General features: G+C 46.5%; 1 protein-coding gene across 2 annotated transcripts; it reads right to left on the bottom strand.

Moving 5' to 3' along the window:
• Positions 1-16,920: 16,920 nt before the first annotated feature.
• SLC49A3 (solute carrier family 49 member 3) lies at positions 16,921-44,300 on the bottom strand. Of its 2 annotated transcripts, XM_065662751.1 has the most exons (11): positions 44,094-44,300; positions 35,200-35,358; positions 34,087-34,306; positions 28,172-28,248; positions 27,917-28,054; positions 27,121-27,237; positions 25,405-25,557; positions 23,378-23,535; positions 22,232-22,344; positions 20,660-20,844; positions 16,921-17,611 (listed from the first exon to the last, which is right to left on the bottom strand). In XM_065662751.1, the coding sequence occupies exons 1-10, from the start codon at positions 44,220-44,222 to the stop codon at positions 20,690-20,692; spliced, it is 1,419 nt and encodes a 472-aa protein (XP_065518823.1). In that variant the 5' UTR covers positions 44,223-44,300; the 3' UTR covers positions 16,921-17,611; positions 20,660-20,689. The 2 variants fall into 2 exon arrangements, with proteins under 2 accessions (XP_065518823.1, XP_065518822.1); XM_065662750.1 differs by lacking the exon at positions 16,921-17,611 and having other exon boundaries at positions 18,862-20,844.
• Positions 44,301-70,411: the final 26,111 nt, after the last annotated feature.

Here is a 70,411-nt window from a genome sequence, read left to right as displayed (position 1 = left end):
GGGCTCTGATCCAGCTGCTGCAGGGTTCCCTGTGCAGGCACACAAGGAGCTTTGTCCAGCAGCTCATTGACAATGTCGTGAACCGCTGCAGTGGGGAGGCCCGACGTTGCCTGGGCCTGGAAGACACCCATGCTGCCGGGAGGCAGGAGGACAGTCCCACAGTGGCCCCCGACCCCGCTGCCTCCTGATGGGGGTCTCCTGCCCCCAGCCCAGCACTTCGGGGGGGGTTCCGACAGCCCCTTCTCTGCCCCCACTCCCACCCACAGGGAGCAAGAAAAGGCCCAGGAGGAACCCATGGAGGTGGTGCCAGGGCCCCCCATGCGCAGCCGGGGCAACGAGCGCTGCCCTGGGAGGCACCGGCGAGCCCCAGAGAGGAGGGCCAGCAGATCCCAGGACCCTTCCAAGTCCCCCAGGAAGACACCCCGTCATCAGTGATGCTGGGAAGGTGCTTCAGGGGACAGCTTAATGGGGAATGGGCCACACACCAGCTGCAGCACGCACCAGCCCTTTGTGGTCCCAGCCCCCAATATATTTAACATCTAATACTCAATAAAAAAATTGAAAGCATCAAAGCTGTAGAAAAAGTCTCCGTATTACTATCAATGCCTTGTGCACTGCTATCCCAACCTGTGCTGCCCTCTCCCTCTTCTTCTGGTGCTATGGCTACTGTTTCCTCACCTGTCCCCCGGACCCTATGGACGCTGGGGTTGGCCTCATGGGAGATGGGGTGCAGAAAGGCCAAAGCCCCGAGATGTTCGACCAGGTAAAGTGCAAAGTCCTGCACATGGGACGAACAACCCTAGGCACCAGCACATGCTGCGGGCTGGCTGGCTGGAAAGCAGCTTGACAGAGAAAGGTCGAGGTGTCCTAGCGGACATCAAGCTGAGCATGAGCTAACAATGTTCCCTGGCCACAGACAAGGCTAACAGCATTATTAGAACCTTTACATGAAAAAAGCAACAACCTCAATGTTACATATTCACACAAATGGTGGAAAGGATCACAGTGCATTTTTTCCCACATCTGCATCTGAAGGGAAGGGATTCCTTTGCAATGTAACATGCTAAGTAATCCCAACATTGCTAATGCAGGTGGAAGAAAAAGGAGTTTTACTACTCCGAGAAAGACACCTTGATCCATTCATCCAGCCAAGACTCCTGAAGTGTATTTGACTGCAGGAATATTGACTGAAGCTTTGGACAAGGGCAAATCTCTTTCTTCCCCAGTTCATCAATGACCATTAAGTTGCTGAATGCTGTGGATGTTATAAATCTGCAGCACATTCCCTCACATAGAGGCTGGGGGATGTTTCCTGTTGGTGGCATGCATCTATACCTTATTTGAATACCTAAATTACTTTGACAAGGCAATGAGTTGTCAAAAAGCTATTCTTTCAGCTACTCCCAGCTAATTGATTTCACCCATTTTGATCTGGGTTTTCTCATCTGTTTCTTTTCAGTAACTCCACATTCATGCACAGAAGGCCAAGAGTTTAACAAACAGCCTAGGGTGATAACATTTCGGTGACAACTGTTGTGAAATGTGAAGTCTTATTTGTTCATGAAAATGTCAGAACTGGTCCCTGAGTCTTTACAGCTTGAAATGTTTGAAACAGGCCCATACTTGGCCACAATCCCAAATCTTCAAAGTCTTCCTTTATCAAGAGTAGCTCTATCTAGTGACAGGTAAGGTGTCCTCCAAAAGAAGACAAAGTGGGCACAAAGATGGTTATAGACGAGGGCCCATGTCCTCCCTGGGGTAACAACAGCCTTTAACACTGCATCATGAAATAACGCCAGTTGAATTGCTGACCTTCCCCAAAGCTGCTGCCTATTTCTGATTTCTCTGCTGCCACAGGGGAACAGTGCTCAACTCACACGATTTAAAACCAGACACAATCAAAGCAGTTTACCGGTTTCTCAAGTATATTCAATTAACTGCCAATCAGCTTATACTTCTAGTCTCCTAAGAAGTCTTTGGCTGTAACTGGGGAGGGCAGTTGGGCAGGCCCCACCTTAATTCAGGTCCCAGACATTTCCTATAGGGGATCAGCACTCAAAGCAGAGTAGAAAAGGAAAATGAAGCTGCAATTGCTCCATGCAGCAGGAACAGAACAGTTTCATCATCATTCTGACCCAGAGTTAGGTACCCCCAAGCCAAAGTGAGAAAGAAAAACATAGCCCCTTCTACATTTTGGGCTACAACATGTGACAACTTCACTCTGCCTCTCACACTTCTGCCTCTGCTCCTGAAAATGCGTCTTCAGATATTACCTGCACGTGGAAAGGTCTTCCGTGTGTTAGAGGAACTGCAAATATAGGCTTTGTATTTATAGGTGGCAGAAACAAGCATGTCTTACTACCAAATACACACCCTGGATCCTAGAAAATCATACTGAAAAATCATCCTTTCTCACTGTGGCCCTGGGAGGCAGTGGTGGACAGGTACCTATGGATGCTTTTCGTACCATGCACCTGGGAAGAGGGAAGCTGGGGGCCAGTCCTAGTGCCATGGAGTTGGCAGGCCAGAGGGCACTGAAGATGACAAATTTTCTCCTTTGAAAATCATGAGAAAGCACTGGCACTATGAGTGAGAGCATGCAACTTACTCCACTCCCAAGCTGGAGCCTGGCTTCTTCTCAGGCTCATTGCTCACACAGGCTTGGTCATCAGCACAGGGGCCTGAATTTGCAGTTCTCTGCTCACAGGCTGCTTGACAAGAAAGGAAACAGCAAGACCAAGCTAACACATGCAAGTCTGTGTTGCTCCTTCTCTCTCCTGTTCATCTGAATTGTGCTGCTACTGCAAAAGGCATACCAAGAAATTATAAAACCAGGCTCTTCTGGCTAAGATCCTACAGGAAGGATGCATACCATTCAGCTCCAGCCAGTTTCATTCCTCAGCCTCCCTGTCCTATAGAAGCAGATTAAGTGAATACAGAAACCAAGAGTTTCCACCAAAGAACTGTGAGGCAAACATTTTCTTTTGCCACCATTTCCCTCTGTGAAAAACTGGGATAAACTACTGCAGAATGGGACTTGTGGAAAAGGTGCAAAACAAAGCTCTGTCTACAAGTTTGCACTATACTCTGATCTTGTAAAGTTACATGACTTGTTACTCCTTTTCTTGGGGTCACTTCTGCTGCTGGCCACAGCACTATATCTCAGCAAACTCAGCACTGGCCATCCCTCCTTTACAGAACTGTGCCTACAGCTGGGCCAGCTCTGCTTTTTCCACCATGAATGCTGCTGAGCCTCTGCAGTCAGCCCTTCCAGCATGAGCTTGACTTCCTAGCTGAACCCCAGCACCTGAGCCTGGGAGTCGACACAAACAAAGTACAGTCAGCCACAGTCACACTTAACAGCTGAACAAGGAGAAAAGAGGATAAAGCAAGCACTTGCACTGAAAGCAGCACTGCAAAGTGCAGCCGCTGGTTTTGTCAGCCACTGCAGTCTCCAGGGAAGAGCAGAGACACAAGACCCTCTGCTTTGATTCCCTGGAAGTTATACAAGGCCATCTTAAATCTTCAGGAGAGCTTTTCATTTTCATAAAGCTGTTTTCCCTCAGGAGTGGTTTGGGTGTCTTAGGAATAGTTTAGGGAAGTTTTGTCAAAGGTGCCAAATGCTGGCTCTTGAGTGGATGTGCTCTGCAGTGATCAGTAATGTCACCAGGGTTTCCCCATGCATGTCAAGCTGCACAGTCTACTCACTGTGTTCAGGTACTGTCCCAAGGCAGGCTTCTCTCCACACATAGGCTTAGTAGCCTCACTGGCAAGGCTGGAAACGCTGCAGGTAGACAGGAAGGCACTGCAACATGTGAGCATCTGGGTGGTGGAGCAGGGAAATGGCAGGGTGATCCAATGCTGCTGGGTGCTGAGACAGGCAAGCTGGAGAAATGCGTGATCGGGGACCAGGTGCTGGTGTTAAGGGAAGCAGACGGTGGCAGGAGGGTCTGCAGGAACTGAGGATCTCATGGCTCCCCATTCCTGCAACCAGTAGAAGCTCTAGTGAGTGGCCGAGTTGGCAGTGGAGCCGCTGCTTGAGCTCTGCACACGCCAGTAGCACATGGAGATGAGCTGCACGGTAAAAGCAAGGAGCAACAAAATCCATCAGTGTCAGGCAGACGTGCAGGGAGGCTCTGGCACCTCAGCCTCTGCTTGGTGCTTTCCCCACACAGGCTGAAGCTCTGGCGGGATCACACCAGAACTCAGCTGTGAGGTTGAAGTCCCCTCCTCAGCCCATGTGCAATGGCCAGGGCAGTGACTGGAGTTCACACCTGCCTCCAATTCTTTCCCAGAGCCATAACATTGCCCAGCAGTACCAAAGCAGGCACAAGGAGCTCTGGAGGCTGGGGAAGCTCCTGCTACCGCTACAGCTGCAGGTAGTAACTCCCCAGGGGTCATTCTCCCTGTTCACCAGTTCCTACAGAGCTCACTGGGAGAGTGGAGCCAAGTGTAAAGCCAATACCCACAACAATGCATGAGGGGAAGAGAAGCTCTTGGGGCCAGAAAGAGAAGAGCGCTGTGCCAAAGGGCCAAGGGCATGGGAAGATGAACACTGACATGAAGACCTTACACGAAGGCTGCAGTGACGCTCCCCCTTGCGTCCACTGAGATACTGCCGGCATGGCCCTAGACAGGTGCACTGCGCCCCCTCGCAGCCGCCGCCGGACTGCGGGCAGTGCCTTACACGGGCGCACTGCTCCCCCTCGCAGCTGCCGCGGTACTGCGGGCAGCGCGTTACACGTGCGCACTGCTCCCCCTTGCCGCAATTGCGGTACTGCAGGCAAACCGTACACACGTGCATGCACCCCCTCGCAGCCACGTCGGTACTGCAGGCAGAGCCGTACACGTGCAGAGCACCCCCCTTGCAGATTCCGGGGTCGTGCTGGCAGAGGTGTACACACGCGCTCTGCTCCCCCTTGCAGCCTCTGAGGTATTGCAGGCAGAGCCGGCCGCGTGCGCACTCCTCCCCCTTAGGTCCCGCGATACTGTGGGCAAAATGCACACATGTGCACTGCTTCCCATTGCATCCACCGCGGTACTACGGCCGGGGCGTACACGTGCGCACTGTTCCCTCTTGCAGCCGCCGCTGTACCGCGGGCAGAACCGTATATATGCGCACTGGTCCCTCTTGCGGTACTGGGGTCAGAGTCCGGCGGTTGTTGACTCCGACTTTCAGCCACCGCCGTACTCCTGTTAAAGCCGGACGCGTGCGCATTGCTCCCCCTTGCAGCCGCCGCGGTACTGGGGCCAGTGCCCTAGACTTGCGCACTGCTCCCCCCTGCAGCTACAGCGGTACTGCGGCCACAAGCGTATACGCCGATCTGCTCCCCGTTACAGCCACCACGGTACTTCAGGCAGAGCCGGTGGGGTTTTCACTGTTTCCCCTTGCAGGCATGGCGGCAGAGGAGCAGTACCGTACACGTGCGAACTGCTCCTCTTTGCAGCACCGCGGTCCTGCAGGAAGAGCCGTACAGGCGCGCTTCGCACTCACTTGCAGCCTCCGCGGTAACGCGGCCAGAGTCCCGGGAGAAGGCAGTGCTCCCCCTTGCACCCGCCGCGGTACTGCGAGCAAAGCCGTACACATAATTACTGCTCCCCCTTGCGTCCACCGCGGTACGGCGGGCAGTGCCATAAGCGTGCACTCTGCTCCCCCTTGCGTCCACCGAGATACTGCGGGCAGAGCCGTAGATAGGCACACTGCTCCCCCTTGCAGCCACAGCGGTACTGCGGCCAGAGATGTAGATATGCGCACTGCTCCCCCTTGCAGCCGCCGCGGTACTGCAGAAGAGAAATACAGGTGCGCTCTGCACCCACTTGCAGCCACCGCGGTACTGCCGGCAGAGCCATACATATGCGCACTTCCTCTTGCAGCCAGCGCGGTACTGTAGGCAGAAAATTATACTTGCGCACTGCTCCCCTTTGCGGCCAATGCGGTACTGCGGGCAGAGCCGTACGTGTGTGCACTGCTCCCCCTTGCAGCCAAATCTGTAACTGAAGGCAGAGCAAGGTGGGTGTTCACTGTTTCCCCTTACAGTCACCGCGGTACTGCGGGCAGACCCACACAGATGCGCACTTCTCCCCCTTGCAGCTAGCGCGGTACTGTAGGCAGAGTGCGCACACACGTGCGGACTGCTCTTCCTTGCAGCCACCGCCGTATGTGAGCAGAGCCGTACACATGTGAACTGCTCCCCCTTGCGTTCACCGCAATACTGCGAGCAGAGCCCTGCAAGTGCCCCCCTTTGCAACCACCGTGCTGATGCAGCCAGAAGCGTACACGTCGTCTCTGCTCCCCCTTGCAGCTACCATAGTACTGCAGGCAGAGCCGGGCGGGTGTTCACTGATCCTCCTGATACCTGGGAATAAAGGGTTAACATTGTGCCTGCTTACTTAAGCAGTCATTGTGCTTAGTGAAGCAGAACCGTAGGAGCCAAAGTTGCTAGAACGGTGAAGCAGAATTGTAAGAGCTACAGCTGCTAGGCAGAATTATAGTAAATAAGATTCATAACATTTAAGACATTCCTGTTTAAATAGTTTCCATAGAAGAAAAGGAACAACAGAAAACCAGAGTAACAAAATTTGCAAACTTGACAAGTTTCTGCTTTAAGATACATAAAACCGGTTTGTACCGAAACTGAGATTTGGATAGGAGCCAAAACCTTATTGAGTCTGCGTGAAAACAAGAGGTTGCTCGAGGTGATTTTGCATATGTATTAGGCATGAAACAATCTCATGTTTATGCAATCACTGTAGGTAATACAAACAGAGTGACAAAGAAAAGGTGCGCATGCTTTTGGAGGAACGACCCTCTATGCGCCTCAGCGCTGAATAAAAGCACACCTACAACTTTAACGAATTGTGGAACCTATCCGCGTATCACTACTTGCAGCCATTGCGGCAAAGCAAGCAGAGCCCTACACGTGCGCACTGCTGCCTACTGCCCACATCGCGGTGCTGCGAACAGAGCGCGCCGGTTGTTAACTCCTTCCCCTTTCAGCCACCGCCGTACTGCGAGTAAAGCCCAGCGCGTACGTACTGCTCCCCCTCGCAGCCACCGCGGTATTGTGGACAAAGCCTCACACATGCGCACTGCTCCCCCTTGCAGCCACCACGGTAATGCGTGGAGTGGCGCACGTCCACCGCGGTACTGCGGAAAAGAGCCGTACACATGCACACTGCTGACCCTTGCGGCCAACGCGGTACTGCGGGTACAGCCGGGCGCCTGCGCGCTGCTCCTCTTTGCGTTCACCCAGATAATGTGGGCAGAACAGTAGATCGACGTACTGCTCCCCATTGTGTTTGTAGAGGTAACGCGGAAAGAGCCGTATATACGTGTCCTGCTCCCCCTTGCAGCCTCCGCGGTAGTACGGGCAGGGCTGGGTGTGTGTTCACTGTTCCCCCTTGCGGCCACCGCGATACTGCGGGCAGAGCAGGGTGGGTGTTCACTGCACCCCCTAGCAACCATCGCGGCAAAGCGGGTAGTGCCGTACACATGCGCACTTCTCCCCTTTGCCGCCACCGCGGTACTGCGGCCAGAGCCATATACGTGCGCACTGCCCTCCCTTGCGGCCACCGCGGTACTGCGGCCAGAGCCGTACGCGCCAGCACTGCTCCCCCTTGCGGCCACCGCGGTACTGCGGGCAGAGCCGTAAGCGCGAGCACTGCTCCCCCTTGCGTCCACCGCGGTACTGCGGGCAGAGTACGGTGGTTGTTGACTCCTCCGACTTCTCAGCCATCGCGGTACATCGGGTAAAGCCGGGCGCGTGCGCACTTCTCAACCTTGCGTCTGCCTCGGTACTGCATGCACAGCCGTGGATAGGTGCACTACACCCCCTTGCAGCGCTCCTTCCCCTTACGTCCACCGCGCTACTGCGGGCAGATGTACACATGTGCACTGCTCCCCACTGCATCCACTGCGGTACTACGAGCAGAGCGGTATCCGTGCGCTGTCCCCCTCCTCGCAGCCACCGTAGTTCTGAGAGCAGAGCCGTACACGTGCTCACTGCTCCTAGCAGCCATCGCGCTACTGCGGGCAGAGCATTACACGTGCGCACCGCTCCACCTTAAAAGCTGCCGCTGTACTGCGGGAAAAGCCGGGCGCCTGCGCACACAGCCCCCCTCCCATGCAGCCACCGCGGTGCTGCAGACAAGAGCTGTACACATGCGCACTGCTCACCGTTGCAGCCACCGCGCTACTGCGGGCAGAGCTGAGCGCGTGCGCATTAGTCCCTTTTGTAGCCCCCGCTGTATTTCGGGCAGAGCAGTACACGTGTGCACTGCTCCCTCTGCAGCCGCCGCGGTACTGCAGGAAAGAGCCGTACACATGCGCACTGCTCCCCCTTGCAGGCACCGTGGTACTGCGGGAGGAGCCGTACGCCTGCGCACGGCTCCCTCTTGCAGCCACAGCGGTACTCTGCAGTACCGTACACGTTTGCTCTACTCCCCCTTGCAGCTACCGCGGTACTGCAGGCAGAGGCTGGCGGGTGTTCACTGCACAGCCCCCCCCGCCCCGGCCCTTGCAGCCATCACGGCAAACCGGGCAGTGCCGTACGCGTTCGCACTTTCCCCTTGCAGCCACCTCTGTAGCGCGGGCAGAGCCATACATGTGCCCACTGCTCCCCCTTCCGGCAGACGCGGTCCTCCGCGAAGAGCCGCACACTGCACGCGGCACCTACTTTCAGCCGCCCCGGTACTGCGGGCAGAGCCGGGCGCGTAGGCACTGCTCCCCCTTGCAGCCGCTGCGGTACTGCGCGAAGAGCCTTACACATGCGCACTGCTCCCCATTGCATCGTACGCGTTACTGTGGGCAGAGCCGTAGGTAGGGGCGCTGCTCCCCTTTGCAGCCACAGGAGCTGTGATATGTGCCTCCCGCCGGCACAGAGTTGGCATCGGAGGAGCGACAATGCCACCCCAGAGCTTCTGCTTCCAGCATGGAGCCAGCCGTCACTGCGCTTACTGTCACAGAATCACAGAGGCACCTACATTGGAAAAGACCTTTAAGGTCATCAAGTCCAACCATTAACCCTGCGCTGCCAAGGCCACCACTAAGCCATGTCACTGAGGAGCACATCTATACGTTTTTTGAACTCTTCCACAGACAGTGATTCCACCACTTTCCAACTTTAAACGACTTCCACTGCTGCTTCAGGGTATTGGGTGGTCCCTGAACGTGCCCCAGCTGGCCCGACTGTTCCCAAAACACCCAAACCAGCCCCAGGCCCCAGACACCCAAAGCTCTGCTTGTAGCCCCCAAAGGCTCTGATTCAAGGTCATGAATTACTGCCTAAGTCCAGAGACCCTAAAGGTCAAAGGAGGCTATCCTGCTGTCGTTGAGACCTCACTTGGAGTACTGTGTGGAGTTGTGGCATCCTTAACTTACGAAGGACATGGAGCTGCTGGACCAAGTCCAGAGGAGGGTCATGAGGATGATCAGGGGCTGGAGCACCTCCCGTATGAAGACAGGCTAAGAAAGCTGGGGCTGTTCAGCTTGGAAAAGAGGAGGCTGCAGAGACCTCATAGCAGCCTTCCAGTATCTGAAGGGGGCCTACAAGGGTAGCAGAGAGGGACTCTTCAGTAGGGACTGTAACAATAAGAAAAAGGGTAATGGGTTTAAATTTAAACATTGAAGATTTAGGTTGGACATAAGGAATAAATTGTTCACAGTGAGGGTAGTGAGGCACTGGAACAGGTTACCCAAAGAAGTGGTAAATGCTCCATCCCTGTCAGTGTTCAAGGCCAGGTTGGACAGGGCCTTGGGCAACATGATCTAGTGTGAGGTGTCCCTGCCCATGGCAGGGGGGTTGGAATTAGATGATCTTAAAGTTCCTTTCCAACCCTAACTGTTCCATGGTTCTATGTTTCTAAGTTTCCCCAGGGTCCTGAAACACCCCAACCCTGCTTGAGCCCTCAGCCTTACTCAATTCTTTGCTCCGCTGAATGATCTGCACCCTTCCTGAGTGCACCCAAACCCCCCCATCCCCATACTAGCATCCCAAAGTGCCCTAAACCAGCTCCAGGTGCCTCCCTTTACTCTGACATCCTACTTGAGTATCCCCAGTATTCTCCATTCCTGTCACAGTACACTCCCAAAACCTGTTTCAGGGCCCCCAAATACTTTCAAAAGCTCCTCAGAGAATGTCTTGTGTCATACCTGCAGATCCTACACTAGTACCCCTATGGTGCCACAAACCTGCCTCACAGGCCCCAAAAATTCACGACCCTGTTTCTAAGCCCCTGAAAGTCCCCCTCCCATAGAGCCTTTCTTCTGGGCCACTAAACATGCACCAACAGGCCCTTCCCAGGAGCTACCAAACAACCTCAAACTTGTCTTAGGGCCCCTGCAGTCCCCAAACTCTGCTTCCAGGTCCCCAGAGACTTCCCCCAAATGCTCTGAAACCTTGCTCTTCAGCCAGCAAAACATCTCATATTGAAGTGCCCCCAGAGACGAACCTGAAATGACCCAAGTGGCCCCAAACAACCTAAGCCCTGCTTCCGAGCTCATCTCACCTCTCCCAGGCCACACGAAAAGGTCCAGACACTGTCCCAAAGCTCCCACCAAACCCCCAATATTCTCAAACCTGCCATAGGTCTTGCTGGCTCCAAGAGACTCTACCTTGCCCAGTTCTTCTCAAAGAGCACAAAATTTGCCCCAAGCTGCCAAGCAAACCTTGTCCTACTTCAAGGCTCTCAGAAACCTCCCCAAAACTCTACCACAGGAGTCCAAACATTTGCTGAAAATCTAAAAATGCTGAAAGCCCCACACCCTCCCGGTGACCCTAAAGACTCCAAATCTGCCTCATGCCTAAAACCCCCAAAGTGTTCCCCATAAATTCAAAATACTTTCAGTTGACTCGTCCCCCACCCCGACTCGTGACCAGGGCTGCTGAAGACCCTCAAACCCAGACCTAGTCTCCAAAGATCTCCAGACCTACACTGGGACCCCCAGATACCCCAAAACCTGCTTCAGGTTTTCCAGAGGTGTTTTCCAGCCACCAAATCATGTTTCAGGTTTCCCCAAAGCTGGCCAAAGTGCCACCAGGACCCTAAAACCAGGCTCAGTGCTGGGGAAAAACCAAACCAAACCAAACCAAACCAAACCAAACCAAACCAAACCAAACCAAACCAAACAACAGAAAAAAACAAATAAACAACAGAACACCAACAAAACCACAACATAAAACCAAATGAAAACCCCAAAACCAAACAACAACAAACCCCCAACAAACTCAACCCCCCCAAACCAAACAGTTTCACAGGCTCATAAGATCTCTCCAGCTACCTCTGGATACTTTCCCAGCATCCATAGTCCTCCTAAACTTTGTGCAAGTTCCCTGAAAGACCCCTGCAATCTGCTTCAGGTCACTGTAAGACTCCCCCTGAACTACCTAACTCAAACTGTGCTTCAAGTACCTCATTTGCTCCACACAATGTCCAAATATTCCCAGTGTCCCACAGTCCTGACAAACGGCTCCAGTCCACAACCAAAACCTGCTTCAGGACCCTCAAAGACCTGAAACCGTATCTAAGATCTATCAATGGACCATGGACACCCCAAAACCCCAACTGCATGTCCACATAATCCTCAAAAGCCTCCTCCCAGGCTACACCACCTACCCTTCTTCTAAGCTTCCCTACTCGAAATACTCAGACTGTGTCCCAGAGCCACAAAACCCCCACAAACCTGACCCAGGCCCCTAGGCACTAGCAAACCCTTCCCAAGAGACACCAAACAACCCCAAACCTACCCAAAACCCAGAACAGCCAACCCGGCTTCACGACCCATAGGCAGTTTCCCTAAACCTGCCCAAAACATGCCCAAGCCCTGCAAAGATCCCAAACGATGCCCAGGTGTCTCCAGCGATGCCCAACCCTACCGCTGGTTGCCAAAACCTGTCCCGGAGTCCCCCTGTCACCCAAAATTCTGCCTCAGGGTCCTCAGACATCTTCCTCTGAACCCACCTATACCCTGCCCGCTGCACTTTCTTGCCTTCCTGGGCTGCTGGCACAAACCCCGGCATCCCATACCTATCTCTCCCTGCAGACTTGCTCTAGGAAGGGCTATCAGCAATGGATTTCACCACAGAAATGCCTTGCTGCCTGGCAGAGGTCATGCATGTCAGGGCCAGGTTTGGTTTACCATGAGGCTTTTATCCTGAGGAATCTTTAGGGGGGTCCCCAGCACCAAGAAACACTGGTCGTGTGGGTTTTGGGACACACCTTTGTGGAGGACAGCATGCAATGAGCTGAGGGTTTGGAAGGGAGGGAGAAGCTCCTGGGAAGACAAGGGTAATGCATCATCAGTCTTCTTGCTAGGTTTTGCAACCTGGAAGGGCAAAGTATTTGAGGGTTGGGCATTCCTGCCAAATCTCAAAAGATCTGACCTTCTTTTCAACTTGTATTATCTAGTTCTAAGTAATTGGAGGCTTTGGCTTTTGCAGATGAGATCTCAGTTTTCTTTTAGTGCGGCAGATGGGAATTGCTGTGAGCAGCATGGCAAAGTTTGTGTGTACATGGAGGCAGGTTGTAAACAGTGATTAAAAGTTGTGGGTTTTTGCAGAGCCAAGGAAACTTTCCACCAGAAGGGCTTAGTTCAGTTCCTGTGGTGGCAGGAAAAGGAGCAGTAGGGTTGAAGTTCAGTCGTTCATTTACGAGCATTTCAAAGAGCAGCAGAGTCTGGAGGAGTGGATTTGTGCCACATGTAACTGCTTAAGCTTGAGGTCCCTCCATCCTGATGACAAATTCAGCATTTTAATGTTGTCTTTCTGCTAGAAGAGCACGTGCAGCAGCTGCCTTCCCTGGACTTCAGGGGAGGTTGTCTGAGAGCACTGCCTTCAACACTGAGGTGCACTGCTCTTCCATACAATGGATTCAGAGTGGCCATAAAGCTTTACAATTACAATTAGCTGTAGAACTTTTCTGTACATTTAGTACATAATCCCACCTCCCTGCAGGGAAGACCACTGGGCCATAGCAGGGATGCCTGTTCCTGCAGTTGATTGTGCTGACTGGGGAGCAGCTGTATCAAAACTTCTCTTCCTTTCCTCCTCCGCTCCCCTCACGTCCCTGCACTAGTACAGCATAGACCATAGTTTTGGCCATGTTTTGGTTTTGCTTTCTTTTGGGTTTTGGTGGGTTTCTTTTTTAATTTATTTTATTTTGGAGATTTTTTTTTTTTTTTTTAATATTTCTAAAAAAATGAAGGCATCCACGAGTGGGCACCGCTTCACAGAGATTGCAGTTCAGGTAGCTGTACTCACCTCCAGCCACTGGAGGTGGCTGTCCTCCTACTTTCTGTCTAAGCACAGCCAAGTCCTTGACTGATTAAAAGTCTGTGCAGCTACCAGAGGCTCTTCAAATTACTGTGGAGTGATGGAGCGACAGACTTAGGCAGCAATGCTTAAGTTTGCTATAACTGTTTGGTTTTAGATGTGTAACTTGCTAAATTTTATTTAAGTCTTCCTTCTCCAAGCAAGGTATCATAGCACTCATTTGAGGGGAAGCTGGGGAATGAGCTCCCCAAGTTGTGTAGTATCCCACATCCCTGCCACATCAAGAGTATCGATGGGATTGTGCAGGGGGTGCACAGCCTGTGTTCTTGATGCAAACAGAAGGCAGCAAGTTGGAACAGGTAGGAAGTGCTGCCTGCCCTCACTGCTGGCAAGCAAGGGCCATGGGGATGAAGAGTGCTGGGCAGGGAAGGGACGGGGAGGAATAGGAGTGAGTCTGCAAGAGCAACCCATCCAAATGGAGGGTCTGCTTCTTTGGCCACAGCAGTTGCCTGCACCATGACAGCACAAGGGAGCCCAGAAAAGCCTTGGGGACCATCAGCAGAGGAGCACCTTCTGATTCCCTCACCATCTTCTTTGTGGGTTCACTGGTGGGACTGGTCAGGGAGCAAAAGTCCCCTAAGATCTTCAGGACACTGGCCTGTAAGCTCCTGCACACCTGCAAGGCCACCACCTCAGGGAGGAAAGACTGTCTGGGAAGCAGAGCCCCTTTGCCCCCTGCACTGCTGTGGGTGGACAGGCCACTCCTTCCTGGGTGACACTGGGAAATGGATGCCTGCCTCTCCAGTGGGGTCCAGACGGCTTAAGCAGCCTGACTGCATTTGGCTTGTCAGTGCTCATACCAAGTACTGACCATGGGCATCCCTTCCTTTGCCCCTCCATGTCACCCCCTTGTATACCACATGCTCCCAGAAACAGGAGCCCTAAGCAGGACTTTGCTTTTCCCCTCACGGCTTGCTTGGGAGGGGAATGAAGGCTAAGGTGAGGCTGCACGATGGGCACAGCAACACCTCTCATGGCTTCTTTTATTTTGTGTTTCCTTAGTGCCAGAGGAAACCCAGTGAAGGCTTCATTTTCCCCAGATTTCTGAGAATGTGTCCTGCAGGGATCTCTATAGGGAGGGGGCATCGAGACCTGCAAAAGGAAGACCTGGAGCCAACAAAGTAGCCCAAACCAGGACTGATGCCTGAGTAAGTGCGTATTTATTTATTAGTTTGGGAATTGAAGATCTATTCCTTAACAATGCAGTTCTTGCTAATTCTTACAAGATAGTCATTATCCTCTCTTCATTTCCCACCCTGTGGGTCTGTAGCTCTGCACTCAGTAAGACATGAGTACCATGGAGCTGATGCCATCTCTTTAGCATGGCTGGGTACAGTCCTTAGTGACTTCTAGAGACAGAGAGGCAGGTGATGAGGCCCAAAAGCTCTTTGAGAAGTCAGGACTTAAATGAACTTGTCTTACCTCTTGTGATTTTCCTTCTTTGTTGCCTCTTTCCCAAAATGGGGAGGAGGACTTCTCTGTCCCTTACACTCTTCATCTTGATTTTGGTTCTGCTACTGTGTATTCCGGATTTTTTTTATTTGCAGTTCCTTATGCTTACCTTCTGACAGCATTCAGCTACTTGAAAATCTTCCTTCTGCATCCATCTTTGCTCCATTGCTGATTACATGGTTCATAGACACAAAATGTGGCTGGCTATGCCATCATGGTTTTACGAAGTTCTTGGATACTGTTTGCATTACAGTAGTTGAGTATGTTTATACATGTATTCAAGAAAAGCTAATATTAATTATATCTTGATTAGCACACTTATAACCAATGCATAACCCAAACATTTGCTTTGGTTACACAACTCGCTGACTGCGTTACAAATCCCTGTGTGGTGAGATGCAGCAGAGGGTGTGATATATGAGGACTTTTGCAGGGTGTGACTGGACTCCAAAGTGCCCAAACCTTGACCCATCTAAGGATGCCCTAGACAGTTTCATACTTAATGGCGGGGCTGGTGCAACCAGACACTCTCTGTAGGACATGTGGCACATCAGCTGCTGTAACTGCTTGTCATCATTTGCAAGTTGCAAATGGATCTAGAAGTCTGGGTCCCAAGGTGCTAGGGTTACTAGAAGAGGCTTGCGGTATCGACTCGCAGCAAATCAACCACACACTTGTTTTCTGCAGCTGAGTCCTATGCAGGAAAGTGAGAACACAGACGTGACAGGCCATCTTCAGTACAGCCTCCTTCTCACAGCAGGGCCATTCCCAGGAATAGGTCAGGAGACCATGCCTTTCCCAGTGCCAAAGCAATTGTTCCTTGGCTGTGACTGAAACAGCCTGGCTACAGGAAGAGTAAGAAAAAAGAAAAGGGAAATAAAAGATCTTTAAAGAGGGGTACAATGGGTATTAGTGGTAGTAGTGGTAGTGATAGTAATAATAGTTGTAGTAGTAACAGCAGCAGCACTAAGGTTAAAGTGGAGCTTTGGTGGTTGGAAGTAGTTCTGCCTCGATTTCTCCTTACAAGGAAGCATGCCAAAGAGACATGGGGGTCTTTTAGCTCAAAAGAGCAGCTTTTAAGCAGGGTGCACATAAAGGTTGGGTTTTCATAGAATCATAGAATCATAGAATGGTTAGGGTTGGAAAGGACCTCAAGATCATCTAGTTCCAACCCCCCTGCCATGGACAGGGACACCTCTCACTAAACCATCCAACACAAGGCTTCGGGGAAGGGAGAAAAACTAAGAGATAAGGCAGAATGGAGAGGATGAAGCAGAGCTTCAGAGTTTTACTACAGGCATGTTGTGTTATTCCCTCTTCCTCTGGGGGATGCAGAGTCTCTTCTGTTAAAGGAACATGATGTAGCAAACTAAATAATGCCAGTACTCTCTATATGTTAGTAAAGCCCTTAGTTCCTGAAGCAGGATCACAGACAGTGTGCATGGGGGAAATGTTATCTATGCAGAAAGTACTATAATAGGTGTTTTAGCTAGTTAGTATTTTTAGTAACACCCTTTGGGGCTCCTTTTCCACAAAACCTCCCAAGAAAGCTAGTTTTGTTCTATTTTGTAGCACATGTGGTTCTGGGATATACTTTTTTCCATCCTGTACCACCATCTGACTTAAGCCAAAACAGGCACAAACAGGAACACACTGCAGCTGCAAGTAGGACCACTTGTTTTAAACATGTGATAAAAATCCCCTGGTCGTTTTAAAGCTTTTGGTGTTTATTTTATTTAAGACTGTAGAGTGTCAAGCAGAACTTGATACTCTTGGACATGATAGCTAAAGCTTTATGCAGGTCTGAAGAGCTCCAGCCTCACAGAGCTCCAGAAAGTTAAATTGTAGTTTGCTTTCACTGGTAGGCCATGAAATCCTTGTGAAAAACATGACAGAGAAGTGCAGATGAATGTAAGAAGTGGACAACAGGTCTTGAGGATGTGGGGAGTGGAAGAAAAGAAGTATTTTAGAAAGGCATGAGGCACAAGAAAGTCTTTTGCAGCACCAAAATACAATTGCTTTTCGCTTTCAACCTGTGTCTGTCTTGCTTACTGAGTCTCTGCTCAGGGCTAGAGGTGTTTGAATACAGTGGTCCCCCAAAAAGGGCAATAAAAGCTAACAGAATGTTTACTCTGGCCTTTGTCGTAATTTGAGGGCTTTTAATGACGTGTTGCTTCTACTGACAGCTCCAATCACTGCAGTATTTTTCTCTCTTTCAGTTTATACAAAGGTTTGGGGGCTTTTCTACATTATTTTATTTCTTTCAAAGAAAAAAGAAGTAATCTTCAGTCTTAAATTTTCCCCAGATTTTTTCTTTAACACTTTGATGACAAGTTTATTTTAACTTAGTTAAAAAGACAGTACTGTTGTTAGTTTTGTTTGCTTTAATGGGGGGGAAGTTGGTGTTTAAATGTAGACAACCTCCACCCTAACTCCAGCCAGTGACTCAGTCCCATAGAGGCAGGCCTGCCTGTGCTGGTGTGCAAGCATCCGTGGAGGCAGCGTGGACGTCGCTGGTATGTCCACTGTCCCCTGTGAGAGGTGCAGCATGGGAGTACTGGACACTGACAGCTCATCTCATAGCAGTGCAAAGGCTCTCACCTGAACCTCGCTACAGGTCTCTAATGAGGTGGCTGTACTCACAGGAGCATCCCATGTGCTGCTTTTCTCCAATACAGCCCCTGCCCCTTTTGCCTTCCTAGCATGCGCAGCCAAGCCTGGCCAGTACAGGAGAGGGTGGGCAGGAACTGGTCTTCAGACTGCAGCATACCTCATCCCCAGGCTCATGTGAACGTGCCCTTCTGCCAGTCCCCTGCAGTCCCTACTGGAGGCTGCAGAGAAAGAACAGAGAGTTAGCTGTTTTGAGGGGCTGCAGGAAGCCTGTCAGGGTATCTCACTGAGCAGAGTTGCCCTAGAGACAAGTGGTGATAGTATCCTGCAGAAAGCCTTTGGACTGAGCTACTCTAGGGGCCTCAAGACTGCCTGCTGTGTAGGTCTTGGTTGCTGAACAACTTTTCTTGCAATATAAGTTGTCCAGGCCCCAGCTTTGTGCATGATGCAAGAGTGTGTATCCTTGCCTGTTTAAGAGGGCTTCTCTAGGATCCAGAGCTGTGATGGAAGCAGTTGGCTGACTTCTTTGTCACTGTCCTTTGGATTTACAAAATGAGGCGGCCTCTAGTGAGAACAGATCACTTCACCTTTGCAGGAGGTGGTCTTACAGTGACCCCTACAGACCGATTGTAGAAGCGTCTGCTGGGGTTACAAGTGTCACAGACTTGTTTGGGCAACCAGAGCCCTTCTTGGGCAGAAAATGGGTCCACTCCCAGCATACTCAGCCCATGCCTTAACATCAAAATCCCTCTGTCCTGCCAAGATTTCATCTTCACGCTTTCCATAGGCTTTCCAGGGAACAACACATGTGAGCTGTGAGAGAACAGTTAGATAGTCTTGAGGGAAAGAGCACACAGCAGTAAACCGACTTGATCTATGGTGGCCATTACAGACTAGCACATAAGTTTGAGCTTCTTTCATTCTAAAGACAAAATGTGAAGCTAGCTGAGCCAGCAGGAACAGCTGATAGTGCAAGGTAGGTGTTTGTGAGAGCTACCTGGCATTGCTGTAAGCAGTGCTGTAATGCCTCTATGGCATGCCAGCGTTATGACTAACTGTATACTGGACAGGCAGCTTGCTCCACTACTCATCAGGAATTCAGAATTAGCCTCACGCACCTGTACGTCTGATGCATAAGTAGAGAGAGAAATCTCATTTCAAATCTCTTTTAAATGCTTGGATAGATAAGAGTGTCTTTGCTGGTGCAAGGCAGACTCTCTGCCAATGACAGATTTTGGAGGTATCTGAAAGCAGTACTTCCTCGCTCCTTTAACCAGTCTTTCAAAATAGAGCTAACTCTAGTTTAATCTACAGCTAATTTCACATAGTCATTTTGAGGATCTGGGACACCGCATCATCATTTTGAGTACAACTTAATGTACATCTGGCAAATATGGAGACCTCTGGTTTGTGCTACATAGCAGATCTGATGCACCCTTGCATCTAAAAATACTTTTATTAGTTTAATGTGTTGAGAAAAGATTAATATTTTATTAAATCTTTATTAAAACCCTTTTATTAAAAACAAGTATTTGTAAATATATAAAACTATAAAGTACAAAGTGCTTCTTGCTTCCCAGTACAGTAGGACTCAGGAGTGGCAGGTAAATTTGTTGTTAATCTGTTCAGTATATTAGGCCCAGGGCTGAAGAACTGACCAGCTAGTTTCAGAAAAGACAGCTAACCTCATTCCTCCAACAGGTCCAAACCGGTCTTGTTTCACCTCAGTTGCAGACTTCCTTCCTGCTCCTTTTGACAGTACTTACTGCTGAGAGCAAGACTGAGCTATAGGGACTAGCTGGCTCTCTAAAGGATGCAGCTACGTGTTTTACAAAGGGAGAGCTTTCCAGTTGCTAATGGGGAAGAGAATTCAGGCACTGAAAGAACAATCAGTACAGTGTTCCTCATGGAAGGCACATTCTTTGCTTTGGGATTATCTTCTAGCTGGACTGGGCAAAGCCAGCGGTCCAATTTGCATCAAGTTCCCTTAATCAGTAAGTACTCAGATCCCCTTGCAAGATGCATGGTATGAAGCATCACCAAGTCCTATCTATTTTTTTTTTACCTCTGTAAATATTACAAAGTTGTCAGGTTATACATATATACCTGAACACCTAAGCAGGACAATGAACTGCTGCAGAAGTACTGTAAAATGAAAAATACAGTTGTACCCATTGCAATTGTTAGGGTAACTGAACTCCAAATAGGATCTTTTCTGTCACTATCCATCCATTCTAACACTAAAGAACAGCTGTCAGTTGTAGAGAGAGCTGGAAGGTGTTTGTTGATGATGTTTCTTACTTGGTCTCCTCCCAAAAGCCCCTATCATCTGCAGAAACATGACAGGTCTCTGCATTCTCCAAGTGATCACCTTTGCTAGTTCTTCTGCCAGCTTCCACCTCATGAGGCACTGCTCTATCATTCCCCTAAAAATGAGCTGTCCTCTCAGTGTTCCCTATAGGACAGCATGACTTGCCCAGGAAAGGTGACCTACCCCAATCTTAGACCAGCAAGTTCATCTTATGGAAAATTTAAACCACTGGAATTGCAGGAGACGTGGAAAAGGAACAGAAAACCAAGTAGAACAAGCTTATCCTGAATGTCCCAGCATCTCGCAGGACACCAGAAAGGTAAGAAATGCTGCTCTATTTAACATCTGCTGCTTTCTTTCACAGGCAGCACTGTAGGCAAGGCTCTTCCTGTTTGTAGGAGTGGACAAAGTGGCTCATTGGAACAGACTTATATTGCAGATCACATACCTACACTTACCTGCTGCAGTGGAAGGTTGTTCTAGCTCCTACTGCCCTTTAGCTAAGAGGCATAATTAGCTCAAAACTCAAGAGCACGTGAGTTGCTGCGCTGTGCAAGAACCACAGTCCTTAAACAGATTTCCACTAGGTCTGTGACAGGTATGGCTTCCACCCCTCTCAAAGCTTCGTCCCACCCCCACAATCCAAGCACGTGAAAATTAACAAAATGGCTGAAATATAATGTTCCTCTCCTCTGCAACATATTTTTACTTTCACTCAAGTCAGATAACCCTGTTACCTGCATAATTGTCCAGTTCCACTTTGACCCTTCTGGCGGAACAGCCTTTCTTACAGCCCAGACTCACTAATAAATACAACATTGAGGGAAGCACAGCAAAGGTGCTCCAATGACTCTGCCCTAGCCCTGGCCTGTTATGGAACAGGATCCTGATATCCCACTGTGCCAGCTGAGCATTTGCAGTCATGGTCCCTGCCCAAAGACCTGAGTTCTTCCCTTACTAGGTCCTTGGCATCCCCTTTTTGGCCTGGCTAGGCTTCAGGAACATCTGCTGTTGCTGTATCTTCTGCCTTAGCCAAATCACCACTGTTTGTCTCAGCACGGAGCCGCTTGTAGTCAGTGTGGAAGAAGATGACGTAGAAACAAGCCATAGCACTGCAGAGGCCAGCCAGCACCAGAACTGGAGCTGCAAGGAAGACACATGCTTAGTCAGTGATTTCACAACTCCCCATGGGTGCAGAAGTGTCATGGTCAGCTCCCAGCACCTGCACAGCCTGAGTGATCACCTCCTGAGGCTACCCCTGAAGACAGTGTGCAGCTCACGGTGGAGCAGTGCCAGTCTAGTAACAGCCATGCAACACTGGCATAGGATTTGGGTGAAATGTGGGAGGTTTCCAGGACTCTTGTTCTGCATAACCCCACAGGTTAAGAGGTCTTACACCGGTGCACAGAATGTGTTTGTGAGGGGTTATGTGAAGATGTTTGTGTGTTGGGGAATGGTGAATAAAGTTATGAGAAAGACTGAATCAAAACACTTAAACTTAGTAAGCGAACAGGTCCACTCAGGTAATACTTCTTGTATCATCTGAGAGCAAAGTGTAGGAAGGGTTCACTAAGGATAAACTTCAATCAAAGAAAAATCTGTGTTGAAAGAACCTTTTCTGAATTAAAAAAAAAAAAAGTACATCTAAAGGGCTATGCAAGAAGACCTGGAAGTAGTTACATTCTTATTCCAGCAGTGTCTTAAATAAATACCTCCATGCCTTTATCCACAGATGTCCCTGTGAGTATCAGACCACAGATAAGCAGGAATGGGTTCCTACCATGCCATCCAGCTCTTATTTGACAAGATGAAGAGTTGCATGCTTTCAGACAAAAAGCAAATTGCTTTTAGGGGGCAGTTATTGTGAAGCCTTGTTCCCTGACAGCTATTGGAGCTTGTTCTACAGAGCTTCTGCTCAGCCTTCAGACATGTTAGCCAACCTTTGTCTTATGGTGTGTCCCCAGAACTCAGGGTCAGTATTACATAAATATGAACCAGCTGAAAGATCAAGACCAGGGTTTAGCCTGCAGCGAAAACACAGTTGTGCTCCTGTTCATTCCAGTTGCTGTTTGGAATATGGAATAAGTCAGAACAAAGCTGTATTGGCATGTTACAAACCGGCAGCTGTGTATGCAGAAGCAAGGGACAAAGCTTTCAATCAAAGCCTTTGTAGTCTCAGCCACCCACACTGCAAAGCAGCATAGGCTGTGCTACATGGATAGTGTGTTCCCCCCGGAACAGCTGCTTTCTAGCTTGGTGGTCAGGTCACTGCAGGGTGGCCGTAAGAGAAATTTTAACCCAGAGTCAGCAGCAGCATCCATGGCACCTTAGATGTCTTCCCATTCCAATCTTGCAAGCCTGGTTTAGCAGGAGCAACAAGGAGTGCAACATCAGACTGGGAAAGGGGGCTAAGAGATTGGCTACCACACCCATCAGTCTTGCAGGCTCCCTCACACTGAGACCTGCAGGAAAGTGGGGGCACATGGGGTGCAACCAAGTGTCCACCATCGTTTCCCAAGGATATACATACTTGTCCAGTCCAGGGCTCCATCCTGGTCAAGAGCGCAGGTGGAGGATGGATCCTCAGAAACATGGACGGTGAGAGCTTGTAGCAGAATCATTAAAATCACACCTTCAATTTGGCTGTGGGGAGAAGCCAGTGTGGTTATGATACCTGCCTGATTCATCAGTGCTGCAGACAAGCCCAGCTTCCCCAGTGAGAACAACATGAAGCCCCTTTCTGGAGCAAAGAAAGCTACTGCCACCTTCCTCTGGGCCAGGTGCTTGGTTAACTGGCCCTTGCTCACACGGTATCCAGTTCAGCCTTTCAGCGTGCTCCAGACATGGTGGCAGCATGGTAGGAGCACTATATATTCCCTCCGGAGGCATGCAGATGAACTACAGCTGTCAAGGAGCTGAGGCTGAGTCACTGGGCAGAGACTTAGAAATACCTCTCACTGCAGGATTGAGGATGGGAAGAAGTCAGGCAATGACTTCAGCTTCTTCCTCATTCATAGCTGGCAGGCTATGAATGAGGCAATGAAGTCCAAAGCAAGTGGGAGACAACAGCCTTCAAAGGCAGTGCCTAATGCCCCCCTGACTGATGTTCTTGCTTCTGCAGCTCCACCTGACATACATATATGGCACCAGGCCATGCGTATCTGCTTAGGGCTCCAACAAGTCATTCCTGCTTTAGTCCAGTGCCAACCCTAGGCATGTAAATTGACCACATGAAGCACAGTCACTACCCCATCTGTTGTGGTCAGCTGCCCTCTGAGTGATGAGCCCCATCTCCCTTAGCAGAGTAATGGGACCTGTCAAGTCCCTGTACTGCCATGGGAATGAGTGCCCCTTTCAGGCACATAGACCCCATCTGCTTCAAAGGTTAAGTGATTCTGGGCACGGTTAAATCCTGATTTGTGCCAAGCAAGGGAGACCTTCGCACTCTTTCTTGCTTTTCTTGCACCAATTTCACACGCTCCTCCTTCCTGTAAAACCTTAGCTCTTCGGCTCTATGGCTCAGGCAGCCAGCTTCCCCTTTATCATGGTCATGTGCACGGACATCAGAAGGAAGTGCCACAGGGTGGCTACCACTGATGTCCTCACTTTTCTTTGTTTGCTCCCCCACCCCTGTGTGTGTGTGTGTGCATATGTGTTCAAACTCAAGCCTCCTTACCTTGCAACAAAAATCAGGCCTGTAGATGTACCCTCTCCCACGGGGTAGGAACACTCCACAGCCAACTCCATGGCAATAGGATAGATGGCAAAACCAAAGAAACCAAAGAGTGAGCTGGTTATGGCTAGCATGACAGCCTGGTTTCTGAACCGAGAAGTCTGCAGACAGAAGAGAAACAATGAAGTCTCAATGTCTGCACAGCTGCACAGAAAATCTCTGAACCCATAACCTGCAGGAAGTCCTAAGGACTGTATTCTCACCAGTACCTTCCCTATCTGTTCCTGAAATCTCTTACCTCCAAACCCTCTGAAGTCAACAAATGGCTACATGATGGAGATTTATCTGTTGAATTTAAGCAAGGAGAGACAGGATCAGCAGAATTACCTGAAAGGCAGTAGTGTGGTCATATATCTGACTTGACTTCCTGGTCAGAAAATTATCAGAAGCATACTAGCACCAAGTGAAACACACACCTTTCTCCTAGGTCAAGCTAACATTTAAGAATTGGTGTTTGCATTGGGTTACATGTGACAATTCACTGGGTCGCTGCAGCACATTGATAAGGAAGACTATTCCACGGTTGCATCAGCTCAGTGACAAAGGAAATTATTCCTTATCATGGCAGACTCATGTTTGGAACACTGGGGTTTTACCACAAAGAGCCCCCACAAAGCAAACAAACAAAAAAATCAACCCTGAAACATTCATAAACCCTCAAGATCAGTTTAGTGCCTAGAACAGCTTTGTCCCTAACTTTTGAGGAAAGTGCATAGCCTTGTCCAGCCAATGCTAGAAAGAAAAAAACATATATCCTGTAGCTACAGTGCTGATACCTCATTCCTTAATCATGTAAGAAAGTCACACAGAGGAACATGAGGTGTCTGAACTGGCATGGCTGAAGCAGGCCTGGTGCAGCTGAACTGGTACAGGCAAGGAAAACTCTGTCTGGAACCTGAGTTCAAAGCATGAAGGCATCAAGCAAATTTGAAGAGGTGTTTTTTGGTTTACTACTTTGAACGTCCCATCTGTACGGGATGAATGTGGTGGAGAGAAGGGGAGGATGGAAAGGTCTGCTTGTTGCTCCTAATACAGTCTTCTGCCTATGCCGTGCTTTACCTGAGCCCAGGCACGCTGACTTGTATTCAGAGCATCCCCCTAACAAATGCCAAAGTATTAAGAAGGAAAATGAAAGGTTTGCTTTAGGCATCTTGTCCTACACTGAGAAAGGCACTGCATTTGTCTGTCTCTTCAAAGTAGAGTTAACATCACTGGGATCTTGGCCCAGGGGCACATGTGATCATGCTGTATTGAAACTGAATTTTTCAACACACAGAAGAAATGCACAGCACAAGTCTATTGAAAAAGCAGAGTCCTGCACCAGTCTGGATCCTCTGCACTGCTAGGAGTCCTCTGCCTCATGCTCAGGCTCCTGCTGGGTGATGGCTCCCATTGGCAACGACTATGCTCGACTGCAGTACTTGCACTCCAGCTCCATGGGAGTAAAGTCTCCGGGTTCTGCATTCCTTTCCTGGCTGGATTCAAGTGCCTCCCTCTTCTGCCTCTCTCTTATGTCTTGTACTCCTTGAGGAACTACTGCAGAAACAGGCAAGTAACTAGGTCCTTTCTGCTAATCTGACACTCTTGGCAGCCACCACTGTTGAAAACGAGTGTTGGAAAAACTATGGCATTCTTTTTCATTTTTTGTAAGCTGAGTATTTAGTAATTCCATCTTTTTTTGGGAAGAGTGGTCTTACGGACAGTAAACAAACATGGTGATCTAATGTGAACAAGTAAAATTATGGCAATTTACTTATATCCTGAATATATCTCAGGCTCCACAGTGACTGTGAAATCCTAAGTACAGGGTTTTTCTTTAAAACATTCCTAGCCAAAAGGGATCATTGCAAAGTGTAACAGGTGGCTTACTGAATACTGTGACATCAGATGACCGTGGTTTGAGTTGGTCATTTATTGGATGGCAACAGAACTGACCCCACAGGTATGGTGCAACGCAAGGGAGAACTCACCACTGCAAACACGATGCTGGCAAGTGCACTCAAACAGAAACAAATCTTGGTGGACTCTATGAACTTTCTTGTCCGGTCGACATACAGGCCTAGCAGGAAAGCACCCAACAAACCACACACTGTGAACAGTGCACCATTCAGGCCAGCAAATTCCTGGAGGGCAGAAGAACAAGAAACTGAGCAAGTAGAGCAGTCAGGAAAGAGGTTTTAGTGTTGCTGACCCTTCTGCCTGCTGCTACTGAGGTAGGAGAAGCTTCCTGGTCCATTGCAATACATGAGGCCTCCATAGGGCTGAGTAGCAAATAACAGGGCTGAGGTGTTGCTCCAAGTGTGAGTGGACAGCTGGGGCACAGCACTCCCAAGGTCTCTATGGACAACAGGTCCCTGCAAACCTAGCAAGGGAGGCTTGGTGCATAGCAGCAGCAGTTCCCTGGCATTAAATGCTCCAGCCCATGCATGTGACTGTACTCTATGGGTAATCAGGTGATTTGTCCACACCTGGTAACAGGTCCAACTGCTTTGGGATCTGCTCCTGTTTATAATTATGCTCCTGACCCTTTTCTTAGCAGGGACCACAAGGCAGGCAGTCCCAAAGTGTGTTAGATGAGACACAGCATCACCTGGCTGTAGCAAGGAGGTCTAATTAGAGAGCCAGTGAGCAGTAGCTAGCATGGGGTACATGCTCTGTTGCCTGCAATGACTTTGTCCTCCTCCTTCAGCTCCATAAAAATTCAAATGCAGAAACCAATTCTGAAAGCAGGGAAGTTTTAACACATTTGGGTAAACATTTTTCAGAGCCTCAGGGGCAGATTGGAAGGAAAGGGTATCTGAAATAGCTTCTGTGGGCTAAAGGGCCAGGACAAGCAAGTCACACACAGACTAAGGCACTGTGGTGCACACAAAGCAAGGCTACCAAGTTTAAAAAATTGTCACTTCAAAGCCAATGGAGTGTGCAAATGTGACCTGGCTACAGAGTACTGGGCCACATATCAGACCTGGGAGCTGGGAGGGAGTGCAGAGACCAGAGATGTGGATGTGCAGACACAAAAGCTGGAGGGGTACTTTAAGAGGACCTCCATGGGAATACAAGCAGCAGGACTGAAGTGCTGCCTGGCTGAGGGGAAACACCGGAACTGGGGCAGACCCTTGCTATTGCAGGGAGCACGCAGGAGGAATCAGCTGTGCACAAACTGTGCTCAACTGAAAAAGCAGCACATGGCTGGTGTCATGAGAAGGGTGGGGAAACAACCGTCACAGTACCTGTGACTTCATCTGCTGCCCTGGGTTCATGAAAGACTGCAAGGAGGAAAAGGTACTTGCCTCAACCTGCCTTCAGCTTCACTCTAGTGCCTGCCTGGGCCCCATCCCACTCTGGGGAAAGTCTCAGAAGGCTGCATAGGTATCAGTGGTCTGGAGTGGCTAAGAAAACCCACACTACTCTTTTTTATTTTTTCCCACAAAAAGTGTTTGATAAGTAAAGGCTTTTCATTTGCAGATGGGAGCCTGACCATGGGCAGTAATGAAAATGCAGATCATCCTCTATACTGAGAGACTGTGCTCTGGATTAACATGCTGCTTAATCTATGTTAGATAATATGAGCAAATAAGATTTAAGACAGTGCACTGTATTCAGCTGTCTTCATTTTGCTCAGAGTTCCTTGTCAGTGAAAATCAATTTTATATGTGGGCAACATGCAGGAAAGAAGGCAGACTCACATTTGAATACCCCTTTTCACAAAGGATCTGTTCTAGCAGAGCTGAAAAGCAGGTGAACATCCCAATTCCTCCTCCAAAGCACACTGCCAGGATGATGTACGGCTTGTTTCTCAGGAGCTAGAGAAAGAAGTTAACATATAATTTAAATAAGTGGAGGGGGCAAAAAGGCCTGGCTGTAACAGTAGAAGTTGAGGGTCGGTGGCTCTGACCCCTCATTTGGAAATGTTGACAGGTCAACCCCATGATCATTAGAGGAGTTTGGCTCTCTCCTGTCACTCCAGTCAGAGAACAAGTTCCAATATGGGGAGGAATGGTCTCTTCAGTGCCCAAATTCTTCCTTTGCCATATGATCTCTGAGCTGCTCAGAAGGCTCATGTTAAGTAGTCCTCTTGGATGAGCCCAGCTGTGCCTATATGGGCTAGCCAAATGGCAGCCAGGCCACAGCTCAATGCTCAGAGAGCATCTCTCACAGCTTTGCTGTGAGCAGCTTCTGCTCCCTGAGGAAGGAAGGACGGAAGGAAGGAAGGAAGGACGGAAGGAAGGAAGGGAAGGGAAGGGAAGGAACTGGAAGGAAGGAACTGGAAGGAAGGAACTGGAAGGGAAGGGAAGAAGGAAGGGAAGGGAAGAAGGAAGGGAAGGGAAGGGATCCTGGTCTCCTTCAGGGAGCTTTCCATGGCAGGTTTGGTGGAGTGCAGTTCCATGTCTGCTTTGTCAGCAGATTCCCCAGCATATCCCTGTCTAGCAGGGCTGCATCCCTCTCTCCAGCATCGGTCTCTCTCTGTGCTACAGCACTTACCATTTTGAGCCCTGCGAGGAACGGCTGGGAGGTAGAAGTAGTGGCACTGGCCGAAGGAGGTGTTGGAGGCACCTTCTCATGAATCCCCACGGTTGCCAGAGCACAAGCTGTTACCGCCGGGACGGCATAAACACCCAGCTACACAACACAAATTAAAGACATGTTACCAGTCTTTCCAGCACCACTGCCTCCAAATAAATCTATTCGCTGGACCCCAATCAGCCCAGCTGGCTGATTTAAGTAGTTTTCATTTACCATCAATGGGATGCGCTTTCCTTCAGGAACTAGTGCAGGTGACAGCACATTTGCTATTAGAATACCCAAGGGATTGGCTGGAAGGAAATAAAAGAGAGACACTTTTTCATGCAAGTAGTCAGAATCACGTGTTCACCCCTACTGCCAGTCAGCACCAGAGCTGCAGTGTGCAGCAAAGCAATGAATAAAGACAGAAAGAGGCATATAAAGGGAGAAACCAGGAAGGCAACACTTGGAGAAGTCGATTCTGTGGTCTCACTGTTGCCACATTATTCCCTCACCCCCATGAAGCCCATTGTCTCAATCTGTTTCCCTACAGATTGGTTCTCATCTATAAATTAGTGTCCTAACCCTCACAAGGCTGCCTCAGTAAACGCTAAGCTGAAGGAACAAAATGAAGATGGACAAACCCTGTGACATCTGTGCTGATGTTATATAGCAGCAGTAACAATTAAGAGTTTTCCATTGTTTACTGCTCCTATGCCATCAGGTATATATACACATGGATACGATCCCCCTGATCTGCTCATCCTGAGCCTTCTCAAGGATAAGCAGTCCCAGCTTTCTCAGCCTTGGCTGACATGACAGATGCTGCATCGCCTTAATTGTCTTAGTGGCTTTTAATTGGACTTACACTAATATATCCATGTTCTTCTTGTACTGAGGAGCCTATAACAGGACACAGCTCTTCAGATGTGGACAGAGGACCTCGCTCAAGATGCTGGCAATGCTATTCCTGATGGTCACAAGGATGCCATTGTACTTATTTGACAAAAGACATGAGAAGCAGGAGAACGCAGTGACAGCCCTCTAAATTGACACCTTTCAAGCCAATATATTTCCCCAGTAAAGCCCAAGCTGCCATACAAGATTATCTCTGCTACCAACTACAAAAATCACATAGCACAAGAAAATCTTGGACACTTGCCTGTACTGGAGCAAGGGGTTGCATTGTTACGGGGCTACAGCTGAGCAGTGTGTGCAGCCATATCGCTGGGACTCAGCCTGGGAATGTCTAAAATTGCAGGAGACATTATTTGCACTTTTAGGGTGATGTTCTGCAAACAGTCAAATGAGTGAAAGTTGATTTTTTTACTAGAGTGTAGGAATGGGATTAAGAAAACCAAAGCCAACCTGGAATTGAGTCTGGTGAGAGATGTGAAGGGCAGTAAGAATGGCTTCTACAAGTACATTAGCAGCAAAAGGATGGTTAAGGAAAATGTGAGCCTGCTGCTGAATGGGGCACGAGACTTGGTGACAAAGGAAATGGAAAAAGCCAAGGTATTCAATGCCTTCTTCACCTCAGTCATTACTGGTAAGACTGGCCTTCAACCCTGAGACTAAAAGTTAAGGTCTGGAGCAAGGAAGATCTACCCCTAGTGGAGGAGGACTATGTTAGGGAACATTAACTAGACCAGACATGCACAGTCCATGGGATGAGGGGATGCACCCATGAGTGCTGAGGGAGCAGACTGTTTTCACTGCAAGGCCATTCTTGGTTATCTTTAAAAGGTAGGTCATGGCAATTTCAAGAGGCTTCTGAGGACTGGAACAGAGCGACTGTCACTCCCATCATTAAGAACAGCAATAAGGAGAATCCAGGCAACTTCAGGCCTACCAGTCTCCTTTTGATCCCTGGGAAGGTTCATGGAACAACTAATCCTGGACACCATTTCCAGGCGCATGAAGGACAACAAAGTGAGCAGTAGTAGTCAGCAAAGGAGAAATGATTAACCAGCCTAATAGCTTTCTACAGTAAGATGACTGGCTGGGTGGATGAGCGGAGAGCAGTGGATATTTTTTATCTCAGCTTTACTAACGCTGTTGACACTGTCTCCCGTAACATCCTCATAGACAAGCTGGCAAAGTACTGGCTAGATAAGTGGACAGTGAGATGAACAGAAAGTCAACTGAATAGCTGGGCCCAGAGGATTACTGTCACTGGAGGTCAGTCACTTGTGGTGCCCCCCAGGGGTTGATACTGTTGGTACTGGGCCAATACAGTTTAACCTTGAAGAAAAACCTGGACAACAGGGCAGAATGCACCCACAGCTAGTGTGACACCGTGAGGAGTGGATGATAGAACAGATGGCACACTGCCAGATATTCCTCAAGAGACTCAACCTTGTGAAGTTCAACAAGAGAAAAAATAAAGTCCTGCACCTGGGGAGGAATAACCCCCTTCACCAGTACACACTGGGGATGACCAAATGTAAAGGAACTCTGCAGAGAAGGACACGATGTGGGGGAGAAGATTCTGGTGGACATCAAGTTGACCATGAGCCAGCAACACAACCTCATGATAAAGAAGGCCATCAGCATCCTAGACTGCATTAGGCAGAATATTATCAGCAGGAGGTGATCCTTTCCCTCTACTTAACAGTAGTGAGATCACATCTGGGGTCCAGTTCTAGGCTCCTCAGTATGAGGGAGACATGCACTTACTGGTCCAGCAAAGGGCCAAAAAGATGATTAAGGGGCTTGAGCCTCTGTCATGTGAGGAGAGACTGAGAGAGCTGGGACTGATCAGCCTGGAGAAGCTGCTGGAAATCAGTTTTGCAGAGAAGGACATGGACAGACTGGAAGTGTAGCATGAGCCAGGAAGGCACCTTTGCAGAAAGGTGTCCAAGAGCATCCTGGTCTACATTAGACAGAGCACTGCCAGCAGGTGGAAGATGGTGATTCTTCCCCTCTACTCAGCCCTGGTGAGAAGCATCTGGAGTGCCGAATCCTGTACTGGGCTCCTCAGTACAAGAAAAATACATAATTAATGGAGTAAGTCCAGTCAAGGACCAAAGACGTAATTAAGGGACCAGAGCATCTCTCACACATAAAGAGGCTAGGACAGCTGGGACTGTTCAGCCTGTAGTGAAGAACTTTGATCGGAGATTGTACAGAAAAGGGAACCAGACTTTTCTCAGTGGTGCCCAGTGGCAGGATAAGAGGCAATGGGCAGAAACTGTAACACCAGAGAATCTGTCTGAATATAAACTTTTTTACACTGAAACAAGATGCTCAGGTAAGTTGCAACATCTCCACCCTTGGACATAGCCAAAACCTGGGCAACCTGTTCTAGTCAACCCTACTTGAGCAGGTGGGTGGACAAGATCAAGAGATGCCTTCTAACCTTGTCTGTTCTGTAATTCTGCTAAGGCATCATTAACAGTGCCACAGAACACAACCACCATAGAATTTCTGTTGTGTTTGGGAAAGTACTAGCTTATGATCCTTGTGAAATCTTACCTGCTTCTGAGTACACAGACACAATTAAACAACAGTTTCCAAGGAGATGGATTAAAGCTTCTCTGCTGGGGTAAAATGTGTCTGGGCATTGTAAGGGACTGCCTGAAAACTACTGTCAGATGTTTCCATGAACTATCAGCATACTGAAGCAGTTCCTGAAGGTGTGGGATAGGGGCGGAAATGGGAGCATTGGGCTAAATTTGAAAAGACTAAGTGAGACTATTTGAGTAAGTACAGGGTTTCAGCTGCCTTCTCTTCATAAGAAGAGAAATTGTATGAGCCAAAAGTAAGAAAATAAAAGGTCACTGGCATTAATGAACTGTACATTATGGTCCACGGGTCCTGATGGATTTGCTTGCAGTACTCTGCAGTGGGAATGTGTGTTTTGTGGACAGTGATGCTGATGCACTAAAACTCTGCAGGGTGCAGAAAACGATAAATGACATGCTGACAGACCACTGTAAGTGAAGAATCCCATGCATGAAGTAGACTTCAGCGGGCTCAGACAAGTCTTTCCTGTTCTGACACAGGAGAATTTCTCATGGTCTTCAGAAGCCAGCTCTTAGCCCCACACTGCTTCTCTGTAGGTAGGTCTCTATAAGTGATGGGGAGAACCAAGATAGAATAAATACTCGAACAGCTGAGTCATAGTGATTTCAGCTGCTCCACCGGGTCTTGTTTTGTCACAAAAGCACATGCAAGCCTACCCACAGCCACAGGGGATACTGACAGGAGGCTGTAGGACTGGTTTCTATGTGCAGCAGTGATACTGACAATACTGGAATGCTGAGTACTTCTCTAGCACTAACACAGGAAATGGGTATTGATAAATCAAAGCAAGATGAGAGAAAGCTCAAGTGAGCAACATGCAGACATGGAGATACGTGGGAAGAAGCAAAGGGAAATATCGTCATAAGGTGACTGGCTTAAAGCCATTCAGTCATTATACGCAAAGGAGAGAAGAGGTGACTGTCCATAACTACCTGACAAACAGGTGCGACAAGACTGAATGGCTGGGGGATAGGAGCATCAAGACAAGAAGTAACATGTAGGCATTTGCCACTGAGGTAATTAACCACAGAGTAAATTACTGGGGCTGTGGCAGATGCTCCTTCTAGGCAATATTTAAACTTTCTTGAAATGAAATCCTGATTTTGTACAGCACAGTAATGGGTGTAGCCAGACATTATTAACGGAAGCCCTTTGCACAGCAATATGCAAGTGTTGCAGCAGATAATAATCACTGTACATACAGCCCTCACACTGAAATCTCAACATGCCACAGACTGAACAGCTTCAGATCTTGGGTTTCCACTGTTCCTTGCTCTTCAGTTTTATTCTGTCCTACAGTTAGATCCATTTGATCCTGTAAGGACTGAGGACACTTTTTTTTTTTACTTTTACACAGAGTGAAGAAATGCCTTTTGTCTGCTCTCTCACTTAAAAAGAGTAGGTTGTCTGCAGGGTAGAGTCCTTCAGGGCAGTGAAGGACGAAATGTCCAGTGGTCGGTCCCTGGTAGTACTTGTATTACACCACACAGACAACAGACTTCCTTCTCCAGCAGCCAAGGTGAAGGTCTGTCTGAGTCCTGGGAAACAAGGTGGGCCAACAGGTCCATTCTATTCTAGGGAAGGCACTGCAAGAAGAATTTATTTGTTCTGACACTATATATCCATTCTTACTAAACAACAGTGCCTGTGCTCTGGGTTTTCAGCAGCATTGGAAAAGCTGTATAAGGGTGCCCCTTTACTGCCCTATTCTCCATGCCTATGCCTTCCCAGATCCAGGGCAGTAGGGAGAGAAGGTGGCTGTTGGCTGTTTGAGGGAAGGGCAGATAGGGCTGCCCCACACACTTAGGTACTGTAACATTCCTAGCTGGAGCCAGTGAGCCAGCCCAGTTTCTGGGGCACCTCTCAAGTCTTTGGAGAAAGGAGGAAGAGTTTTCTTCTCGCTGCTGAGGAGAATGTCACATGGAGGGATGAAATAGGTCTGTCAAGTACAGTATCCTGTCTCAGGGTCCAAAAAAGCAAGAGAGGAATGAGATTAGAGCAAGTGTATCTGGCGCCTCCCCTCCAGTTTCTCAGCTTCCAGACAATTTGCAAGGCAGATGTGGTTTCTGCATGGATAGTGCTGCTGCATCTAGCATCCCCAGCATGTCTGTGTGGCCAGCTGAGTATATTTTATCTGTGTGTGCATACACTGAGCCTTGCTACTGAATGAACTGGCGGACAAAATTGCTGCAGCAGCCTCACCTCTATACAGTTACAGAATTTGGCAACTGTGACCACTGGCATCAAATGCAATTTGGACACCTCCCTAACAAGTTGCTGAATTAAGGCCACCACTGGCATTAGATTTAGCAATGCTGAGGACTATCCCCAGCCTCTATGATATTTACTCAAGGATGGTCACCTTGTCATTGCAGAGAGGAAGGATGTTGGGAACCTGGGTAGCTTACTTTGAATGCTGCACCTGGATGTGGCTAAGGCCCACTTCTTACTCCCCAGCTTGGAAAAGCTGTCTTGCAGTACCTTGAAGGCACATGGCTACAAGAGTCTTGGACGGAGCTGTATATGCAGGGCCAAAAGGGTCTAGTACAGAGGGTTTCCTTTGCCTGCTGCCTCTGAAAAGCAAATAAATGCAGCAATATTACTTTGCAGCTATCACTTACACATTGATGCAATCGTATTTGCTGTTGCTCTCTGGTGGTCTGGAAACCATAGTGCTGCCAGCTTTGTCGGTGAAAAGATGATAAGGGGCTGTGCCAGTGCACAGAGGCATTGCCCAGTAAATAGGTACCAGTAACTCTGGGAACCCAAGCTCAGGAACTTCAGGACACTGAACACCCGGATGATGCTACCCATCATGTTCAGCCACGCGCTCAGGATCACCTGCAGCAAGCAGAAACAGACATGGTTTATGTGCTGAAGCCTGAAGGGCAGAACTTAATACAATTGAGTAGCTTGAGCCAGGTCTCAGGTGCACTACAGGAGATACTGGGTGCTAGTAATCACTGCATGCAAGGTTGCCTGCAGACCACCCCTTTGGGCCACTACAAGATGCTCCTGATCCAACAGTGAGTTACCTGAAACGTTACAGACCATGGTGGCTGTCCTGGCCAAACACGAGAACTACACCACAATATAATATATTATGCAAGACAGAGGATATTGTAAAGGAATTGATGAGATATTCAAAGTTCACTAGTTAAGTTCCGTTTGCAAGTTTGCACCATCACCCATATTTTGATGTGACAATCCAAAGATCATGGCAATGAGTCATTCAGCCTACAGATGCTGCAAATGCTCATCCACACCATTAGCATGCTAGTGTTTCAGTGCCACATTCTACAACACTCTTGCTTCTGGGAATACTGCGTAGAGATCCCAAGCTGGCTTAGCACAGACCTCTGAGATTACAGGGGTCTCTTGCTTGCATCCTGCCCAGCTGCTCCTTAAACTGGCCCTGCAAATGAAATAGCTGTGCTATCACTTCTCTGTAGCAAAGCCTACCCATTTACAACAAGCTCTTCCCAGGAGAAGACCACAGCATCTGTCCCTGTCAGCTGACTAAGACAACAAAAACTGAAGCAAGAAAAGGCAAGTAGAGATACAACATTATTCTGACTTTTTCCACTGCTCCCCACCTTGGAGGTGATGCAACAGCTATTAGTGAAGTAGGAGAGAGCTTTCAACATTCTCATCCTCTGCACTATTTGGCAAGACTCCCATACTGCTATCTCTAGGTGAAAACACTCTCAGGAAAATCAAACAGTTCAACTCACGGCACATCTGAGCCCCAAGTTGTCAAGAACCCACGTTGCCACCAGACCAAATGGGATCGAGATGAGGAGGTACACTATTGAGAGCCAGTTGACCATCTCCAGGGAAATATGGAAGTAGACCGCTGTCTTATCAGCCACAGGAGCAAACGTCAGCCATAGCTGCAGAGTAGAGAGCAAAAACTGGTAAACATGAACACCTCCAGCAGAACAGAAATGTAGTATTCCCTCAGACTGAGTTGTGAAGGAGTTCACCATCTTAATTTCTCCTTGAAATTACAATAAAGCTGGTAGTAAAAATTCAAACCCACAATGTCTGCAGTTACTCATGCTAGGACTGTTTTACTACTGGCATCATTGTTATTTTGGCACAGAGCACAAAATCCATTTGACTATCTCATCCCCAGTCACCTAGTCCTGCTGCTGGTAGCTGGCAGAAGCAGAGGTCAGTACCTTTTTCTGTCCCCTTGTTGTATATGTTGGCCCCTGATGCACTCACCTGTTGCAAGCAGTTCTTACAAGCAATCCTTCCATGCTACCATGAACCAAACAGAGCCTGCCATCTCCTCTTTGCAGCTAAGAGCCTCTTAAAATGAGCCTGATATTTACAGTTATTGGCAATCTCTGGATGAGGCCTTGTAAGGACAACTTTGCTATGTGTTGGCCAAGACATTATTCCATGCTTATACCCACTCAACAGCTAGGTAAGGGTCTAGAAATCTGCATTATTGAGTGTTTCAGAACATGTAAGCACAACAGGTAACTATTCAGTAACTATCCATTTTTACCTTTCGGTGCCAGATCTGAAAATATTTCTCTAAAGCTCATTTTAGGCACATAAGATTGCTGTCTGCTTCTGATTTCTTCTGGGAAAAACAGCGCGTGCTTTGATCCTCAAATCAGGTCCTGAGATCTTGCCCACAAGGAAGAAATAAGGGTACTACCCCAATTTTAAGGATGCTTCTGTGGGTTCTTTGTGAAAATGTGCCCTCCCTGGTGGCCTAACCCGAGAACAAGTTTTAATAATATGAATGTAAGCTACTCCACTGTTAGAAGATGACCTCACAGCTGCTGTATACTTATGATGATCAAGTTTGCAGAAATGTGAACAAAAACTTCAGCTACAGCTTCTTACAAAAGAACTCCAGCCACTGTCTTTCCAGGTACCCCTCTCTGCCATCACAAGCTTCCACTTCACAGCCCACATCCTGCAGAGAGCATCACCTGCGGCATTAATGTGTAATTGAAAAGGGCTTGGGAAACCTCAGAGGAAAGTGTGCCCCTACACTCTGCAGCTTCTTATTTCCAGTGTTCTTATTTACTTCTTACACACTGGATACCATAAAACCTACCACAATGAATGGAAGCAGAAGTGAAGATGAGCTTTTCTTCTTTCTTAGTGTGAAAGTGTGAGAACAACCACACGCAAATCATTGTTTAGCTAAGCTTTCTCCTTGCAGGGATGCAATAAATAAATGGCAGTAACAGAAATTCTGAACGTATCATCAGTGCCCTAGCAAGGACTCCAAGAGTTAGCCCTTTGCTCCTTGCTGAAAGGAGCTGACATGCTAAATCTCCTGCATTCAACACAAAGCTCACATCACCAAGCTGGGCTCAGACTGATCCCACACTCACGTGGCATCAGTCAAAGGTCTGGCAGGGGGTGGATCTGGTGTTTACTCAGCTTCTACAATCAGGTAGATGAAGATGCTGGGTGCTGAAAGAAACTGTACTCATTAGACAAGGAGGCTGTTCCAGGTCATTGGGGGACTTGCAGCAGAGACCTAGTAAGATGAGCTTTTTAAAATTCCTTGAAATAGTGTATTATACTGGAATGATGTTACTGTCTTGTCTCAGGAAGAAATTTCACCCACCTTTGTTTTCCAGAACTGATGTGCATCATATTGGGACGGGAATTTGAATGTTTCATGCTACTGTAACTGTTTAAATGCTACAAACATCACTAAGGCATGAGCATTAGTTTGATTATGGGATGCTAAATTGCTGCTAAACAAAACCCATCTGTGTATTTCCAGCAATTCTCAGTTCCTCACTGTCTTCCAGATTGGGCTGGTGATGAAATACCTTAAAGGGAACAGTGTAATTAAAGAGATGGTACATTTTGTGAGGCAGCTTGAGGTACATTTTCACCTTTCCCATTCCTCCACACAAGACACTCACCCATGCATGACATCATTATAAGAGTGATGCCACTCTCCTAATGCCAGAGCACAGCATTTTGCCTTCAGTGGCTGTATACACCTAGGCAAGCTGGGATCAAGCACTCCGGCAGGTTTCCTTTAGACCTAGCAAAACCATTCCCTGCTGAAAACCAAGCATTTGGGCTGCCCTGTATTTCTGTCCTAAGCAAGAGTGCCAGTTCTAGTGTGTGTGAGAGCACAGAAGGTGGGAAACTGCAGCATGCCCAAGCCTGAGCTTGTTCTTCAGCATAGGAAGTGGGTTTCTTTATGAAAAAGTATGGTTTTGTCCCCATTCAGGCAAGGGTTCTTTAGCCTGTCTTGGTCTAACAGAGAAATTCAGAACTGGGCAACGGAGCTTGAGGTGCAGCTGCAGACAAAGTGGCCGCCAGGTGACCTGGCAAGAAAGAGACGGCACCGTTGGATTTTGCCAACAGAGGGAAATTGCCATGCTAAGCAAGTGAGTAGACCACCTTCTGCTTTGGACCTTCCCAGCTATAATGACTTTATGCACAGTAGTTAGTGAGCTCTTCTGCTGGGAGCTTGCGCCCTCTTCTCCTACATGCTTTTTCTGAAACTCTGCCAAGGCTGGTAGTTACTCAGGGACTGCTGTGATACACATCCCCTCAGGCAGAACAGGGTGAGGATGATGCAGCTCTTTCCTAGCAAGGTCTAAGCCCTGTAACAGCTTAAGAAGCAGAGTAGAAGCTGAGGGGTTCCTTTCTCCTCCATTTCCCAAGGGCCTTCACTCAGCTTTGCCACACCAAAACCAGTATCAAAGCTCAACACTGTAGATGACAGATGCAAAAGAAGAGAGAATGTGTGGGCTGGTTGCTCCTGGAACAGATAAAAGAGCAACCTCTGTCCTTGCAGGGTTGCCTACACAGTTCTTCAATCCCTGCACAACCCTTTGTGAAAATATGGTCTTGTGGTCTGGTCAAACTGCAATCAGCTTCATTGCCTGTGTGGTCACACAGACCTAGAACCTCAGTGCGAGGTGTAGAAGGCATCGAGGGGAGCCTGTGTTATGCACTGTACTGCTACATCCATGTCCACGTGCACTCCTCAAAAGGCAGCTCAATGGATGTCATAACAGCAGAACTGAGAGTCCAGCCCCTTGTCAATGTCTCTTCCTGACTTGCAATGGTGACAGGCAATTTCCATTCACCTATTATGGCTGATGTCCCTTCTGAGCCCTCTCAGGGCTACAGTTAACAAAAACCTTTTAGCAAATTTTGTCAAAATTCCCAGCTTGGCAGCCCACAGATAAGGAGTGCCTTGCCTCTGAGGCTCCAAATGCACCCAGGTCAGTCCCACACCCTGACTGCTCAACACCTATCTTATGCAGTACCCACAGCAGAATACAGCTACTCCTGAGCTCAAGCCTTAGAAACATGCTCATCTCACTGTGATTCCTGAGCTCAGAGACAGCGAACGCTCCAGTGCATGCTAGTCTTGGCAGGAAGTCATTCCACAGCACACACTTGCTATAAAATCCTGTGCTCTACACAGCAGGCACAGTAACTGATGAAGAGGGCAGAAGGTCCCCTGAAGACCTGAAGGCCTGTTCTGGCTTGTACGAGAGTACAGCTGCAGCTCCCACTGCTTTTAGCCCACGGCTGGATGATTGAGTAACCATGCTCCATCCCTGCAAGAAAAGGACAGAAATGTTTTCCACACACACTCTATTCATATCCCCGATTACAGAAAAGCCCACTCCACGCCTACTCTGACAATGGAGCACATCAGACCACATGTTGGAAAGCAAGTGCATGGCAACTCAAGCTGTCTGACTGGTACTGCCTCCACTTTCAGCTCTCCTTCCCTTTGCTTTAACTTTCTTCTAAATAACCTTTTTTCTTCTCCTGCACCTTCCAGAAACTGCCTGCTCCCTTCCCCCACTAATTTTAGGCCTGCTTGGGCACTCCTCTAACCAAGAACAGGTTACAGGTGTTCCCATCCTGCCCCCATTTCTAAGCCGCTTTGTTGCTCTTTCTGATACCCGTGTAAACCCCTAACTGATTCTCAGACACGGATTCAGCTGTCTTCCTTCCAGTACCAGCCCAACCCCTCCTCTCAGTCCCTTCTACCTCCATCTTCTCCAGGTTCCATTCCTCTACCCTGTTGCCTTTACTGTTTTCACTCCCCCCCAGAGTCTCCAGGACCTATTTCACCTACAGGACCCAATTTCTTTCCATCCATCCCAAGGGAGCCCAGCATTTGTCCTCTCTCCTACTTCTGCAGGATGTAACCAGTGCACTGTGAAACACCGATTCTCTGTCTGCAGTGGCTGAAGGCAGGACTCCATACAGACTTTACACTTTGGTAAGCAGCAGTTGTGAGCTGCAGCAAGCAGCATAAATTAAGTACAGCTCCAGGATTTCTGGAGCTCAAAGAGCAATAGTGATACATATTGATGCATACACATATAACTAGGCACAGTCCTGCCAGAAGCAGTACCAAAAATCTCGTTTTTCATGAAAGGCAACTTACTAACCAATGTCTGCCCTCCTTATCAGCAAATCAAGATTCTGAAAGTGAAAAGCAAATCTACTTGCAGAATGGCAAGTGCATGCAATCAGGCAGGTTGGAAATTAAGCCATTTTGCCATGTAAGTAGTGGTACTAGCTAACTAAGGCTGACGTATGTAGTGTTCTTTACTGTCTGGCGTACTGTATAGCTGTGCACAGTGTAGAAATGCCTTCATAGTACCTGTTATGGACAGCTTGAAAAGGAGGAGCCAACGGGACAAATTACATGAAACAGGATGTTCTGCTTTGTAAGAGGCACAGCTCACCTATCTCCAGGCTGGCACTGCCTGCAGCCTCTCTCCCATGCACTTAGGCACTGCTTTGAAGGTGATGTAGGATGTCTTTCTGAAACATGAAGGCTGCCTCCTCCTCCCCTGGGCAGCAGTTAGGATAAGGCTATGAAGACCTTACACCGGAGTCCTCATCTTCAAGGTCAAAAGGACCCTACAGTCTTGAAGCAAACAGCCCTTGGCCTTATCTGAAGCCGCCCATGCTGACACAGCAGCCTAGCAAGTAAGGGCAGAGGCAAAACATTCGTATAGGTCCAGTTCCTGCTTAGATGACACTTCTAGTCTCTACAGCTCTCAGGAGGAGTACAGGACACAAGAGCCAGGCAGCAGGAGCTGTGAGCACTCACCTATCTACCGTGGAACTGCTGGAGCAACAGGCTAGGAGCGTGCAGGCCCTGCCCTGGAGCATGCCAGTCCCCACTTGATCACCTCTCCTTCCTCTCCCAAGTGCTCTAGGAGGTGGTAGAAGTCCTTTATGCTGATGAGTCAGAAACCACCTGGCCAAATGTAAGCCAGCTCCAAACCTCTGCTCCCTTCCTTTTCCCCAGCTTGCTCACACTGATAAGCACAGAATAGGGCACAAAACATTCTCTTTCGTTCTCTGTGCATTTCCCTGTCCCCAGCGCTAAGACAAGAAAAAGTTCCTCCTCTGAAACACAAAGTTCTCACTTGTTCAGCTTCATAGGAAGGAAGCAGTGAGAGAGGATGTCTTTGTCTCAGCAGTCTACTGCTACAGCAACTGTCAGCATGCTATGAATACTTTTAAATATTAAAACTGCATATTAAAAAACCCCATGCACTTAAAACCACAGCATCAGTTTGACAAAACAAGTCTGGGACTTACGTTGCTCCTCACCAGGAGTGCTGCAAGAGACAGCCTGGGATCAATCATCTAAGCTTAGCTGTGGTCAGAACAACCTCTCTGCCCAGGACTGCAGGCTGCAAGTGAATTATACTGATGCCTACTTATGGCCTTCTTAAGACAACACAAGGGCTTCATATGCTATACTGTTAGTTAGGAATTTCCAGAATAGATGTATTTGGGAAATAAGAACCAATCCCTGGCAAGATAGTACCCACTTTGTACAGCAGGGAGAGACAGTGGCTTTTAAACTCAGGTCAGTAATAGATATTCAAGTACAAACCAAGCATGGCTGGTGTAAAAGCCCCCTTTATGCCGTATTTACCACATAGTGCTCTGGTTAAAGACGGGTTTTCACATGACGTGGAGCAGGACGAAGTAGGGCAGAGTGCCCCTTTCATCACCGTATGGTCTGGGCTGGCTCTGTTCAATCTAAAAACTTAAACAGGGGAGACTTAAGATAGATATAAGAAATAAATTCTTTACTACAAGGGTGGTGAGGCACTGGCACAGGTTGTCCGGAGAAGTTGCAGCTGCCCCATCCCTGCAAGTGTTCAAGACCAGGCTGGATAGGGCTTTGAGCAACCGGGTCTAGTGGAAGGTGTCCCTGCCCATAGCAGGGGGCTTGAAACTAGGTGACCTTAAGGTCCTTTCCAACCCAAACCATTATGATTTTAAAATAGACTGAACTAAGAAACACTGCTTTCTCAACCTGCTCTTGCTGCATGATGAAGTGTGCATTCCCGCAGTTAAGATGTTTCTACCTTGTCTTCCTGACAGTCTCTCTCTCTCTCTGGATTGTCTCCAGTCTGCCACTTTTAGTGACAGAGAAGGCCACTAAGCTGCACATGTCCGCAGATAAGAGCAGAGAATACAAAGCATTGTCCTGGAAGCTTGGTCCAGCACATGAGGTGATCTATCCTTTCCAAATCAGACAATTCAAAGTTGTGACCCCTCATCATATGCTGTTGCAGATAGCCTGACACAGGTATACATAGAACAAAATGCTGCATGCAACATCTGCACAGGAATCGAGGACACCTCTTAACTTGCAAAGTGATTTTCACACCTTAGGACTGGTAAATTAATCTTTCCATCTGGAACTTTTAAACAGCACCCAACCACCTTGATTTCACTGGCTTTTAACTGCTCCCTCCATTTTAATGTCATTTTGATCAGGAACATTTAGAATAACCTTTAGCATCAGGAAATGTTTGGTTACAACTTTTTACATCAACATACTTGCCACTCCAGACCTTTGCAATGGCTTAGAAACAGTATTTCCACCCTAAGATATTTATTAAGCACCCTATTTTGAAGTGGTGAAGTTCTGTTTTAAGTTCATACTGGGGCAAAATAATATTGCGGATAACCGAGAAGTTGGCAAGAGATAAAGAGGACAGACAATAGTACAATCTTTCATGGCTATGAAATTTACAGCAACATGAGTTGGGACACATTTATACTTGCAGATGCATTGAAAGGGTATTTTTTTTAGAGTAACCCTCCAATTTCACTGTTAAGCTTTCAGCAAAGTCAAAGTCTGACAAGACATCCTGTAAAGATTTTGTATAGCTTCCGTCATCCCTGCTGTCACAGTCCACTTCTAGCAGGATGGGGTTTTTTCTTCCTAATGTTCTTGTGCTGTGCCAACTTATCTGCAAGCAAACATCAGGGCTTCACGCTGCTTTTCTGCATGATGTTTTACACTCTTAAAGGATACACTGCTTTTCCCTTGAGGAGCCACATTTATTTTTTTGTTTTCCATATACAGCCAAATTCTCACTATGTTTTCCCATTCATCTACTCCAGCGCTCTTGCATCATGGAATACTTGCTCTTCCTTCTGAGCATTTAATGTCTGCAGGTTGCACTGCCTAATCTTGTCTGCCACACAGCCTGCATTCACAGCATTGTAATCCTCAAGCACATGAATAATTCTGCATCAGTCTGATAACTATCAGACAATGCCCTCAATGACTTTTGAGCAAAGATTTGGGCTTCCATCTCATATACCAGGAGGTGGTACAGGAAAACTTTACATATTTATCTCAAAAATTACTGAATTTGGTTTTGATCTGTTCAACAGGGGGGGTTATCTGTCATCCCTTTTTATCAGGTTTTCTGAATAAAGTGCCTGCAGGCAATAAGAAAGTCACAGACCAGTATGTTTAGCACAGACTCACTCCTAAACTGTTCTGTATGTGCACCAGAAACCTACTTGCTCCTTTTCCTGACCACGTAAGTCTGCTGTCATAGGTCAGCAATAAGTCACAGCTAACTCCTGCTCCTCTACCCACAGAATTTCAACACTGTTCTCATATTCCTAGGTTTGAAATATGCGGCCCTCACAGGCGCTGAATACTTTCTGTTCCCCCCACGGCCCGCGGAGCGGACTCGGCAGCGAGCTCAGCTTCACCCCGAACAGGCTCTGAGCTGCGGTACTTCCTGCTGCGCTCTTCCAGCTCGCACACACCCTCCCGCCCCATCTGCCCTTCCCCTCCGCACCCGGGATCCCACCGCTCGGAAGGGAGGTGTTCAGGCCGAAGTCGTAACCAGAGACAAAGTTCAGAGGGAAAAGCCGCTTATTCGTTCCCTAAAGCACGGCCGGGCTGAGGCGCCTGTGCGTTGCGCGAGTGCAACCGAGCCTAGGTGCCGCAAGGATGAGGGGGTGGACGTGGGACAGGGCACCGGGGCAGGGTGCTGACGATTGCTTGGCTGCTTCTAGGAAGAGATGGGAAGTGGTTTTGGCTCCGGAGAGCCCTGTCACCCCATCCTCCCCGGGCGGCAGCAGCCAGAGCTGCGGCACAGGAGCGGCTCCGCCTCCTCCTGCGCTCACGACCGCCCGGGTACCGCGGGGCTGCCCCCCGCCTCCGCAACCCGGGCCGCCCCCCGGAGAGCCGTCCCCGCCGCCCTTCGCCGCCGCGGCCCGCTCCCCTCAGCTAAGGGGAGTCCGCCGCGCAGCGGGCTGAGCCGGCGGGTCCCGGAGAGGCCGGGCGGCCCCGCGCCGCACTCACCATGGCGTTGGAGCAGTTCAGCAGGCACACGGCGGCCAGCAGAAACCACCGCCGACGGTACGTCTTGAACTGAGACAGCCGGCCCGGGGCCTGCTCTCCCAGCAGGCTCGCTGCCTCGCCACTCTCCATCGCAGCCCGACTCGCCTCGGCCCGGCACACAGAGCACAATACGGCACGGCTCGGCTCGGCTCGGCTCGGCTCGGCTCGGCTCGGGACAGCTCCACCCGGCGCGGCGCCGCCCCGCCCCTCCCCGCCCGCCGCGCTCGCCGGCCTCCCCGGGGCGGCCCCGGCCGCCGCAGCGCCTGCCGCCTGTCCCGGCTGGGCACGGCGCGGTCGGGGCGGCAGCGTGCGGCCGGCGGTGCCGGTGCGTCCTGTGGAGCCGCGGTAAGGCGGGTGACAGCCGTTCCGCGGGAGCCGGGTGTGCCCTGCCGCGTTTGGCAGAGGGGAGGAGCCCGGTGCTCCGAAACGGGACTGCGAAAGGGCTCTGGAAGTGGGCTGCTGAGGCTGTCGGGGAGAAAAGTGACCCTGCTTCGGCATCAGCGAGCTCTCAGCATCTTCTGCATCCGTGGACTTGTATGGGTCAAGTTTTCTACATCAATCCCTAAGTCATCCACTAATGGGCATACTTCCCTTTCATGAATCCCAGGCTTTGAGGCTTGAGAGACCTCACTGGTGAAGGTTAAGGCAAAGAACGCATTTTGTTTCTCAGGTTTGTGCCCACTCTCACTAATCACCCAGCCTGTTCACTAACAATCTGCCATTTTCCTTGTTCAACCTTTTATCACTACTTCGGCAATTGAAGCTCTTCTTGTTACCCTTGACATGCAAGCTTGAACTCCAGCTGATGTATAGCTTTTCCTGACACCATCCCTCAATGCCCAAGCAGTGTTTCTAAATTCCTCCTTTGTAGCCTACCCCTGCTTCCACCTCCTTTATGCTCTTCTTTTACATTGGGGTTCTTGTAGAGACCAGCTCTCTACCTACCCCAGCTGGTCTGCTGCTGAGTCTCTTTTTTTTCTCTGAATACTGAGATGACTTGCACTTGGTTGAAGCCTCAGACACATCATCCCTGTTGGAGGCAGTGATACAGTAAAAAGGCTGCTTTTCCCCGGCTGAGCACTGAAAGAGTCAAGGAACAAGATGTCCTGAGCCGCAGAACTCTGATACATTGTAGGCACACCTTTGCTAGCGTGGACTAGCATTGAGCAAGTTGCAACCTTTCATCACATCTGATGCATTAGTAATAACCCTCTTGCTGCGTGGATTATCTGCTTGCTGCTGACACCGAAACGTAGCAGGTTTTCTATGCGGGGATGCTAATAGGTTCTTCTCTCTCTTCAGCCACAGATTTTAATGAAATTGTAGGAACTTTGTTGGTTTTGAGAAGGCTGTCCCTCTGCAAAGTCCATGAAAACGTGCCAACATAAAGGAGGGAAGGGGCAGGAAACAGGCATTCTAGTTTTGTGCATTCCTTACTATCTAAAGATCCCAGGTTAAAACAGTACCTGAAAGTATAATTAAAGACTATGTAGGCTCATTAGGTAAAGTGTGTCCATGGGAGTGGAGATGGAATTAGGTTTGCTCAAACAATTATTATGCTAGCATTTCCTAATGTTTTCATGTTTAAATTTTAATTCCACAAAAATACAATGAAAAATGGTGTTGTTACATAGATGAATTCACCATCCACTGCTGTTGTGTCTGTTGATCTGGTGTTAGAAGCATGAGGAGACTTCTCCAGGGAACCCTGGATTTTGGTTAATTTGGACCTTTTAATGCCAATTAAAGTCTGTATTTATATGGTTTGTGGCAGTGAGGGCTCTGAAGACTCATTCTGCATACCTGGAAGCCAGCATCCTGTTTGTTTGCACAGTGCACACAGGGGGGGTGAATTGGAAAAAGAAAACAGTAAGATCTTCACTTCCAAGACTGTCATGAAAGTTTAAGTACCTTCATGGAGCAGAAGATCATATATTTCAAAAAAAAAAAAAAAAAGACAAGAGGGAGAGCAATTGTTAAGTGCACAGAGCAAGCAATGCAGCGCAAAGGTTTGGTCTGTGCACCCCTAGACCGCAAGAGACTGTTGTATATGGAGGTTCCTCATTACTGGCAGGTATGGAGAAGGAAAGGAATGCAGAAGTCACTGCAGTCACAACTTTGCACACTGATGAACCAGACACTTTCCTCCAGACATAAAAATTAGCTGCTTGCTTGGCCAAACAGAGCAGAACAGGCCAGTCACATCAGAAGAATGTCTTAGGAGACAGCAAAATACATGTCCAACACTCTGGGTGGCAAAGCAGTTGTCTGGGGGCTGAATCTTTTAACAGCAGGGGAAGTCTTGGGAATAATTCCTCGTTTCCACTTCTCTCAGTTGTGAGTGTGGAAAACCAACACATCCCCTGAGAGAACTGCAGGCAGCTGACAGAAGTGCGAGAAGCTAAGTCATCTCTGCCACTCTAAACACCAGTGAAAGACTAGTCCATTATGCAGCGTGATCTCCGAGTATTTTTCTACAGAATACAGTTTTAAAGACTTGTCTACACTTTGGCTTGCTTCTGCTTATGGGGATATTAATTTTCCCAAGGCAAACTATGGATTTGTCTTTGCAGCTGTAATCATTCCTGAACCAACAATAGGACTTCTCTGGCTAAATCATATGTGCCTCAGGAAGTTCTGATTGTGGACTCTGTGAATGTGAAGTAAAACACACTCCTGATTGCTGTATCTGTGCTGCCAATCTTTTCTGAAGCTTAAGATAACTCAATGAAACATTTCCTGATATTTTCTGATTTTGGCATTTAGATTCCCTGAGCCATTTTTTCCCCCAATTTATGTCTATAGCAAACTTACCCACTCACATAAGACGAGTGAAATTATCAATATGTCTACATAAAAATCAATTGTTTGTGCACTGACAGTTCCATTAGTGCCTTGTAGGGTGACTCTTTCAAGGAGAGAAATAGATTATCCTTCCCGGCCCCCCCAGTGGAAAAAAGTGATTAATTTCATGACTTTGAAAACATAAGCAGCTGAAGCTATTTTAGAATCATTAAATCTGACTATATTTCATGCTCCATTTAAGATAAGTGAGTGCAAAATCCAAACAAAGTAGGTGTCCAATTTACATCTCAAAGCAAAAGAGAATTTTAGCAATTAGCTCTTTTGGTGCAGCATCATCTTTGTTTCTACTTTGCAAACATCTCTCTTGCATGCCAAGCATGGCTCGCTCAGTTGTAGCCTGCCCTCTGTGACCATGGGGGCCTGGCAGAGCTCCCCAGCCAGCGGCTGGCAGGCAGCGCACACCTTTTCTATTGTAAGTATATAGAGATTTTTTACCTTTTAAACATTAGTAGTAGGGGCTCCAGCCTTACTGTATTTTCACAATTCCTGCTCATTACTACTTTGCATGCTGGCACACATATAATGTACAGCCACATCTAATTAGTACAACAGTTAGTCAGCTTTGCTTGGTCCCTGGGACAATGGTGGTCTCCTGTTCCAAAGTCATCATAGATGTCCTCAACACACAAGCAGCTGCTGCTGTGTCACAGGCACACTGTTAATGAAACAAGCAAAGAGTCTTTTCCTCAGAAACATCCCCACATTTATTCTTTGTTCTCTGCACAAAGAATCTTTTTATATAGGAGCTAAAGAATGGAGTAAAGATCCACATATTGTGAAAGAGATTGAATGCCTCAGGGTCCCAGAAAGCAACTGCTATAATTCCAGGTGCACAGCAGCCAAGATGAAGACAAGAAGAGATGCTCTATGCTGGAAGTGAGCTATCCAGGTAGAGCACACAAGGTACACACAAGGTATAATTATTACATATCACAACACATCATTGTTCATATTCCTAGAAAGCTGTGATGCGTGTGGACAGTGGCTCCGTGTTCTGCCCTTCTCTGTCTTTCTCTCTCTCCCCTTGCTCTTTAATTTCCTTTCTTTCGGCAAGACAGAAAAAGGTTGGATGATTTATCCTTTCTTGCAATTTTGGTTATCTTAGCTCAATTTCTGGTGTTCAGAAGACTTCTTTTGTGATAAGTGCAATTTCTCTTTGGTGCAATTTACTATGTAATTGGATGCCTACTCTATTTCATACTCTTTCAGCTGTATATTCACCTGGTATAGAATTCCCTTCCCAAGCATTATTTAAAGCACCAAGGAGAATGCCACCATTTGTGATTAATAATAACTACAGAGAAGTTCTCAAACCCCTTTTTTTGGGTTTTGTGGGAGTTTTGGTTTTGTTTTGTTTTAGTTTGTTGGTTTTCTTTTTCGTTGCCTCTCAGTACTCATATTCACAAATGTATTCCTTCTGCTCTATACCACTTCACAGATGTAGAGAGCAGGTACAATACACAGGCTGGGTGAGGAGTCTGTACTCCAACAGAGGATTTTATGTACATTCGTGCAATGGACTGTAAGCACATTTCCCTCCTATTTTGTCTCTACCTCTGCATGCTGTAGATCTGCAGCATGGGTCTTCTTAATCCCTCTGCAGGACAAAACACAGGACACACAATACGTTCACATGCCTACACCCTGTGACACATGGAGGCATGCACACTTATTTTACTCCTGGCCTTCTGCTGTTAGTTTGTGTAATTGCAAAATTGCAAACGAGCAATTAATTTTTTTTTTTATTCCATAGTGGCTGCAGGAAGTGCCATTTTAAAACTTAAGTCCAGAAATAATTATCCTTTTAAAGGATATTTAATAGTAGTCTCAGTCTTTCCTTTGTTTCTGAAATAGCTGTTGACCTGAAACAACCAGTAAACATAAAAGGAACCAACTGGGCTTTAAACCAGCCCAGAAGGTTTAGAAATGGTGCATGAACTATATTTGTCATGCATATACTCAACACTACTGAAAATGACAGCTAGCAAGTGTTTGGGAAAAAAGCATAGTTTTCTTAGTGCTGTACTAGAACACCCTACCCCTTGGTGAGGACAAAACCAGTGATCTATATAAGTAACTCTAGAGTCGCCATTTCCTGTACTAGAGTGCACCACTGGGGCTAGTGTTGTGCAGAGAGGTGGCCAAATGGGACACTGGGGACACAAATCTACTACTGAAGGCGGTAGATTTCAGAATGAAATTGCACTCAGTTTATATCATTTCCCTGCAGAAATGATAAAATGCAAAAAAACCCCAAATCTTTACGGAGGAAAGATATGAAGGTTTCGGGGCTAAAAGCTGCATTTCATTTTGCAAACTTTGTACACTCATTATATTAAAATTTCTACTCTGGATTTAGTATTTCCTTAGTATAACATAAGATTATTCAGAGGAAAGAATCATTCAAGGTTCTCCTCTTGCTCTCCATCTCACACCCTTCCCCCCCTACCCCCCTTTATTTCCCAGTGGGATTTTTAATAGCACAATAACTTCCTCCCTCCACTCTTCCTACCTCCCCCCCGGAACATGTATTTTTCAGTGCCGACTATAGGGCCCAAAGAAATACAGTTCTGTTTAGCTTGAAATCTAATACTTCATCTTTCTGAGTATGGGCTGTCCGTTTGTCATGTGTTTTGATATTCTGGAGTCTTTTTAATCATGTGAGTTTTTATTGTGGATTATACTCTGCTTTATTTTTGTTTGTTCTCATTGCTAAAGGAGTGGTCTCTTCAGCATTTTAATATTCTTGCATGAGAGGCTGTCCTGAGCCTTTTAGAACAGTTTGCTTTGGAAAAGAGGTTTATGCATTCATGTTCTCTGCATGTGTCCGTTATTTTTAGTTCCTCTGCAATGACTTTCATATCTTCTGGACAGCTTCAGTCATACTGGATTGAAGGGTAGAAAACCCAATGAAATGGATGTCTTACGCATTTTGTAAAACTTGGTATCTAGCAAGGCAGACCACAGTACCATGTGTAAGGGTAGGCAGAGGCAGGTCAGGTATTCTCTCTTCTGGCCAGCTCCTTAAGAACTTGTAAGCAGGGGTAAACTGGGCAGTTGGCACTTTGAGTCCTGTTCCAAGTCAGCCACAGCATATATTGCCTCTTGACCCCTGCCCACTCAACCAAAAAGATCTCGTGGTCCTGGGAGCTGTTATTGCTGTTTAGCTATTATTTGGTAGGCTCCTGCACTTGCCACGGGGCTTGCCTGCCTCACTATGTATGAGTCTAACGCTCATTAGTGTCCGTTTCTTGCTTTTGCTGCATGCTGTAGTGCTGTACTGCTTGCCATCTTACTCTCGTATGCATGGGAAGATCTTGATAACAGCAATGGCAACAGATCTAGAATGGCAGATGACAGTGGCTGTGCATGAGGTCATGCTGGAGCACCTCAAATTGTGTGGCCATGGATAAGCTCATGACAGAGCAGGTACACCCTGGAGGGTCTGCAGCCATGGGTAAGGCCATGTTAATACAGATTGACTTCTGAAGGGACCATGGCTATGGGAACAGCCACACGGGAGCAAGTATCTCTCTGAAGGCATTGTGGCCCATGGATAAGGCCATACTGGAACATCTGCATGTCAAAGTGACCGTGGCTGTGGCTAAGTATGTAAGTGTGGGAGTGAGCAGCAGGAGTACCCCTGAAGAGATTGTGGCTCATAGATAAGGCTCCATGTTGAGCAGGTACACCCCTAAGGGACTGCGGGCTGTTCTGAAAGTTCACTGCAGTGTTAAAACAGATGGTCTGGTCCAAAGGGACCAGGGGTGGATATCATAGTGGAAATACATTTAAATTGTTATAACCCATGATTTGAGTTGCATGTTACAGGAATTACTATAGCAGGGACTACTTGAACCAATGGAGGACAAACCTTAGGAGACACAGTGCAAGTGCAGCAGCTACCTGATCTGAGCTGGCTTTGGTGTCTCCACATTGCATAATCACTGAAGTTTCACTTGGCACTGTAGAACTGAACTCCCATCAGAAATTAACCATCCAGAGGCTGATTTGTTTTCTGTTCTGTGCAGTTACACATACTAATACAGCTGACAATGTAATCACACCATTTAGGTGTTCTTAATTCCACAAGTTTTTTAAATCAGAATTGTTACAGATAATTTTGAATTAGCATCTGTATAAGTGATTGGATTTTACATCCCGTGGCTTCAGACAAGGAAGCTAGAATAATCATTTTTCTTACAAAATCTGGTAGACTGCGTGGACTGCAAAACTTCTAAATGATAGACCTGAACACATATTTTTATTCCAGCAGAAATCTCATTCAGATTTAAATGTATTACGACCTTTACACTTGCTCAGGACATACATTATAGTGTTACAGACAGAATAAGGAATTGTTCATGCAAAGAGCATGCGATAAACTTCATAGCACAGAGGCCAGTAAAGATAATCCGCTTGGAACTGATTGCTTGTAAAACAAATGTAAACCGATAGCAAAGCCAATGCAGACAACCATTCAGGTTGCTGTTGGAGTATTTTATGCTGATTCATTACTAATGTAAAGAAAATCACATATATAAATAATTTATTAAAATTTTGCTGTATTAATGCTCAAAAATCCAGCTGTGCATTTCCACATGGACTACACCAATTGCATTTTCAGATGGGCTCCTGTGCTGAGTGAAAGGTTTCCTGTAAGATTCTATATTTTTAAACATAAATGGGGAAGTGCACAAACTGATGCATACTGATTTTATAAAGGTGAGGTTGCTTACTTTTCATCTACACACAGAAAATTAATAACACCATTGTGGAAAAAAGTGGCCCTTACCTTTCTCATGTCAGAAGTACTGTGAATTACAACAGCTCCTGTTGCCCCCTGAGGCACCAGATTCCTTCAGCGGAAGAGGTGACTTCCTGCTGACTGTAAATCAAGCTGTTCTCCTCTGCTTTGACTCCAAGTGCATTCAATATGAGCTCCACAGTGAAACTGTTCAGTCTGCCTGGTTACTGAACAGTCAGCAGGGCACAGGGAGTTTTGTTAGTCAAGGTAAGCTTTGAATTTGGTGCTGAAATATAGAAAGAGGCCCAACTGGACAAGGCTGCATCTTAAAACTCACTTTCTCCTCCATGACTTTATTTCTTGCCCCTCAGTCAGGGCAGAGGTGATGTCAACTAGATGGGTTGTCAACTATTATTTTGTGATGTCAAGATGGGTTGTCAACTATTATTTTGTACAAGACAGTTAGAGACTCCCTGGATTTGCACTTCACTACAGTATACCCGTAAGCTTTCCTTGCAGACAGCTGCTGTAGGCTCATCTTTTCTGACACTGGCACAATATATTTAGACCCCAGGGCTGGGGTAAGAACCTAGCTTCCAATACCTGTTTTTTTACACATATAGGCCAGCTTTCCTTCTCTGAGCCCTGCTTTATCTGCAACAATCTGCATATTAGTGTAAAATCAAAGACTGTCCAATAATAAGGCGTCCCTCAATATTGGAATAAATAATTAATATACCTTGAGAAGGCAAGCCATCTCTGTAAATGCTATACAACCTTTTTTCCATATTTTCTTTTTCCTAAAGAGAGGTGTCTTGCACAAGACTTGCTGGTATCATGCCTACAGTTTGCATCTGGGGTAGTAGGCCCATGGTGTTTTTAAACAGCTGCACAGCTGTAAGAGCAATGACCTAGAGCTGTACAGAGCAACTGAGAAAGCAGGTACTGTTGTAACAACTTTGGAGTTGAAGTGAGTGTTGAGAGACTGGGGCATGATACTCTCAATGGTGACAGAAAGAGAAGCAGTGATCAAGAGAATCATTCTCTTTACCTGAAAGGAGGTTGTAGTGAGGTGGGGGTTTGTCTCCTCTCCCAAGTAACAAGTGATAAAACAAGAGGTAACAGCCTCAAGCTGCACCAGGAGAGGTTTAGATTTGATAATAGGAACAGTTTCTTCACAGAGAGGGTCATCAGGCATTGGAAGGGGCTGCCCAGGGAAGTGGTGGAATCCCTGTCCCTGGAAGTGTTCAAAAAAACATGTAGATGAGGCCCTTTGACCTTTGCTATAAGGCAAATCAGAAATACCACAATTTAGCTAATCTCACTACTAGCACAAAGAAATACATACCACACACACTGCAGGGCAACTCCTAGACTAAAACTAACTTGCAGGAAATTGTAGGAATTTTTCCATATTGCCAGTGTGGAAAGAAACACTTGGCATGTTTGTCATATGTTGCTGATGTTAAATGTCTGGAAAAAAAAAAACTGGTGGAATTTGCCCAATTATCAAGACTTAAACACCTGACATAGGCGTGTTGGTTTTAATTAAGCCTTAGAGGGTTCTGATGGGCAGCTGCCTCCCTCTTTGCTGGAGTATTTTCCATCTACCTGAGCAGACATTGGGACCTAAGGTCTCTAGCCTGCTGCAGGGTTACTGCTTTAGAAATGGGGAGAAAAGCTTCCCAAATCTACTGCTGTATCCCGTCTGCAGAGCAGGCTGAAAGGTTTGGCTTGTGTTTTAAACCAGCAGCAAAAGCACATTTCAAAATAATTAATCCTTTTTTTTTTTACAGCAAAGTACCTATCTTCATCAAATCCTCCTACAAAAGGCATCTAACAACATAATTTATAGCCCTAGCAGCCCAGTGAGCAAGAACTGTAAGTGGAAAAATGTCTGTTATGAAACTCTGCTCTGTCCTGAGCAAACTGGGAGACAATAACACATCTGGTATGACAACATGGTTCGTAAAACTCTTTTTCAGGTAATACAGCAATAGCAAAACATGAACAGATTTTCAGCCTAGTGGTCAGACCTACATTTGCTCTATGTAAACATTTACTAATCAAGAAAGGCCAATCCCTACTCTGCCCTGTTTTTCCCAATGCTACCCATATGGTAAATCACTTATTTAAGAGAAATTAAATGTGACCTTTATCACTGCTTCCTGGTCTCCAAGCTTTTAGGATTCCCTCATTTGATTTTCACATTCTTTCCGGAAGATTGGAATTTTACTCCTGCATTTTCAAGAGGTCTTTTTAGTGAAAATTTGACATTCAAATACAGTCATTCAGAGCCATGAAAACTAGGTCTCATTGCAGAGAGACCTGGACTGCAAGAGAGTATGGAAACCCCAGCACCCATTCACATCAGTCTCTGCATTGTCCAGTGTTCTCCCTTAGGGGTCTTTTTACCTAGACTCATGCTTAGCATAAAACTTGTCAATGCATTACTGCCCTACCCACATCTCTAAATCACTCTCTGTTCAGGAATTTTGCCTCTTGCTTGTATTTAAACTGAGTCAGCAGCTGCATTATATTTGTTCAGTTTTGACCAGCAAGAATGACTTGTTAGGCTAATACTTCTTTAAGCATTCTTTTGAACAGGGTTTGTGTAGGGGGCAGAATGACAAGATCTTGTTGCAAGAAGATTAAAGAACACTGTAAGTTACATCAGCCATGTTCATGTCATTTCTACATATAATCTGTAAAATTGCTTTTTAAAATTACTTCAGAGCTGGAATGTATTTGTTCATATTAATGATGTCCTAAAGGGTATGGAAAATGAACTGAGACTCATGTCATCTCCTACACCAAACTGGATGTTCTGCCTCTGATGTGCAGCCTGTTTTTCCTGCTGGTAGTTTGCTGTGGGCGGGTATGGGAGGATGTTTGGAATGTGGAAATGTTATTACAAAGACAAGTCAGGGCTCTCAAAGTCTGTGGTGTTTGGAGAGTTTATCATGTTTATCACAGTGGCTGCACTTGTGCCTCCCTGTCAATGGTCCTGACGGCAGTGCAGCTCTAGGCCTTGCATCATGCTGCCTGTGAGCCTATGGACTTTCCCTGCCTTGCCAACATGTCCTCTGTACTGACCACAGCTATTTTGTTGAGGCCACCCGGAGGCTTGATCTGTAGAAAGCCCTTCCTCCATAAGCAATGACATCAATCAATGAGGTCCTAAAAACCCGCTTATTCAGCACCAAGCATAGTTTTTCTTCTTCCATAACCATGGAAGAAGGGACAAAGCTACCCCTCGTTGCCAGCACAGGCCTGCAGAGAAGCAGCCTGTGTCACCTGAAAGACAATTCTACCCCATCTGAGGTGGGAGCCTGTGTTTTATGGGCTTCTAAGTTTTGGGATGTCCTTGATCCCAAGCCAATGAATGCACAGGGCTTCAGCTTTGGTGGTACAGTTCTGCTCTGCAGTGCTGCATCCGGTGCCCAGGTGAACACCTCACCATTGTCACACCCTCTTCAGCTTTCTTCTCAGTGCAAGTTCCTACAAAGTGACTTCAGCCCAGCAGGAAATGCTTCATCTTCTTCCCCTCAGCCTGCCATTGTGGCTAGTAAGTACCTAGCTGGGTTCTGTTGTAGAGCAGGGGCAGGAGTAAGGAGGTGAGAACTCCTGACCTGGGGTTTGACAGGGGTTCTGCCCTTCACGGGGAGGAATGCTATCTCAGGGACATGGCTGCTGACAGCATCTCCTTATTGCTGTGGTGGGGATCACAGGAATGGCAGAGCCACAGAAGGACTGAGGTTGGCAGCAACCTGTGGACGTCATCTGGTCCAGCCCTGCTGCTCCCACAAAGCTTGTGAGAGCCAGGTGAGATGTAAGAGTGACCTGGAATTGCTGTGAGTGTTTATATTACAGAGGGTCTGCAAACTCCCTGCAATTAAAGGCAGCTAATGGCTCTCAGACCAGTGTTAAACATCTTGCATCAATAATTATATGTGGTTTCTCACTCTCCATTGTATGGGAACTGACACTGTAGGTTCGTGACTAATAAGCTCTTGCTACTCAAAGGAAAGGACTGGTCTAGTTTTCCTTTTCTCTAGGGTTGTTTGCAAGTTGCTCCTATTCAAAGTGATTACAGTAGGGCTGAGTTTGAACCATGGGGTTTGCTCTGCTAAACCAGTTGATTTTAGTTTTTCAAATTTAGATCTTACTTAAGCTACCTAGAATGCGATTGTAACTGATCATCTTTGAAGTCAGGCTCCAAATCCAATAGTTTGTTTAAAGAATCTAATTCCAAGACTTTTTTATATTTAACATTTGTGTTCTTGAGAGAGAAGTTCTAAAGACAGCTCTAGATAAATTCTTTAGTACTGAAAATTTATTTGAATGGAAACAGATAGTTTTTAAATCACTGTATGGAGATAAGTCTCTAAGTAGTTTCTGAAAGGTACTTGTAAAAATTTGAACTAAAAGACTTTCAGCTATGTTTAAGAATTAGAATGGTGTCCCAAGGTGGCAGTGTTAGACAGCCTTTCAGTTGTTTCCTGTTGGACAAGAAGACCCTGTGCTGTGGGCAGACAGGCAGTGGAACAGCATCCATTTTATTATGCAAGACTCTGGATCACTATTTCACACATCAACATCTGCCACTAATGAAAAACCAAAATGAATAAATGCAATTATTTAGGAGGTCTCATGGCATAAAACAGATGACAAGCTTTTTATTTCTCTTATGAGGCCAAAGAAAATCAGACTGAACTTTACGTAGAAGACAATAGGAAGGAACACATGTATTCCACTATCCCTGGGGGGCAATTTTAAATGGTGTTCCCGTGCAGTGCTGGCACAGCATTAAGGAACAGCTTGCTCTGTGTCATACACACTTTGCTGTCTCCTCCTGGAAAAATCAGTATCTGGTGTGCACCAGCTTCTAACCCAGGAATTCCCCTCTCAAACCCAGGGGAGAACCAAGGCCACTGCTTTGGATAGCCCCAATAGATTAAGCAGCCTAAATGTGTTTCTGTGACACTTCATCCTGATCCTTGGTATCTTACTCCTTGCATGAGCACCACTGAGCATGACTGCATCTGGGGACCTGTGTCCAGTTTGGGCTTCTCAGAGCAGGGCAGCCATTAACTCCATGGAAAAACTTTTGGAGATCATAGAATCATAGAAGCATAGAATAGTTAGGGTTGGAAAGGACCTCAAGATCATCTAGTTCCAACCCCTCCACCATGGGCAGAGATGCCAGAGGGATGAGGAGGGTGCTGGAGCACGGCACAACTGGAAAGAGGCAGGGAGAAAGGCCTTTGCTCAGTATGGAGATAAGAAGTAAAAGGAGCACTCTTTTGGATATCTTCAACTTTTTTTGGGTGGGGGAACAGAAAGAAAACAGCTATACTCTTCTCAGAGGTGTAGAAGGACAGCACCAAAGATACTCATCAGAGACAAAAGGACTCTCTTCTTCCCCAGGAAGATGCTTGACTCACAAAGAGAGCAAACGGATCTCCACTCCCATGGATCTTCCTAGTTCTACTGGGCAAGGCTTGCAGTGATTCAACTGGCACTCCTTTAAGGTCCATGGGTGGTGATGGGCAAGTAGTAGATCACAGACCTCTACAAGTCTCTTGTGAATGAAATGAACCTATAATTCTACCGCACAGCTTCCTGAATGTTGCTTCAGCTCTGCTCATTTTCCTGAAATACCCCTCTGCAACTTCTTAGCTTTCTAGAGTTAACAGGGCTAGTACTCTGTGTGCTGGCTGAATTACTGATTTGAAGGACAAGTAGAGGCAAAAGCACATAATTTGTTGTGAGGTTTCCTTGCAGTGAAGCTGTAGTAGAATCATAGAATCATAGAATAGTTAGGGTTGGAAAGGACCTCAAGATCATCTAGTTCCACCCCCCCTGCCATAGGCAGGGGCACCTCACACTAAACCATCCCACCCAAGGCTTCATCCAGCCTGGCCTTGAACACTGCCAGGGATGGAGCACTCACAACCTCCCTGGGCAACCGATTCCAGTGCCTCACCACCCTAACAGGAAAGAATTTCCTCCTTATATCCAGTCTAAACTTCCCCTGTTTAAGTTTTAACCCGTTACCTCTTGTCCTGTCACTACAGTCCCTGAAGAAGAGTCCCTCCCCAGCATCCCTATAGTACTGGTGACAACCATCCTGGCTTCAGATCAGCAAATGTATTTCTACTGCCTGTTCGTTATCAAACTAATTGAATCCTCAAATTCTGAAATCCTGATTTCAGAAGTTAATAGTGCTTTAAAAAAGAGACTTAATGTGTCACGTTACAGCCTGGCAAATAAGGTGGGATTCATCTACATATACAGCTTTAAGAAAGCCTTACAGGAGGAAAGGAGTCTGAGGCTGCTGTAAGGGCTACATGATGCCTTGTCTACTGGAGAGGGGTAAGAAAAATTGATGGCTGAAACTGTAATTGCAGCATCAGGTAGAAGCAGGTAGAAAGGGCTAATGGCCTGCTCCAGACTCTCTGTTTACATATAAATGGAAGTTTCATTTAAATGTCTTAAGCATGGATTAAGTACAAACAAGGAGAAGATGTTTATGAAAGTGTTATTTGAGGAAAACCAGCTTAGCTAGGAATGGGACAGAGCTGGAATCTAACATTGACATGCATTCGGTTTGTGAAATAAGGGGAATACTATCAGCTTGGCTTGCTGAGAACATGAAGGTTCTTCAGAGGGAATCAGCACAGAACTAAGGGATAACGTGTTTCTCTTTACGTACAGCTCTTCTAAGAAATACTGTGTGGTTCATACCTAGATAGGGACTTCAGCATTATTTTCTAATTCTTGGGTCTGAGACTTCTGTCCCACGATGTGCCTTGGCTTCCTTAGTAACAAAACATTGATGTGCATCCTGAAAAAAATTAGCTGTGATGTTTTGCTAATGAGAAGCTGAAAATGCTGCCTTTGTGTTCCTCTGGTATCCAGCTTCACAAATGTACCCATTGTTTCTGCTTGTTTTCTGCCTGTTGCACTAGAAATGCTGAAAAAACAGTGTTGGAGTCGGAGAGCTGTACTTGGAAATCCAAGAGCCCTCAGCTCGAGATTACTACACCTCACTCACCTTACTCAGCTCACACCTCAGCTCGAGATTACTACATGGCTGGGGCAGTCTTTCTGCCTGCATTTTCAGCTGTCTGTTTGAAACATCCTCTTGCTTTTTTAAAGTGTACTCAGTTTCCCTAAAGATCTGTCTGCTTCAGGAGCCATTAACATCTTTTACTGTTACAGTCTAAATATGATGCTGCATTGGTCACCATAGAAATACCCTGTCATTGTGAGTCTTTCATGCATTCTTCATCATGCAAAAAACGTGCCTCTTTTTTTTTTTTTTTTAAATCTGAACTGCAGTAAGCTAGCCCACAAATGTCTTGGCATGATCACACTATTAATCACTGTCATTGTTTTGTAGGATTATGACATCTCTGTTTATTCTGTGTTCCCAGTTTGCTCCTTGATACTAAGGCTAACCTGGGAGAAGGAAGCTGGGACAGCACCTTCCCTGCCCTCAGGCTTTTGCCCGCTCAGGGCTGTAAAACTTTGTGGAAGTCTTAAGCCACTGAAATAATTCTGCAGCCTGCAGATCCTCCCCCATGTGCTTGGAAATGCTGCACAGATGGAGCTGTGTGCTGTCAGGGGATTTCATACTGGGGGAGAGTGACTATGTACAAGAACCCTGTGAGTGTTTAAACCCACTCACTGGGGGCTCACGGCGTGAGTGGGAGGAACAGAACATGGGGAAGAGCTGTGACATCCCCGTTCTGTGCTGAGTCCTGTCCCAGGCAGGGAAACACAGCTCTATAGGCTCTCTTCTAACCACAGACAGAGGAGTACCTCTGGAAACACACAGTGAAAATGGATTTCTTAGCACATGTAGGAAAGCCGTAAGTGAGGCTGAAAAATAGATTTTTAACGATTTTTTTTCTTTTTTAATTTACAATCATAGAATCAGAGAATCATAGAATGGTTAGGGTTGGAAAGGATGCACTCACAGCCCAGAAAGTCAGCTTTCTAGGCTGCACCAAAAGGAGTCTAACCAGCAGGTCAAAGGAGGTGATCCTGTCCCTCTCCTCTGTTCTTGTGAGACCCCCCCCCCCCCCTTGGAGTTCTGTGTACAGTTCTGGTGTCTTCAATATAAGAAGGACATGGAGCTGTTAGAGCAAGTCCAGAGGAGGGCCATGAGCACGGTAAGAGGGCTGGAGTGCCCTTATGTATGAAGACAGGATAAGAAGGTTGGGGCTGTTCAGCCTGAAGAAGAGAAGGTTGCTTGGAGACCTCGTAGCAGCCTTCCAGTATCTGAAGGGGGCCTACGTGGGTGCTGGAGAGAGACCCTTCATCAGGGACTGTAGTGATAGGACAAGGGGTAATGGGTTTAAACTGAAACAGGGGAAATATAGGTTAGGTAAAAGGAGGAAGTTCTTTACTGTGAGAGTAGTGAGGCACTGGAAATTGCCCAAAGAAGTGGTAAATGCTCCACCCCTGTCAGTGTTCAAGGCCAGGTTGGACAGGGCCTTGGGCGACATGGTTTAGTGGGAGGTGGCAGGTGGGTTCGAACAATCAAGTAAATAAGTCAAACTATGTATGTTTTCTGGCTGCACAGAGCATATGTTACAACTCAGGGACCCAAAAGGATCAGATCAGGTCAAATGGAAGTAACTTCTGTCTTTCCCTACTGCTCCCTGCAGAGCTGTTTCTTCAAAGCTCCTATTTTAGGGTACAGTAGCTCCTGCATTGTGCACCACTTGAAGGCTACACATGCTACCAAATCAGGATGTGCTGACAATCTTTTTAAGAAAATTTCCCCTCCTCACAGAAGAATCATGCACTGATTTGTATTCGGGAGAGTTTCAAGGCTTCCAGTGTCTGTCTCAGTGTTATATATAGAGATAGTAAGAAGGAATTACTTTTGAAGCCACTTACTCAAGCGTAGGTCTCTTAGCTCTTGTAGTTTTTTTTATTGCTAGGCTTTCTAAACTGTAGCTGAGCATTACATATATCTCAGACAATATTGTAATTGAGCTGGCATTATTGGCCAAACAGGTGATATTAATGGAGTGCCGGATGGCTGTACAGTATGTAAGTGTTATAATGACACTGAAGTCAGGAAAGAGAAAAGCACCTGTACGGAAAATGTATATTGTGGCATGCAACAAATCTTTGAATTAGCCAGTGTTACATGAGCCAAGCTGAATCTTCAAATTAATGGGTATAGATTAAATATTCAGTAATCGATTCAATTCTACCTGGCAGCACTCAACAGAATTGTCTTTGCCAGAGATTTGGGCTGCACAGTAGGACCTTCCCCATGCTCCACCAAACTGAAAGGTCCTCCTGTAGGAATCTGCTGGAGGGGTCCATCTCTAAGTGAAGAGGCTAGAACAGGTGTATTTCTGTGCTTAGATGTTCCAAACACTGTCTTCAGTCTGTGCAATAGCCGATTGAGCAGAGTGCCCGCTTTGGTAGACTGGAGGTAAATGCTGACTTTTGAATCTCTGTTTAACTGTAATGGAAGTTTGATTAAAATGTCTTAAGCATAGATTAAGTGCAGAAGTTTGTACTCACAAACCTGTTCAGGTTGACACTGGTGGCTGAACCCAGTTTCAGAGTGCCGTATAATTGGTGTTGGCCCTGTTAACTTGCTCGGCTTCTCCAAAGTCCTTTGCTGTCAGCCTGCTTTTCTCCCAGGTTAACAGTGAGAACCAACTCTCAAAAAAAAAAAAAAAAAAATCAAAATTGTGATATTAAGGTAGCATCAAAGGTACAGAGAAGGCAGAAAAGTCATAGGAAAAAAATCTAGTACTAGGAACTGCTTGCAGTTTTATTCAAGTAGCGTAAGCAATCTTCTTTATTCTCATAGAAACATGGCACTTTTTTAATTCAAGACAAAAACTTTAGGGAACCTAAAATGAGCTTTAAGAATGGAAGTAGGTTGCTAACATAATTCTGCTTCTCATTTAAAAAAAAATAAAGAATTAAAGACCAAAATAATTCAAAAGGGACTAAAGTTACCAATTTAAGAAACCAAAACCAGATGCCTGACTTTTAGAGTGAGTGAGCAAGCAATACTTCCTGTGCTGCACCTCTTTGAAACACCCCAAATTATTAGTTAATCATTAATAACATCATCTTCAGAGTTTACAGAAGGGATAAATATGCTCCTGTCCATGACTGGGGACCTCAGCAGACTAAGATTCATTAATCAGCACTGCTTTTTCCTCAAGGAAAATGACAGCAGTTCTAAATTTTATCTGTAGTTTTCAAAAAGTGTGGGTGATTTGTCTGACTCATTAACCCTGGAGGAAGACTGTTAATCACTGGATGACTGTTATACCATGGAATCATAGAATCATAGAACAGTTAGGGTTGGAAAGGACCTTAAGATCATCTAGTTCCAACGCCCCTGCATGAGCAGGGACACCTCACACTAAACCATGTCACCCAAGGCTCTGCCCAGCCTGGCCTTGCCATTCCAGTGCCTCACCACCCTTACAGTAAAGAACTTCTTCCTTATATCCAATCTAAACTTCCGCTGTTTAAGAGGAAGTTATGTGCCACAAGCCGTGATTTAGATTTGCTCCTTTATGGGAAAGCCTGATTGAAATAAATTGCATGTTTTACATTAAGCTATAGTCTTCTCATTTTGATCCTTACTTTCCTAAGAAAGACATCTTACTTAAAATGTCCCTGTCTTCTCTGCTGTCCCAACATCTTTGCTTTCCTTTGACAATCTCCAAAAAATTAAGCAATAAAGTAGTGACCTCAGTCTTTAGTTGTCACCAGGTTTGTGATAGCAGGTGGCTGGGTCAAGAGGCACCACATTACTGTCACTCTCTTAAGGGAAAAAGTTGCAGTCCTTACTAAACCTGAGTGACAGAAGGAGTACAGAAGCCAGGACTTCACCTTCCCTGTTACATCCAGTGAGTGCATGATAGCAGGAGGCAGGTTCTCCTCCTGTGCCTCTTTGTGGCCACTAAAGAAGAGTTTTTAGATATGCAATTGCAGATTTCCACAGGATTTAATTGCAATTTTCCACTCAGACAACTGACTTATTTCTGGTTTTCGTTTTGAGGTAGATAGTTCTTCTACATCCCAGTGTGCAGCTACAGAACAGGAAAGACATTGCAGGCATGAAGGGGACTAAGAGGAGGCAGTTAGACTTTAACCAAGCCTTAGGATTCTCTAGTATAAACTACTGTTAAAAAATTATCTTAGTCATAAGCTTAAAGTACTACAGGGCTTTGTACACACAGCTGGACAAAGGCTAGCCGAGTGCCCCAGTCTGGCAATTCCTTAACTAAAGCCGTTTAAAAGAAATCTAGAAAAGCTTATCCCAGAAGTCCCTGGGATTTAGAGTGGCTGGCTTTTAGAAGAAGGCCTATATGCTGAAATGTCCTTTCAAAATTGGATGTAACTTAACAGCTTCAGCTGTACCTTAGTGCAGTGTACCTTGTCTGGAAAGTAAAAGAGAAAGCAATGTACTAGTGTCAATTTGCAAACACAACCCAAATCCAACAAGCCAGGTGGCTTCAGGTCATGGCACATAATCTTGTGCCACCCTCTTATAACCTCCTGGGCTTAGCCATACACCAAACAGAAAGGGGTCCACCCATTTAATTTTTCCTACCAATGCTTTCAAGATGCATGCAAGAAAGCAGTGTGTATGCAATATGAATACCTGAAAATGGTAAATGGGGAATCAGCTTTTATGTATAGGCTACTGAATGTTCTGTAAAACTAAAGAAAAAAAAACAAATCCAAACCTCATATGCTGTCTCCTCCACTTTCTGTCTTCCTCCCCTTCCTTTCCGCAACACAACAGTTTACATTGAACTCCTTCCCATCTTCTCTGAAATACTCTTTTCTCTCTCAGTATTAATTTCTGCTAAATTTTTCCCTGCTTAGCTTCCTAGTAGATCTCAGGGTGCATGTCTCCCAGCCTCCCTTTGCTCCTCTTGCACAGCCAATTGCTTTGCTCATGGCTATTCTTCCTCACTCCTTGTGATACCTGGGAATAAAGGGTTAACATTGCTTAAGCAGTCACTGTGCTTGGTGAAGCAGAACCGTAGGAGTCAAAGTTGCTAGAATGGTGAAGCAGAATTGTAGGATCACTTGCAGCCATGGGCCCATTGATTTGCCACTCCTCCATGTCTCTGCCTCCTTGCAGTCCTTACTGTTTGCTCCCTCCCATCTTTCTCCTTAGTCTTCTGTGGTTTTGCCCAATTCTTTCCTTTTGTCTTCTTCCCCAAGTTCCTCAGTAGCTTTTTCAAGTCTTGCTCCTCAGTAGCTGAGGCTCTCATGCACTCCTGACCTTGCTCCAGCTTTCCTATTTCTAGGTAGCCACCGCTCCTTATCTCTCCATGGAGAAACCAAACCCAACTGCAGAGTTTTTCACTTGTACTGAGCTTATGTGACAAGGTTTCAATAGTGGAGGGGCTGTAGGAAGGTCTCTGTGAGTAAAGCCTGGGCTGCTCTGTGCCAGACCCACTACAGGGCACAGCTGAGCCCCTCAGCCAAGATGGTGGCACCCTGGGGAGAAGGTACTTCAGAAACAGCAAAAATGCCACAAAGGGAAAGAAGGAAAGGGGAGGAAAAAAAGTGTAAGAAACAGTTCTGCAGACACCAAGGTCAGTGAAGGAGGTAGAGATGGTGCTCCAGATGCTGGAATGGAGATTCCCCTGCAGCCCATAGAGAAGACCATGGTGGAACATGTTGTCCCTCAGTAACCCATGGAGGACTATGGTGGAGCAGATATCCACACTGCAGCCCATGGAGGACCTCATACTGCAGCAGGTGGAGATGCCCTGAAGGAAGGTGCTGCAGCCTGTGGAGAGCCCATGCCACAGCAGGCTCCTGGCAGGAGCTGTGGCCTATGGAGAGGACCCCACTCATGAGCAGATTTTCTGGCACAAGCTGCAGCCGATGGGAGACCCACCATGGAACAGACTGTTCCTGAAAGACTGTACGAAGTGGGGAGGATCCATGCTGGAGCAGTTTGCGAAAGACTTTATCCCATGGGAGGCACCCCATGCTGGTGCGGGGAAACTGTTTGTGGAGGAACAAACAGTAGAGAGGAGCTGTTACGAACGGACCACAACCCCCATTCCGCATTCCCTGTGTGTGTGGAGTGAGAAGAACTAGAGGAGTTGGGAGTGAAGGAGTGAAGTTGAGCCTGAGAAGAAGGGGTAGGGTGAGGGCAAAATGTTCTACTCATTTTTGTTTCTCACCATCCTACTCTATCTCTGATTTGCAATAAACGTATATGATTTTCATCAAGTTGAGTCTCTTTTGCCTGTGATAGTAACTGGCAAGCAAATCGACCCATGAGCTTGTCCATCTTATTTTCTCACTCTGTCCTGTTGGTAAGGGGCATCTTCCCTTGCCCAGTTCCTTTAACTGGACTGTCAGCCCTGTGCAATCCCATTTTTTCCTTCAACACAGATGTTCTCCACACTTTCCTCAGTACTCTTCTCTTCTTTGCCCAGGACTTCCTGGTGCTTCACTGCTTGTCTGTGATTTGCCTGCTAGCTGTGGGACTCCATCACTGTCCCATTCTGACATGGCACTGCAACTCTAACCATGTGGGTTCTCACTGCTAGTTCTCTGACCTAGCACATCCAGGAATCAGCTGCCTTCTTAAATCTGGTTTGAACTTCACCTTGGTGTCCACACTCCATTCTTTGATGCAACAACTTCCCCTACATTATCTCCACTCACTATAATCCCATGCTCACATCTATTGATTAGCTTCCTCCTGCTCTCCTGGGCAGTGGCTACCTAGTTGTGCCCTAAGATACTAAGAGTCAAGTACAGAGGAAGAGGCATCACAGCAGCTTCTCCCGACTACTAAAGGAGGTGACATCTAGAGGCAACACTGATGCTGACTGCTATATCTAGCAAAAGCAGTTATGGGCAAGCTGACACTACTCTGTGAAGACAACCTCATTTTTGTTATGACTGGGCTGGATTACCTTACGGAAATGGAATATAGTGTTATACACCATCTGCCTTTCCCATGCCGCATAAGAATTCAGAGCTCTTCAGTATCACTGAGGCAAAAGACCTAGCTTTACCTCTGCCTCTTGGGAAAAGAGTGATCATAGTGTATCTATAGTAGAAATAAGGGCGGTAATTTAGGCAAAGAGGAACTTGGTTTGCTCATCCCTCAAAATCAGCTTGCTGCTTTGAACTCCTGTCTAGTGAGTACTAGAAACATTTTAGCTTGGCCAGTCCTTTCAGGCCAGTGCAGGACATAAACAAGGGAATGCATCAAGAATAATCTTGCTGGAATGAAACAGCACATAAACTAACTTGGCCTGCTAGGAGGAGGGAGGACTCCTTATAGCATCTTTCCAGGCAAAATGATGATGACACCAGAAAAAGTGGCAACTGAGATTGTTTTGGAGAAAGGAAGGAAGGTTGATGCAGTGGAGGAGAGCTGGGAAATTTTGATTTGTCTGGAAAAGATATCACTTGATATCTTGCATAGCCCATAGGCAATGAAGAGTTGCAGTTCTCTGTATTTTACTTGGCAATTGCCAAGCCCTTGATATGTAACAACCTGTGAGCCTTTATCGTATCTCTTGGACATATGACTATTTTCCACCTTATTAAGCAGACTGAGTATTTTTTTTTAGGCTGCAGTTTCCATGTAAGCTTCCAGAACTCCGGTTTTCAGATCTGTCACTAGAGACATGGGCTTGTCAGAGGAGCTTGCCAATGGGTTGGAACTCATTTTAGGACATGTTTTCTATCCCCTCTTGACTTTCTGCTTCTTTTAGTAGCTGGTTCTTTTGGACTTCAACCTTCCCCCATGGCTTCAAGCTAGTTCTGTCCCTTTGTGGTCTTACTGATGTGTTATCTTCCCAGAGAAGTCAACATGAGCTGTCAATGGAAACCTTGATGCTTGTCCCTGTAGTTAGTAATAAATTGTCTTGAAGTGTTGTGATTGTGGCAGCTTGTCCAGGTTGCCTATAGCGTGCAATGGATGGTCCTGGCAAAATTTCTTTAGTAGCTTGAAGGTTTGGAGGAGACACACATTAGCAGGTACACCTCTTGCTTATCAGCCCTAGGTCTTTGTACCATTTGGGGAACTGTTTTTTGTTCTCCTAAATTATCTAAAATTTCACCCAGAGTTGAGGTCTTGAAATTATTTTATCTCCTTGTCCAAAGGGTAAAAACCCTTAGGAAACTGAGAGAAGCCCACCTACAGCCTCCAAAGATAATCCTTTTCTCCTTAAACTCTCTTCTGTTTGCAGAACTATGAAGAGTGATCCGGAGCCTTGGAGTACATATCTGCTTAGAAAAGCAGATCTGTTCTTTCAACTTGAAATATATTCACTGAAACAGAGCTGTCCTTAGAAAGCTCAAAAACTTCAGCTTATATTCTGGCTAAGAATATTTCAAAAGCATTTTACGTTGAAACGGATAACTTACATAACATCTGACCTGTGACTTAACATGTCCACTGACAATTGTGCTCCCGTTTAAAAAGACCAGCAAGTGCTGGCTCTGCACAACTGCTCTTAAGGCTGAAGCATCCTTGGAGGAACTGCTGGATATACCGCATGTTGGTGCAGTGGCAAGCAGAACTTAACCAAAGCTGTTGCTGCAACCAAAGTACTAACAAACCGTAAATTTTCCTTGGTTTCAAGTTATTGTACATGTCCTGATGAAAATATAGAGAGGTGTGCAAACCTCCTCCAAAGCAAAATTTAACCATGGGAAAACAGGGAAGGGCCAAGAAGAAAGCAGTAATGTTTGAAATAAGCTTCTTGAGAAAGAGTAAGTGTTGCATTGGTTTGGGGGTGTCCGTTATTTAGCTTGGCCTAGTTTATGATAACATTGTCTGTTTGAATTCAGGCAGCATACTGTAGGAAACCTGCCCATGACCTGGTGTGGGACCTTAATTTTTCCAGTGGTACAGACAGAAAATGTACAACTACTTAATAATTTAAATATAAAACTGACAGTGGTTTTTGTTGCCTTGAGTACTACATCTCCCTGCAGTGCTGACGTGCAGACAACATAGATGGTTCTGCCTAGGGCAAGATTCTGCAAGGAGAAGCAAATATGGAGATGTCTGGCTGTAGGTGTATGCAGATGGTGGCCACTCCTGCCTTCCAGCTGTCTACCCTGCTTCTACACAGAAGTGATTTCCCCCTTGCTAGGGATGGCTGATTGACATGTCTATTTGCTTCTCGTCTCCAGTTACTAATTGCACTAATGTAAACTAGGAAGCTGTTCGGAAAGTGGGCCATGTATACTGTTCCCAGTAGGATGTGAGTTTGTACCAATGTTTAGTACAACTAAAGCCCTTCATTAGAACAATAACATTTTTTTTAAACTTTTGTATTGTTTTGCATAACCCTGAGCCAGCTTTGTCTCCCAGATACAGGCAAAACTGTTGTGTTTTGGTTTTTTGGGTTTTTTTTTTTTTTTAGATATTTAAATATCTGAAGTAACGCTGTTAAATAAAGAGTTGGGCAGATACAAACAGAAGGTAAAATGATACCAGCTCGAAAATCAGACAACTGTAACTAAACTGTACTTAATAATTTCAAAACCAACTTTCATTCTCTTTTAATCTTTCACATTTTATTTTTAGTTTTCTTGGTGGATTAGATGGTAGATGGGAATGGCAACATATAATTTGTACAGTCAGCTCTTTCCTGTTTTCCCCTTATTCTTCACAGATAAACCAAACCAAAACAAGACTTAGGATGCACTGTCCAACCATCCTTTCTCTTAGAAGGGGCAATTGTTTTGAAGCAATCAGTGGAATGCTGACTCCTGCTTATTTGCCCATCAACCCTGCAAATTCCAAGAATGACCTTATTCTGTGGCCCATATTTTTTTAATCTTGCTGAGTTCTAAAATTTGAAGTACTTTCAAAATGTCAGCTAGGACAAGAATGGAATGCCAGAGGGATGCTAATTTAACTGGTAGGGTTCAAGGCAGAGGCAACATATTTGTCCATTTAATTGTTAGATGTAAGAATCCTGAATCCCTCTCTTTCCCTCGTTCTGTAGTTCAGAGGTTCCCAAATTATGCTGTATGTCCTAGTAAAGATATGCAAACCATTTCAGAATTTCTGCTCCAACAGACTGCAGCCTTCTCCCTCAATGGTGGCTTAGTAGTACCTCAGAAAACTTGTAAACCTTTGATCAGACCAGTGCAGGCTCTCCAGAAAGGCTGAATGAAAGACTAGTGACTCTTTGTCTTTCTCATCTAGCTGAGAGGTGGAGGCACAGAAGAAGCAGTAGAGCCAGACACTGAGATTTCTGTTTGGGTGTGCCTCAGTTGCTTATCCACTGTTTCTTTCCTTGGGAGAGATTGTCTCTTCTGGGATGAGTACACAGCAGAAGGACTTGGCAATCACAGAATCTTAAATGCAAGCTCCCAAGCATAACAGACATGTCATCTCTGGGAAAAAAAAAAAACCAACCAAACCCAAACCAAAAAAACCCCAACAAACCAAACCAAACACCCAGCAAAAAAACCAAACAAAAACCCAACAACCAAAACAACCAAAACACACAAACAATATATGATTAGGTTCTGTGGTAATAAAGTAGTACAGTCCAAATACTTACAGTGTTAATATCTACAAGAGATTTGCCTTGACTTGAGATGTCTAAGACTGCCTTTGGACAATTATTCCACAAAAGTATTGGCTTTAAGACATTAATGTTTCCCATCCCAAAGAAACAGCTGCTCTGGGGACTTATACTCACCATTAAAAATTTCTCTTTGTCTCCAGGCTATATCTCTTCCTCCTTCCTGGGTAAAGTAGTAAGTAAAGCATTGCAAGTAAAATCCATAAAAGCAGTGCACTTTTGTTAGCCTGTGAGACAGAATAATGAAGACCAACCAGAAAGAAATGGACTTAAAATAAAGTGCCATTGTGTAAAATGCTATAGGGGAATCTTGTAGATAAATTGAAAGCTTAGGGGTGAAAGTCCAAGGACGCTCATGAAAAGCCTAAAAATAATCTATCATAGGCCACAGGAATCCTCAGCCATGGGCTATAGCATGGGCTATATGGGAAGGATGTGCCTCTTCACTCACAAGACATAAGGTCTTGTTTAGGTCTACAATAGGTCTACAATAACAGTATTTCCTTTTTATTGTAGAAAATATTAATTGACAGCGCTCAAGTTCTGTATTAGTAAGAGTATTATTATTCTGTTATTCTACTAGTAAGCAGCAAAAAATGGTTTGTGCTGATTAAGCCAATTTAACAAAATAAGCTGTTTTGATTTTAAAATTGTATTTTAAAAGACACTATTAAGAAACCTGAAGAGTGAATTTGTTTTTAGAAATGGAGAATCACATAGCAGATTAAAAATATAGTGAGAAGATATAACTGGAATTTTACAATCAGGGGAATTCAGAAAGAGAAAAATAAAAAAAGTAGAAGGGGCACTGTACATAGTAATCCCTCTACAGTGTAGCGATTCACCCTAAAGCATGGGAAATTCCAGTGCGACCTGATCACAGTAAATGTCAAGCTAAAAATAGACACTTGCAAAAGCAAATTAGAATTCAAGAATCAAATATAGCTGTGGTATATGCACGAAGGGAAGGAAAACTGGGAGCTGTCAGAGATGATCTCTGTGGGCTAACAGGTTTGAATTGTTCACTGAAATTACTTTAATCCCAGAAGTGAAGG

This window comes from Lathamus discolor, chromosome Z, assembly GCF_037157495.1.
Source record: "Lathamus discolor isolate bLatDis1 chromosome Z, bLatDis1.hap1, whole genome shotgun sequence".
In the NCBI taxonomy this organism is placed as follows: domain Eukaryota; kingdom Metazoa; phylum Chordata; class Aves; order Psittaciformes; family Psittacidae; genus Lathamus; species Lathamus discolor.
Note: the sequence above shows the minus strand (reverse complement) of the source record. Positions and strands in the feature narration are given on the sequence as shown.

Coding starts and splice junctions, on each gene's coding strand:
- SLC49A3 (XM_065662751.1), bottom strand. CDS start 44,222: ATGGAGAGTGGCGAGGCAGCGAGCCTGCTGGGAGAGCAGGCCCCGGGC. Junction 25,558..27,120: donor GTGAAAAGGGGTATTCAAAT/GTGAGTCTGCCT, acceptor TCTGCCCTCCAG/GAATTTGCTGGCCTGAATGG. Junction 20,845..22,231: donor TGGAGCCCTGGACTGGACAA/GTATGTATATCC, acceptor TCTTCCTTGCAG/CTCCAGTTCTGGTGCTGGCT.